The 72,089-nt window shown below is 40.8% G+C and overlaps 5 protein-coding genes across 5 annotated transcripts; 3 read left to right on the top strand and 2 right to left on the bottom strand.

The window, feature by feature from the left end:
• The first annotated feature begins 13,441 nt into the window (after nt 1–13,441).
• On the top strand, nt 13,442–14,395 carry LOC106831616 (olfactory receptor 51G2-like). Its single transcript, XM_014841918.2, has one exon. The coding sequence runs from the start codon at nt 13,442–13,444 to the stop codon at nt 14,393–14,395; it is 954 nt and encodes a 317-aa protein (XP_014697404.2).
• A 14,536-nt stretch (nt 14,396–28,931) lies between these two features.
• Nucleotides 28,932–29,879, bottom strand: LOC106831615 (olfactory receptor 52P1-like). Its single transcript, XM_014841917.3, has one exon. It carries the CDS (start codon nt 29,877–29,879, stop codon nt 28,932–28,934), a length of 948 nt encoding a protein of 315 aa, XP_014697403.3.
• Nucleotides 29,880–44,325: 14,446 nt separating this feature from the next.
• LOC106831713 (olfactory receptor 52K1-like) lies at nt 44,326–45,270 on the top strand. The gene has a single exon (XM_014842121.3). It carries the CDS (start codon nt 44,326–44,328, stop codon nt 45,268–45,270), a length of 945 nt encoding a protein of 314 aa, XP_014697607.3.
• Nucleotides 45,271–56,189: 10,919 nt separating this feature from the next.
• On the top strand, nt 56,190–57,134 carry LOC106831614 (olfactory receptor 52K1). The gene has a single exon (XM_014841916.3). The coding sequence runs from the start codon at nt 56,190–56,192 to the stop codon at nt 57,132–57,134; it is 945 nt and encodes a 314-aa protein (XP_014697402.3).
• A 12,277-nt stretch (nt 57,135–69,411) lies between these two features.
• On the bottom strand, nt 69,412–70,365 carry OR52M1 (olfactory receptor family 52 subfamily M member 1). Its single transcript, XM_014841915.3, is given in 1 exon segment — nt 69,412–70,365. A coding segment is annotated over 1 exon segment (954 nt).
• Between the last annotated feature and the right edge of the window lie 1,724 nt (nt 70,366–72,089).

Consider the following 72,089-nt stretch of genomic DNA (forward strand, 5'->3'; position numbering starts at 1 on the left):
TAGAAAAGAGCGTAGGTCTCATGATATTGCAGCCATGGATTCAATGCTAACCTTGCGGTTTACTAGCTTTGTGCCACCTTTCTGAGCTTCAATTTTCTCATCTATTAAATAAGGATATTAATATGTCAATGACAGGGTTGCTTTGGTATATGTTCAATTATATGCACACAGATCAATTAACATGACATATGCATAGCTGCCACAGCCCCCACCTTGGTAATTGGCCGTAAGACCTAAGTTGCCCCTCATTCCAAGTTCCCCTCACACCCCCCCCCCCCAGGACTTTGGTACTTCAGTGTTCTTTTCCCCATGAGTTGACCCAAATCTTCATTCCCAAATGATCGGCGTCCTTAATGTTCCTGTCTTTAATGCACTGGCCATTGTTATCGGACAATGTAAGGGATAACTAGGAATCTGTCCAATGTATATTTTGGTTTTAGGCATAGTCCCTCCTCATCTCCATTACGTACCAGCAACCCAAGTTCTCCTTGGTATTAGGGGGTAAGTCCTTCCAGCCAGGGGACTGCCCATTTCTTCAGTGGCTTAAGAAGCCTCAAAGAGCCAGGGGATAATTGCAAATTCCAGTCTGTTAGAACCAAGTTTGCTTACTATGGTGGGAGGGCTTCCCTCTTCTTTACTAGACCCTCCAAACAGGGCTGAGCCCTGTGCTGGAGGATGGATAGAAAATGTTCTGTTAATGAGTGACTAGTTTGATGGCAACAGGGGCCACTTCCACCTTCCCTCTTGATTCTCTGAAGAGTGTGTATTTACTGGATGTGAATCAAAAGGCCACCATATATTAGTTGCCAGTTTTAAGCATGTACCAGAATTTATGGGACAACCTTCCTATCCCATAGGGTTGGGTTTCCAAACCAGTGCCATACCTGAGCCTTCAGCAGGGCATTTCATAGTTTTTTGGCCAGCTTTTCCTGGCTGATGGTACACATTGTAAGACCAAGGCATTCTACAGTGCAATCCCATTATCTGTGTTCTTTGATTGTAAAATCAGTTCCTTGGTTGCAAGTGAAGTTTTTGGGATCACCTATGGTGTAAATTTAAAAACGATGATGCTGGCAGAAGCAACGTAGATGGGAAAACAAATTTGTCTCTGGAATATTACTTATTTTGTGAAGATAAATTGCTACTGGTTCAATGTAACTAATGTGCCACTAGAAGACTATCTAGACTCTCCTAGAAATAGTGGAAAATAAGGCTCAGATTTGGCCTCTTGTCTAAAAATGTCCATAGTAGCGGGAATAGAAGCTATACATGAACATGGATTTCCCCTCACAAAGGCTTATCTGTTTTTCTGATATGGACACTTGCACGTGAACCCATTGAACAAGCAACAGGTGACTAGGGCAGAGGCTGATCAACATGCACATGATGGGTCATCTTATCTACCTGATTACCCTCTCTGCATGTATGTCCTCTGGTGGGTATTCACATGGGACAAAAATATTGTCACATTCTGAACCCTTTCCTAGAGGTTCAACGCATACTTCTACCCATAACTCTGTTATCAATCTTTCAATCTTGTTTATGTTCAGCCTCTGACCTATAAGCCAACCTGTTAGACACAGTTAAGGGGTACATATATATATATATATATATATATATATATATATATAAAATATACATCAATTCATCTTTTCTTTCAAAGTGGACAACCACTTGCTTCAAGTTCTATCCATTAGGAAGATTTTCCTTCACCCTTGCCTTTCAGGGTATATGTATTAGACACTAATTTGGTGCACCATCTCAGATTCTCTTGAACCTCTCTTATTTTCTTAGTCAGTCACCACTCCATAAACATATTTTTGGATTTGGATGAAGCGCCACACTGCAGGTCATGGATCCAGGTTTCTGAGCAGCCATTATAGGCAAATGACATAAGCAAAAAGTGCAGGGAGTTCCTTCCCCATGAGGGGAACGTTGACCAATGAGAAATGGGAAATAGAAGAGAGTGGGACAAATAAACTCCTCTCCTTTCTCTCCTATAAACTACTTCAGCTTGAGGCTCCTCCTTGCAACTCTTCTGATGAGTAAACCCACTGGCTGAGGGATCTGCTTGTCTTCTCAAAACTCATTATGAATCATTATCCAGTGTGAGAATGCATTGCATTGTTTTACATTTTTTCCTGCCTCACTTCCCTTTCCCCCAACTCTAATTGCCTCACTTCTCTTTTTTCTTAATCTCATTGTCAACTGAATAAAGGCCACTAATTTAATCTTACTTTAGGCTCATCTAGAGGACCTGGTCAGTCTTCCTCCAATATTTGCAATGTCTAAACCCAATTAGAAACCGGATCACAAGGGAGCCTGGGAAACCCAGCATTCGGGGATTAACCTCTTGAAGTGAAAAGGGGGAAGGAATAAATTTGAGAGCAAACATGCAAATGACCAGAACAGTGTTTTATATTGTAGGAGAGGAAGACATTTCCTCTATCCAAAGTGGGTTCGTCTGGCCGGAGAACGAATTAAATTCACATGAGACAGAATAGCAAGAGAAAATTAAACAAAGCTTTATGAGGAACCATGGCCCGGGGCCTTTCTTCCCGAAGGAAGAAAGGGCACCGAAGAAGTGGGGTGCACAGAGTGGTTATATACCCCCAAACAGGATGTTTCACATATGATTGAAATGTCCCTCCTGCAATAATCACAAGATTGCCCTGTCGGCACAGCGCTTGATGGGCACAGCAGATAGTGGGTCTGCTATCTCGGTGGGCGGAGCAGGAGGCAATTCTATTGTCTCGAGCTGGGTGGTCACAGGTGAGCGCAGCAATCAGTTCCTAGCCTAAGAAAAGATGCTTAATCCTGAAGGAAATGCCAACGTTGGGAGGGGGAGGGAAGTCAGTCTCAGGAGGCTATCAGACAAGCACAATAAACAAATGCAGATTTAAGTCCTTGCCTTCCCCATTGATTAAGAGTTTCTAGAGACATCTTTACAGATGGAGAGTTCCTTTACAATGTCAATGTCTCTTACAAAGCATATGTAAATTCTACTTTTCAGTTGCTTTCCTGTCTGCAAAGGAGCTAGCCTCAAATAATCATGCCAAAGAGACATACGTTGGGGTGGCCAATTCCAGACCCCTACAATATATATCATCTCATTTACACCCCTCTAGACAGTCTTATCATCTCAATTTTATAGAGTGGATGCTGATGAATTTATAGTCTAGGTACTTCGTACTGGGTGCCTAGCTTAATAATAAGGAGTTTAAACTCTGATTCCATATACAATGATCTTAACTGTAATCCCGGCAAGCCTTTTATTTCTATGTATTTAAGATGAACCTGTCCTCAAAGTCTCAACTCAAACATCATCCTCTTTTGTATAACACCTTCCCTATTTCTCTCATATATTCAAGTAGAGAGCAATGTACCAGTTTAGTTTTTATACATGCTTTATTCTCTTTTAGAGGCATAAGCTACTAGAGAAGAGGACTGGTCCCTGGTTAATCTCTAGGTGAAGCATGATGAATAAAGGAACCCCAATTTTGTGAGCCAATTCAAAGATGATTGGATAACGTAGATTTTTAGAATGAGTAGTGTCAAATAAAAATGGCAAGTAATAGGATATATTGGAATATATGAGGTGTAAACCTAATTCGGCCTGACCTTGTCTTTCCAAAAGGGCCTGACCCAGGCCATTGAGCATGCATTGTATATATGCTTTAGAGATTCCCTATGGCAAGAGCAAAAGGCCCTTGAGATAAAGGTGCAACTTCCCTCCACCTCCCAACATTGGCGTCTCCTTAAGGATTAAGCATCTTTCCTTAGGCTAGAAACTGATTGCTGCGCTCACCTGTGACCACCCAGCTCGAGACAATAGACTTGCCTCCTGCTACGCCCACGAAGATAGCAGACCCACTACCTGCTGTGTCCATCAAGCGCTGTGCCGACAGGGCAATCTTGTGACTATTGTGGGAGGGACATTTCAATCATATGTGAAACACCCTCTTTGAGGGTATATAACTGCCCTATGTACTCCCACTTCTTTGGAGTGCTCTGTTCCTTTGTGGAAAGACTCTCCAGGGTTATAATCCTCAGATTTCAGCTCAGAATAAACTCACCCAAATTTTCATTTACAGATTGGTTATGGATTATTTTCGTCGACAGTAGAATGGGAGCAGTCTCTCATGAGCACACAGAATTGGTTTTAGGCTTCACCGGTCCACTTCCATTTATCATTCTCTCCCACCCCAGTTTTGAGAGATGACCAGATATCGGTCATATTTCTTAGTTTTAAGGCAAAGAAAGCGTTCCAGAATGAGATTCTAGAAAAACTAAAGGAAAGATTTCATCAGAGAGATGTTAGTATTTCAACAAAACAGTTAAAAACCCATTAAAAATTCTCTCTTTACCTTTAGAGACTGAAATATAAGAAACTGAAAAATTTCTACAATTTTAATGAATGATAAAAGGGGTATGTGATAGGTATGGGAATGCTTATATTGGGGTGCAGCCCATGGAGGACCGAGGTTGGTCTCATGTTTGGAAGAACCACCTAGAAAACCTCAGGAACTGCTAATGGCCTTGTAGGGACCTGAAATTGGCCACCCCAAGATATGTCTCTTTGGCATCAGGATTATTTGAGGTTGATTGCTTTTGATAAACTGGGACAGGGAAGGAGGCTCTGAGGAATGGAACTTGCCCTTCCTTAGGACACATTTACATTTGTAAGGTAAATCTCTATCTGTAAAAGGTACCTCCCTCTCTGTACCAGGAAGAAGAAAGGAGATGACCTTCTCTCTAGAAACTCTTAATCAATACCAAAGGCAAGGACTTACAATCTGCATTTTATTGTGCTTCTCTGGTAACCTCCTGTAACTGACTTCCCTCCCCCTCCCAATGTTGGCTTTTCTTTAAGGATTAAGCATCTTTCCTTAGGCAAGGAACTGATTGCTGCACTCACCTGTGACCGCCCAGCTCCAGACAATAGATTTGCCTCCTGCTACGCCCACCGAGATAGCAGACCATTACCTGCTGTGTCCATCAAGCGCTGTGCCGACAGGGCAATCTTGTGACTATTGTGGGAGGGTCATTTCAATCACATGTGAAACACCCTGTTTGGGGGTATATAACCACTCTGTGCACCCCACTTCTTTGGTGCCCTTTCTTCCTTTGGGAAGAAAGGCCCCAGGCCATGCTTCCTCATAAAGCTTTGTTTAATTTTCTCTTGCTATTCTGTCTCATGTGAATTTAATTCATTCTCCGGCCAGACGAACCCACATTTGGGAAGAGGAAATGTCTTCCTCCCCTACAGCCTCAAGCAGATGGAACCTTGAATTCTCCTGTTCTCTACTCTGCAGGACACGCTGGGACCTGGAGTGGAATAAGTAAGAGCCAGGACATCCTTCAGTGTAGCCCATCACCTCTACATTGTCCTCCTCTCTGTGTGGGAGAGAAAGGAAGAAGAGATGGTTGAAGTTAGTGAATTAAAGGCTCTCATCTTCTACAAAATTACTGACCAATATTCTTCAATGACCCTCAAGGTCGTGAAAACCAAAAAGACTGAGAAATTGTCACAGACCAGAAGAGACTAAGGAGATATGATGACTAACTGCGGTGTGGTCCCCTGCATTGGATCCTGGAACACGAGACGGACACTAGTGGAAAAACTGGTGAAACCCAATAAAATCTGGACTTTAGTTAATAGTAATGTACCAATATTAATTCCTTAGTTTTGACAAATGTACCATGTTTGTGTACAATATTATCATTAAGAAAACTGGGTGAAGGACATACAGAAAACTCTCTATACTATCTCTAACTTTTCTGTAAATCTAAATTTATCCCCAAATAAAAAGGTTTTTTTAAAAAAATTAAAAACTCTGACTATGAGTGGTGGAGGATGTGTGACATGTGGATGGGCAACACAGAGGAGTCCAGACCAATTACTGAAGCCTGTTCTCAATTTCCTACTGGAAAGGAAAGGGAGGATGTGTGGAACATATAGGATGTTATGATATGACATAACATGTGATAGGAACATATAGGTTCTTTTCTGAGTGCCTTCACTTTCTAATATATATTAGAATTTCTAATATAATTCTAACAATTATTCCCAGTTTACAAGTGAAGCATAAAAGGCTCAAGGAGTTAATTTGCTCATTATCACACAGTTAATAAGTGACAGATCCAGAAATAGATCATAGCTTTTCTACTGCGTCATACTTGATGTATGAGCACCGAGGGTATTACCAGGAGAGGGATATTGCTTCATCATTATAGCTTTTTCTCAACCACCTTCATTCTCTACGTACAGACATAAAGTTAGAGAGAGAACTTCTCTTCTCCTAACACACTCGTCTCTTTGGTTACACTGCCTGATTTCTCTTCAGCAGAATTTGGAGAGAGCTTATACTCATTCTCCCTGGAAATGGAAATTCCTCACGGCCTCTGTTGCCCCAAAAGGACAGAGTATGTCCCAGTCCCGAATCATCTTCTTGGTCCTCATCTGCCTCCATCTGTCACCAGATAATTCATGGGGCTGGCTCTTTGGGAAGAGCAGGTGCTCAGTATAGGGTCCCTCAGTGCAGTATCCTTCTGGTGCCCCCTATGAAAAGTCATCAGGATGCACTACCCAATGCTTCCTTCCAAGTCCCAGAGATGCCTAGCCCAGCACTCAGGGGGCTCAGGAAGTTCAACTATGAAAATCTCTTGGATTTGCACCCAGATCCCAGAAGGCCTATTATTTCCCTCCCTCCACCAGGAGGATTATAAAGTACTGGTCTTTACTGACACAGAAAAAATGCTTTTCACACACAGGGGAACAGATGAGAGGAGACACAAGCTCTGCAGCTATGGTGAGTGCCAGGACTAGGATGTCAAAGCTGGGGCCCGGGTGAGGAGACAGAGCACCAAGCCTCGCACCACGAGCCCACACCAGTGTTTCTGCCTCCAGGCACACTGAACCGTCTCTGGGTAGGGCAGGCAGCTACCCTCCAGGTCTTTCTATAACCTGAGAGGTGAGAGTTACCTCAAGGCCTTTGCTCATCCTCCCTCTTACAACATAATGGCCTTGGGTGGGCATCTGTCTTGAGTTCTTATCACACCAATGCCCTCTTTGAGTTTGATTGTTCCTTGCTGAGAAACATGCTCACCTCATGATAAAAGAAAACACTGCTCTTTCTCAATCCTCAACCAACTAGATAAACCTGGACAAAATAAACTGCAGATGATTCCCCAGGTTCACTGGCAGTGACTGCTCTTAGCACAGGCTGAATCTGACAGGTTTCCTGCATCCTACTGTGGGGCTTCTGATTATGGGGCAAAGATAGGCGTAGAGGATTGACTCTGCCTCAATTTGGGGGCCAGCTCTGGCTCTGTGACCAAACCTCCCCTTAGACAGCATATTCTGACTAGTTTGAGCATGCGTGGAGGGGTCACTTTCCCTCTCATCCTAAGCTAACTCAAGTTGGGAAGGCTTTCAGCTATGTAACAGTTGACCATGTGGACACTTATTAAGGAATTATGATTTCTTGATGAACTCATTTAACCTCATCACAACTCAATGAGGGAAGCACTCAATATTTCCGTTTGACAAGTGAGAACACTAGGGCATAGAGGGGTTAAGAAATTCACCCATGGTCAGATAGCAAATCACTAGTGAAGCCAGGATTCAAACCAGGCAGCCTGGGTCTAGAGCACACACTTGAAGGTGGGAGGAGGGAGGGAAAAGGGATGATTAGGGTCACATGTGAGGGGATGCCCTATAATTAGCGTTCAGGTGGTGAACATGATGTAATGTATACAGAATTCGAAATATGACGTACATCCGAAAAAAATTAAAATTAAAAAAAATCAAATATCTTCCAATCCTAGAGATATTTCTGACCTATTCCAGACTGTGGCATCTCTTTGTAAACAACCAGGCTTCAGTTAAGTCTGATCAAGGATTTTTCCAACTTTTGAAGTGAGGCAACACTTACCTAGATTTAAAGGGGATCTACTGTTTAAAAATATTTAAGGAGATTAATAATAAAAAAAAGACTGATAGGATCAGAGTTATTTAATACTGATTTTTTTCTATGTGGATCCCAAATCTATAAACAAACTAAAACCTTTTGAGGAACTCCCATTGTATTCCTTTGCTCAGATTTCACTGTAATTTCATGGATAGGTTTCAGGATCTGAGTCCTGTATTAAAGCAGTAGCCTCTGAGCATCTCTTAGTTTGTATGTGATGTAGGGATGGAGAGAGTGTGGAGGGGAGGACACCTCCCCACACATCCCCCTGTTCGTCCCAGAACATAATAAAAGCTTCAAACTGCTAGAAAGCAGCAGGAGGTGGAGGAGTTCTGAGTTGTTTCTGGGGAGCTGGTGACTCTGAAGACCCTTTGTGACTGCCTAGTTGCAGGTGCCTGGCAAAGACAGGTTTATGCTGGGCTTGGTTCTTAAGAGAGCAGTCTTAGAGCTAATCTTGGCTTCAGCACAACAGCATCACGGGCTTGGGGAAAACTTGGGTCCCCAGCTCCTGGTAGTCCTTGCTAGCCTAGGGCTGCAGTCCAGGGCCTGTATTTCTGTCACCTCCCTCTTGGACCCGGGTCTGGGCCTTCTTCAGTCCCAGGACTCAGGTGGCAAATCCAGAGGCTTAAAGCCTTTCTACCTTTTGAGTGCTGGAGACTGATGCCCGGTCTTGTGGGAAAAGAGTCTCTAACCTTCTCTAAGCTGGGTCAGTTCTTTTCAGTGGCTCATAGTTTGGCCATGAGCTATTTGGGGACAGACTTCCCTGATTAGAGAAATCCACAGTCTTGGCACTCTTCATGGTCTTCTGGAAGCTGGATGAGTAAGATGGTTAGAGGGGCAGACAGTGAGCTTGGTTTTATCCCCACATCCTTGGAAGGGACTGCTCTGCATTGATTCTTGCTCTCTCTCCCTCTTTGTCTTCTTCCTCTCCCTCTCTCTCATTGTTTTTCTGAGAATAATTATTTTTCTCTCAATGTTATAAACATTGTTATAGTTTTATCATGCTTCTCCTTTGCTCTCTCTGGAGATTGCTTCTTTGAGGAGAAAGTTCTTCCTAAGCCGTGAGCCTATAATTAAATTCACGCAGCAGGCAGCACAGGGACAGTTAATAAGCACACGGGCCCCTTATAGTCTTAGAATTTTTCTAGGGTGAAGTTTAAGGATTGATGCAGTCGGGGATGAGGCAGAGGTGGTAAATGAGGAGATCCCACAAATCTGTAATCTATTTCATTGTCTTTCAGGATGAGAATTTGCAGCATTAATATTAATAATCATCACAGCTAGCAGGCAGAAGCAACATAAAAGAAGCAGTGTTTAAGACTGTGTGCTGGAGTCAGGCTGCTGCCATTTGAACCCTAGCTGATCCACTTTCTTACTTCATGATCTTAGACAAGTTATCCAACTACTTGGAACATCAGTTTTCCCACATGCAAAATAGGAATGAAAATTATACCCACCTCATAAGGCAGTAAGTATTCAATAAATATTAGCCATTATTAGTATTTTAAGTGCTCATTATGTGCCAGGCACTGTCCTAAGTGCTTTCCATGTATTCTCATTTAATCTTTACAATCATCTCGAGAGAGAAACATTTTCAAAGATTTTAGAGATGAGAGTGCTGAGGAACAGACAGGTGCATAAGCTTTGGAGTCGAATGGACAGTGCTGGAAGCCAGTCTCTTCCGCTGACTCTGTCACTGACAGGTTCTCTCACCTCTCAGGTCTATTTTCTAACCTACAGAAAGGGGATGATGCCACCCACAGGCTTTAGAAGGAGGGCGACTTCATGAGATAACGGATGTGAAGTCTGAGGCTGTCTCTGCTTATTATTACATTTTAATAAAAGCCTACTATGTACTGAACAGTTTATGGTCTTTCTTGTGTTCACAGCCACTCTTGTGAGGTCAGTAGTATTGTCCTTTTTTCCCATGTCATTTTTTCCCGACGTTTTGTGAACTCCTTCTTGCCCCCACAGCCTTAGAATTGGGGAGGAGGATGTAGCCTCCTTTATATCAGACCCTGCTGCATTCTTGGGTCTTGGGTGCGGGCGGGTTGTGGAATTGGCTTGGCCATTGCATCCAGGGGATGAACCACAATCTCTGTGGAAAAGTTAGGGAAGCTGAGAGTGAGGGAAACAGAGTCCTGGCTGGATTGATCTGAGGATTACTCCTTTAGCAGGGGACAGACTCCTGTCTCAAACGGCTGCATCTGCTTTAGAGGGAGATAGGAGGGAGGGGACAGAAAAACCGGCCTGTTTTCTTGAGAGCAAAGGATCTAATAACCACAAAGTGCCAGGATCGCTTCTTTTTATTTGAAGCGATTAAGCGAACGGCCTTTGTCTTTAGGGCGGCTTGGATTTAAATTCTGGATCTGCCTCCTAGCTACATGACCTTGAGATAGTTATTTAGCCTCTCTGAGCCCCAATTTCCTCATCAGAAAATGGAAAAATCTCCAACAAGGTTAGAGGATTAAGTAAGCAATATCTGTAGAGAGCATTTATAGAAGATAAATGTGTTACTTTCTCACTCTTACTATAATTTTGTAAGAAAATAAACTTAGGATCCTGAAGAAGGGTCAGAAAGGAGGAGGCATGGAAAAAGGGGGAAAATGGGGTACAGTAAGGTGGATTGAACTCCAGCACAGTGATGTAGGGATCTCTAGGAACCACAGAGAAAGGGGATGTCCAAGTTGCCAAGTGCCTGAGAAGGCAGTTCTGACCTTTCCTCAGGTTGTGGGATTGTGGGCATGTGGTTGTCATTTCACTCTGTTGTGGACAGACTTGTATGAAATGGTATAACGCTATATGGAATGATAGTCAGTGAAAACATTGCTCATGGGTGTGCCCCAAGCTGCTATTTTGCTATGTGGACTACGTTATTTCCAGAGAAAATCCTTTCCACCTGGGTTCTGGTCTATCAGATAATGCACATTTTGCCTGACAGTTTGGGAAAAGCTTCACCAGCTGTCTGCTAGCACATGGCCTTGAGAATCAGTACAGAGCTGAGATTGGGATCATTCTCTTCGCAGATGTTTCGCTTTCAGCAAGTTATTCAACCTGAGACTCAGCTCCTTATTGTGAGGATTGCAGATAACATCCTTACTCAGTGTCTGGCACATGGTCAATAAATGATAGCAACTATTCTTATCATTGATAATCGTCATCAGAAACCAATTGGTAGAATTCTGCACGCTCATGTTGGAACCAACAATAACATTCCTTTAGGGTAGTCCTACCTTATGTCAATTTTCATTGCTATAGGCCATTTCCTAGAATAGTACTTGACACGTAACAGAAAGTCAGTTTAGGAACATAGTAATTGTAAAGCGAATCAAATCTTCTACTCATTCTTTCAACAAATAGAGTTGAATGAAGGAAGGATAGAAAAAGAGTATAGGAAGACATACAAAAGAATATATACTGCATGGTTCTAAGAGGCAAAATTATTCTGTGGTATTAGAAGTCCGGATGATGGTTATCACAGAAAGGATGGGGTGCCTGGAAGGAGTCACAGGGGTTTCTGTGGGGGCTGGCAATATTCTATTTCTTGATCTGGGTGCCTGTTACATGGATGTGTTCACTTTGAGGACATTCACCGAGCTTTAAAGTTATGACATATAGGCTATTCTATGTATATTTTATATTTCAACAAAAGACATTTTAATTATCAAATATGGTAAATTTGGTGAGTAGAAAGATGTCTCATGAGGAGTGTTTATAATGCTCAGGGGAGAGGTGAATGAGTAGGCTGCAGATGTAGGATGGACAAGGCCCTTCCCCTTCTGGACCTGGTGTAAAGATCTTGCTTAGACCTGATTCTGCAGCACCAGGGACCGTTGAGGACATTAAACAAAATTATGACAGGAGACATCTTCCTAAACTAAATCTGATCATTGTGTTTCCTCTCTATGCACATCCTCATTTAAATGACCATACTTGTCTTTTCTTAAGTATTTTGATGATTCTAATGGAATTGTGGATGATGAATCAGATTACATAAAGACTGAAGAAAGTGGGATAGTTAGCAGGCTGTTGTAATATCTAGGGAAATGATGGTGCTTTTGGCCAGATTAGTTTCACTGGGATCTGAAAAGAGAGGATAGTTCAAATATAGTTGATTTGGGGAATATGTTACAGAGTGACAGAGTTTTTTTTTACTCTGGAGATTTCATGGATAACAGGAAAGGGAGGAAGGCCTGACAGATATCGGAGGGTGAGCTTTGGGGAAAAAGTTGGGGAACTGCAATTTGTGGTTCTGCAGGACATCAATTTACAATGCAAATGGATGTAAAGATACCCAATAGATAAATGGAGATGCAGTCCTGTTGCTGAGGAGAGAAGCTGGGGAGACTGCATAGCCTGAAAGTGCTATGTGAAGTTCTGGGAATGGATGAGCTCACACACTACACTCCGGGCTCCTGTTCAACATTATTAATCCTGGGGTTCTGGAAGCTCATGCATCTCTGCCTGACTCTTCAGGTGGTGCCCCTTAAGACCTGTCAGCCTCACTCTTCTGCCCACAGTGAGGAGAACTTCAAAATACTTGGGCCTGTCATAATAGCTTTTATGGTAAGAGGGCTGAAAAAGAGATATTTAAGAGGAAAATGCCTTCTAATTGAGTCCATATCCACAGGACTAGCTCACAGGCAGAGTCAGAAGAAAATGCCCCAGCTTTAAGTCAATAAGGTGGAGGTGGGGTGGCGGAAGAAGGAGTTTAAGAGAAGTGAATGCATCTGAGATCCCATCTTGTTTACCAGACTTACCTTTGAAGAACTCTTGAATATTTCCTTTTAGACAACCCATCTCCACAGGAGAGAAAGTTGTCACCATTGAACACATCCAAAACAACTTATTTTGGGCCCCAAAGGCATTTCCAGAAAAGAAATACAGAATATGTTGGTTTCATAAGAGCACCGGAGGAAAAACCAGCCTCCCCTGAGGATGGTTTTAAAAATACATCATTTGTTTGAATGAGTCCTTTCTGGTGTATTTGTTAACAGATATGTCAGACTGTGGAAAACCTGCCCCTAAGAATAAATCGAAATGGAGTCTAAAGTGCTTGTTCCTGAAGTGATCCTAAACTTCAACAGAAAATTATTCTCCTTTCTTCATTATTTAGTCTGAGAAGACATTTCGGAGGTAAGCTTTCAGGTATAGCTTAAGTGAAACAGAGTTCGTTTTGTAGGCCAAAGAGAAGACAGTTGCTGTGTGGCTAAAGAGCCATAAACAATAAGCAGAGAGCAACTTATAAAATTTATTTAATACAACTTTATTAAAAGAGAAGATTAAATTAGCCAGGACATAGAAGGCAATGGGGCTCCTACAGGAATGAGGTTTCTTTCACAGCCTGAGAAAGGCTTATGGGGCGACTCTTACTTCCCAGCCCACACTTAGTAGGGACTTTATAAGTGATGAGCACATGCACAAATGCTTCTTACTTCTAGGGTGGACAACTCCCTCCTGGAATCACTATGTTCTCCTGCAACACCAGCACTTCTGGTTGTCCTACCTTCCTCCTCACTGGCTTTCCAGGCCTGGAAGCCTTTCATCATTGGGTTTCCATCCCCATCAACCTCATCTGTATGGTTTCTCTCCTGGGTAACGGTATCATCCTCTTCCTGATCTGCACAGATCCAACCTTACACGAACCGATGTACATCTTCTTGTCCATGTTGGCAGCCTCTGATCTGGGCCTCTGTGCCTCTACCTTCCCCACCATGGTGTGGCTCTTTTGGCTGGGTACTCGAGAGCTGCCCTTCGATCTCTGTGCAGCACAGATGTTCTTCATCCATGCCTTCACCTATGTGGAGTCTGGGGTGCTGCTAGCCATGGCCTTTGATCGCTTTGTTGCCATCCGGGACCCTCTGCACTATGCCACAATTCTCACCCACTCAGCCACGGCCAAAGTGGGAGCTGCCATCATGGTCAGGGCTGTCCTGCTCAACCTCCCGGGACCCCTCCTCCTGCGGCGTCTGCTCTTTCCTCAGGTCAGTGTACTCTCTCACTGTTACTGCCTGCACTGTGACCTTGTGGGATTGGCCTGCTCAGACACCCAGATCAATAGCTTGCTTGGCCTGGTCTCCATCCTCCTCTCCCTGGGCCTGGACTCATCCCTCATCCTGCTCTCATATGCCCTGATCCTATGGACCGTGCTGAGCATTGCGTCACCTGGGGAACAGCTCAAGGCACTCAACACGTGTGTCTCACACCTCTGCATTGTTCTCATCTTTTATTTGCCCAAACTGGGGCTGTCTGTGTTGCACCGTGTAGAGAAGCACAGCTACCCTGCTCTGGCAGTGCTTATGGCCAACCTGCACTTCTTGGTCCCACCTTTCATGAACCCCATTGTCTACTGCATCAAGTCTAAGCAGATCCGTCAGGGTATCCTAAAGCGGTTCCAACAGAAAAGGGTTGATACCTCCTAGGACAGCAGAAGGACCTAGTAGCATGTGACCCCTGTGGGTCAACCTGGGTCTTCAGTTGGGGAGGATTTGTAGTAGAGAGCTAACTTTTGAGGTTTTTGAATGATTCAGCTCTTACTGTTGAGACTTTTGTGGGGCACTATCAGCTTCTATAGTTAGTTTTTGGGCACTGAGACCATTGGAAAGCGTATTGAACTATCACTTGATAATCCTCTCATTGCTCTGATTAGAGCTGAACCATTTCAGACTCACACATACTGTAACATCTCCTTACCTAGGGGACTTAACCACACTCAGAGGATATGTGTGCATATCTATTTGTTCAGGCACCTCTCTCCTTTCCCTACCAAACTTCTTTCCCATTTTATTTCTAAGCCTAGGGAACTATATTCCTATTATATATAAGTAAGAATATTATGTATAAGTAGGCTGTATTCACCTTAACTCTGGCCCTCTTCTCCCAAATTTAGTATTAACCAGCTCATATACCCAGAAGTAGAAAAGAAGGTGAATGATGAGAAAAACACAGGACAACACTGTACATGCCGAATTTATCCAGCACTTATTTGCAGCTTAGAGAGTGGTAGTTTTCCTCTTGGTTCTCTTCCTGTATCTCTCTGCTTTGAGCTAGAGAGAAATTTTGGCACTGCCAAGCCTCAGAAAGCTGCTCAGTATAACTTTTGGATAGTGCCGGTTTCTCAACTATCAATGGTAGATGTGGAAAAGCCATTCACTTCCAACCCAAGGGATCTACTAGGATGTAAGCTCCACAAGGCCAGGGGTTCAGGGACTATTTTGTTCACTGATTTATCCCCAGCTCCAAGAATAGTGCCTACCATATAGTAGATGCTCAAGATATATTGTTGAATAAATGAGTAGGGAAGATGAAGGGGCAGAAGATTCTTGATAGCTCATCCCCAGGAAGAGAGAAGACTGGGAGATCTGAATGTCTGAGGCCTGTGGGGGTAACAAGCAGTTGATAAGGCGGCATAGAAAGAGGTGAGGATGGATGTCAGAGACCTTGGGGACAAGGCATGATTCTCTCTATACTATTTGGTCAAGAAGGCTGTTTCTAAAGGTGCAGCTCAGAGAGGAGCTAAGTTTTTTTGTGGAGCGTTTTTGAAAGCTGTTTCCAAACCTCTAGGGAGAATCTTATCCAGAAACTGAAGAATATCTCATTTCATTGCCCTTGGCCCGCTCAGTCCTAAAACACCCATAATGTTTCTTGAAGAATTGAAATAAGGAGATTTCTGGTGGAAAAAAACTACTCAAATTTAATAGAAAGCACCATGAGAGAGCTGTTAGAAAGGACCTTGCCTATCTTCATGACCATCAAGACAATTGGGAATTTAATAATTGTAGTCATTTCTGTGTGTCATTTCCGTGAGCTGAGACAAGAGAATGAGAAACTCAGAGGCAAAAAGGTGGGGTGGGGAGCTGTGAATCCCGAACACGTAGTTTTAGTTGAAAAAGTTGTTTTCCCATTATATGTATTTACACTGGCTACTACAGCATGGATTCCAAGGAACTCAAAACTGTATGCTTATCAATAATGAGGAGGAGGCCATTGGCAACCCTGCTTATCTGAAGGTCATAAATCCTGCCCATAGAGACCAAGAAGCTAGGACACGGAGTCATGAGTTTAGAGTTACTGTTTTAGATTATGTCTGGTAGAAGCCAACCTAAAAGTTTCAGTAGATCCCGTTTGGCCACTTTGGGAGAGGAAACCATTTGAAAAGAGCTTGTGCTGTATGACGGCCTTCCTCATCAGGGCCACAGATATCGGACTGAGCAAGAACCATGTTATCCAGGCCCCTCATCTATGTCACCCTCTACTCCAATAAGAACCACCTTCTGATCAGGGAGCCAGCGTGTTCATCTCACTGAGGGTCCCACTGATCTCTATCAGAAGCCCTCAGCTGACATGCCGGTATTGAGGACCACAAGCAGCCTTGGGCAGTTAAAACAAAACACCTTGTATACAGGCCCTGAGGCTGGAAAATTCCTATTCAGAGGGTTAGCAGAATTAAGATTGGATATTAGATACCCAATCTAGGATTGTGGGGATCCTTTGGCTTTGTCATTTTTGCCTTTTCTCAACAGCAGCTCTGAGCTTGGAACCTTCTCCCATCCATAATCCCTGGCACCATACCACAGACATTCTTACTGCTAGTCATTCCATGGCTCCACTGATGTCAAGAGCTGGAAGGGATCTGGGGGTCTATGTCTCTACAACTTTACCTTCAGGGTGCACGCATCTCAGCACATCCCATAGGACCTCCATCTTCTCCACAGGCCAACAACTACTGAAGTATCTGAGCCTGACATAAGAGGGAGTCCTGCGATGGTCTCTAGCAAGTTTGGTGACCAGTTTACCCACTTAAAAGATTATCATGGTGTGATTTATAGTGACTTTTAGATTTTGCCATTAGTTCAAAAAGTCTGTATACATGAATCTAAGGCTCCCACTCGTAATCGTTAGGTTAATAAGACTGTTACCCACCCATGTAGAAAACCTCAGTTAAAAAAAAAATCTTACCTCTGGCCTATACCAGCTGTGTGACCTTCAGTTAATTCACCTCTCTGAACTTCTATTTCCTCATCATTATAAAGTGGGGATAATATCTACCTCGCAGAGATGTTGTAAGGATTCAACTACAAAATGTACATAAAGCACTAAATCCAGCAGCCGAGAACCAGTTTTATGTGTGTTTGTGTTATTTGATTAACGCCTGGCTTTCTTAATTCTCTGCAAGGACCATGAAGACAGTTGTTTTTCCTGACTTGTCTAACCTTAGTGCTTGCCATGTGGCCCAGAATATTGTAAGCCCTTTAAGTATAAAATGAATGAATAAATGAAAAACTAAATTTCTGGCAAATGGTAAATGCAATTAATTATATAATTTCATTGAGCTCAATAGATGGGAGCATTTGTTATCATCATTATGTATCAGGTAGCTTTGATTTTGTATTGGGTAGCTGTGACTTTGGGAGGAAAATGGCAAGCACTGGTTGATTTTTTGCAGACGCAGAATTTAGGTTCAAGGTCACACTGCTCTGTAGAACCCCTGAGTTTATTAATTCATAACTAAGCCTCTCAAGGACTCCCAAAGGGCAGTCTCAAAGGGGTGATCCAAATCTAGTCTAGAAAATCTATGGTGTATAATGCCAGCCAGCAAGGCTTGGCCTCGGTTAACTGGCGAGTATATTCCAAGTGTGTGATACCCTAGAGCTGTATGGGGTCTTTAGTGACTGTAGAATGAGTGGTTGACTCACTGACATTTTTATATCAAGTAAAAAGTTTGTGCAAACTCTTATGCCTTCCTGGCTGCTAGCATTCAAGGAATTGTGTGGGAGATGGTCCTAGACACAAGGCGTGGGAGAAGTTTTATACAAACCAGAATGTGTGTCTCAAGTTCTTCAAAGCCAAGTTTTTCCAAGGAGATTAATCTACATTGTGCATGGATTGGCCATGGGCAAATTATTTCTTAACAGCTCTCTATAAGGCAAACAGTTGTTTTTCCCTTTTATAGAAGAGGAAAAGGAAGCCTACAGAGGTTGACCTAATGAACAATTGCTATGAATTCTCTCAGTGATGTGAGATTACGATGAATGCAAAATTATGTTACAATGTTTTGTGGATTAGAACAATATAAGGAAAATGGCCCTTTGAGAGATATCTTTCTGAATTCCTTCTACCTCCTCCCATGGAATAGAATAAGAGGGTAATTTGAGGGAGATAGAGAACTGGAGGTCAACTGCATATCCAAGAGAGGAAAAAGCGTGAAAAGGAGAAAGGACAGAGAGAGAAGAGAGTGTTGACTGCATTCCCGGGTCTTACTACCATATGGGGAGGCCTTGCTGGGGAGTTGTCTTGCTCTTGTCTTGGTATTAAGAAATGCTGCTAGTTCCTGTTTTGTTTTTAAAACCGTGCCAAAAAGATACCGGCAATTTTCAGGCATCTGAAATGTAGTCTAGATTTCAAATTCTAGCTCTGCTTTCAACTACTTCCCTAACCTTGAGCAATTGCTTCAGTTTTCTCTAAGCTCAATTTCCCTCTCTAAAATGGAGATAACAGCTCTTGCCTCATAAAGTTGAGGATTAAATGGGACAATATACACAACTCTAAGAAATACAATAAAATGTAATAACATGTAGGTCCAACTAGTATTAACATAAGCAATTAGATGTCCCCTAGGCTCCAAACATCTGGGACAATCACCTTGCATAGTTCTTTGCCAACACCAACCTCCTCACATCTAGACAAGATGCTCTAAATTTAATAATCACTCATCAAAGCTCTAGCAACCCCAGGAGGCCTCGCCTAGCTTCAGCACAGGTTTGAGAGTTATCTAATTCCCCAGCATCACAACCCCAAACAAACACAACTTTAAAATTCAATTAAATGTAATTTGACTACCAACCTACATTACTAAGTATTTGCAAAAATGACATCTAATTATTGCATGCCCTAGGGGGCTGGTACTGCTATTGCCTCTTTATAGAGAAAGAAACTCAAATGATTGTGTCCCAGAGGTAGTGGGCTTGCCTCTCACTCTGCTACACACACTTTCTGAAAGGCCTTTATCAACAGCAGGCTCCTATTTATTTTTCAAGGTTTATGTAGGACTTTCCACGAGAGGCAATGTTCATTCTCCCTCTTGCATGTCTATATGTCCTTGTGTAGGCATTTATTACAATATACTATGTCTTCTTCACAGACTGGAATTTTTTTTTTTTTGAGGAAGATTAGCCCTGAGCTAACATCTGCTGCCAATCCTCCTCTTTTTGCTGAGGAAAAATGGCCCTTAGCTAACATCTGTGCTCATCTTCCTCTATTTTATATGTGGGACGCCTGTCACAGCATGACTTGATAAGTGGTGTGTAGGTCTGCAGCTGGGATCTGAACCAGCAAAACCTGGGCCGCTGAAGCAGAGCATGTGAACTTAACCACTGTGCCACCTGGCCGGCCCCCAGACTAGAATTTTTTTGTTGAGATACATCTTGGTTTTTCAACTTTATTCTTGATACTATCAATGTATAAAGACTTAAAAGGCTATTGACTGAAGGAATAAATAGCGTTTCCATTATGAATAGAGCACTGACAGTTTAGATTTTCTTGTGATCAAGTATTTGAAATTACGGTTAGATCATGTTCTGAGTCTGCATTAGAGCTCACATGAGGGAAAGGTCCACATTTAGTGCCAGATTCCATGATGTTTTTCTTTTAAGGAAGCATCTCACCCAGGCTAGACTAAGTTTCTATATCTCTAAAACTGCCAACCTTGTCAAGTATGATTTGTAAAGATGTAAATATTAATACTCACATATTTATTATCATTTCAATATTTAGTAACTGCATTATGGGTGAGCTGTTCTCATAAATGACACAATGAAAGGAATTCTCGCAGCATTAACAGTTTCCATCTTTCAGGTCTTTATTATTTTCACTTTCCTTCCTCAGAGTAGTTCTTTTTATTGATAGCTTAATATTTCTTTAAAAAACCACTCTATTCAGGTACGATTGACATACAAAAAGCTGTAGGTATTTAATGTATATAACTTGATGAGTTTGGAGATAAGAGATCTACTGTACAGCATAGTGCCTGTAGTTAGCAATACTGTACTGTATACTTACAAATTTGCTAACTTAAAATGTGGCGCAAAAGGCAGAGGTCCTCCATGGCAGCCTTAAAGGAAATGAATTTCCTGCAGCCAGAGGACAGATTGCTGAAAACCAGGCCCAGGATATGATTTTAAGGGTGGCAGAAATATAAAGATTGAATGTACAGTCTCAATAGGTCATCTATGTCAAAGTAAATTCCCCAATAGGCAAAGTGCGGGACCTTAAGAGCTGGAAAAGAGGCATTTTGGTGAATGGGCCTAAAACTACTGGACCTTAAATATTTTCCAAGCTTTCCAGGCTGGCAGAAGCACATTTTCCTCCTTGCTACAAGAGAACAGTTTCTCTTTGTCTGGGAATCATGACATGACCTCACCTGAAGCAGGTGCTTTGAAAGGTTTTCTGTCCTCTTCAAGATCTTCTTCGTCACTCTTCATTGCTTCCAAGCCAGGTTACATCTTAGAACAGTGTAAGAGGAGAAATACAGTATCTGCTCCTAGAAGAAAGAACTTACATAAAAAAGAAATTGTAGAATGTATAACTGTGGTGTACTTCTTATCCTTCCCCCAGGGAAACCTAGCAGTCTGAATTCCAGCTGAGAAACATTGTATTAACATAATAAATTTCCTATATGGATTCTTACTTCGTCAGTTTCTTCCCTTCTTTGCTGTCTTTTCCTCTTCTGACCTCGTCTCCTGAGGTGACTCAGGCTCTGTACATTAATCTTATGACTTTGACAACTGTCTCCATTTCTTGCAAAAACTGAATGGAGCTTGTCCTAACCCATGTCACAAGGTCATTCTTCTGATTCCAGCCACCAAGACATCTAGTATCTGTCTTCTGACTCTTGAGATGTCCCAGGCAGCCATCTTACAGCTATTCATTGCTTCAAAGCATTTATTACTAGCAGTAACTTGTTTAAGCCCATCTAATCACTCGTATGAATAGGCTACAATGTTGGCCACAGGCCTATTGGAATTACAAGATTGAGAAACGTGGTGTCATGAGAAAGGCTTAGACCCCTAATCCTGCTGGGAGAATGCTTAAAGAGCGGGTGTCAGACAAAGAAACCAAAAAGGGCGCTAAAACTGACTGTCAGGTGAGAAGAACTGGTAGGCCTGAGGAGAAGATGAGACAATAGAGAGTACATGTTATGATGGATCAGCTGCACAAGAATGAAAGGAGAAGACAGTGCCACCTGGTGTACTAGAAAGTCACGGAGACTGCAACTAAGAAAGTCAGTGAACAATAGCTTTATGTAGAGCAGCATCCCTGAATTCACCGGTTTCCTGGTGTTGGGAAGACAGAGTTTGACATTTAAGTTTCACTAAGTTGGGAGGAATTGGTAACATCTCAGTCTTTGATTAACTCCAGAAAGGCTACACCTTTAATAGAATATCTAAGTACTAAGGGCCATGATCTTGGAATATGAGTAAAAATGAAATAATAAAGTCTTAATAAAGCCTGAAGTTAAACTTCACAGGATCAAGATCATTGGCCCATCAATAAGTTAACTATGCCTGTTAGACAAAAAGTAAAAGCTCTTCAAAGAAAAATAACAGGATCCAGAGACTTTTAAATGTATCATTTGCAATCTCCAGTATACATTGAAAAATTACTATACATAATAAAAATGCATAATCAAGAGAAAAAAGTCAGCAGAGAGAGACTCTGATAGCCCACATTTTGGAAATACTGACAAATATTTTAATATAGCTATAAAACTGGTTGAAAGAATCTACAGAAAATGATGGATAAATGGGTGATAATATGGAGTTTTAAGGAGAAATTTAAAAACTATAAAAGAATCAAATGGAAATTCTAGATCTGAAAGTGTAATATTTGAAGTAAAATCATAGTTAGGATTAACATCAGAATTGACAATGCAAAAGAAAGGATCAGTGAACCTGAAGACCAAGTCAATAGAAATCATCCAATATTCTATTAATGAGTTAATAGAAGCAGAGAGAGAAAAGCAGTTAAAAAAAATGAATAGAGTGACATGTGGGTCTCTATCAAGTAGTCTGATGTATATGTGATTGAAGTCCCAGAAGGAGAGGACAGAGAATGGGTCAGAAAAATACTTGGGGGCCAGCTCTGTGGCTAAAGTGGTTAAGTTTGCATTGCTCCACTTTGGTGGCCCAGGATTTCACTGGTTTGGATCCAGTGTGTAGACCTAGCACTGCTCATCAGGCCATGCTGAGGCAGTGTCCCACACAGCACAACTAGAAGGACCTGCAAGTAGAATATATACAACTATGTACTGGGGGGCTTTGGGGAGAAGAGAAAAAAAGAAGATTGGCAACAGATGTTAGTTGAGGTGCCAATCTTTAAAACACACACACACACACACAAAGACAAGCCACTAACTGGGAGAAAATATTTGAATATCATATATTCAACAAGGGGTTAATTTCCAATATATATAAAGAACTCGTACAACAACAAAAAACCAAGCAACCTGATCAAAACAGGGGTGGAGGATACGGACAGACATTTTTCCAAAGAAGATATACAGATGGCCAACAGGCACATGAAAAGATGTTCAACATCACTAATTATTAGGGAAATACAAATCAAAACTACAATGAGATATCACTTCACACCCATCAGAATGGCTATAATTAACAAGACAAGAAATAAGTATTGCAGAGGTTGAGGAGAAAAGGGAACCCTCATACACTGCTGGTGGAAATGCAAACTGGTACAGCCACTATGGAAAACGGTATGGAGATTTTTTAAAAGATTAAAAATAGAAATACCATATGATCCAGCTATTCCACTACTGGGTATTTATCCAAAGAACATGAAATCAACAATTCAAAGAGATTTATGTATCCTTATGTTCATCGCAGCATTATTCAAAATGGCCAAGAGGTGGAACCAACTCAAGTGCCTGTGACCAGATGAATGGATAAAGAAGCTGTGGTATATGTATATACAATAGAATTCTACTCAGCCATAAAAAAGACAAAATCGTGCCATTTGTGACAACATAGATGGACCTTGAGGGTATTATGTTAAGGAAAATAAGTCACACGGAGAAAGACAAACACCATATGATTTCACTCATATGTGGAAGATAAACACATGGAAAAGGAGAACAGATTAGTGGTTGCCAGAGGTAAAGGCGGGGAGGGCAAAAGGGGTAAAGGGGCACATATGTATAGTGATGGATAAAAACTAAACTACTGTGGTGAACACAATGTGGCCTATGCAGAAACTGAAATATAGTGATGTACATTTGAAATTTACACAGTTATAAGCCGATATGACCTCAATAAAATAATTTTTTAAAAAAGAAAATCACCAAACACTTGGAAATTAAGCAACACACAACCTATGGCTTACAAAAATATCATAAGGGAAATTAGACAATAGCACAAAATATTTTAACATAACATATTAAAGTTTGCGGGATGCAGGGGCCGGCCCTTTAGCCTAGTGGTTGAGTTTGGTTCACTCTGCTTCAGCAGCCAGGGTTCAGTTCCCAGACATGGACCTATAGCACTCATTGGCTGCCATGCATGGCAGCGACTCACGTATAAAATAAAGAAAGACTGGTGCAGATGTTATCTCAGAGGGAATCTTCCTCAAGCAAAAAGAAGAAGGTTAGCAACAGATGTTAACTCAGGATGAATCTTCCTCAGCCAAAAAAAATTGTGGGATGCAGCTAAAGCAATGCACAAAGAGAAGGTTATACATAGAAATTCTTACATTAGCAAAAGAGAAAGGTTTAAAATCAATGATCTAAGTGTCTATCTTAAGAAGCTAGAAATATAAGACCAAATTAAACCCGAAGTAAATACAAGAATGGAAATAAAGAACAGAAATCAACGAAAGAAAAAATAGAGAAAAATCAACAAAGCCACAATTTGATTCTAAAAATTAGTAAAATTGATACATTTCTCTTCCCTCCCAGCATAAGAGACCAGGACAAAACACATACAGATAACCAATATCAGAAATAAAGAGGTGACAAGTCCTACAGAATTGAAAGGATAATAAGGGGATATTACAAACAATTTTACATACGTATTCACATATTATTTGACAATTATTTTGAAAACTTAGAGAAAACAGAAAATCTGAAGAGATCTATATTCATAGAAAATTGAATGTGCAATAAAAAATAAACTTCAGACTCAGATTTCTTTCCTGTAGAATTCTATCAAACATTTGAGTAAATAAACGTTACATGAACATTTTCAGAAAATCGAGTCATAGGGAATATTCTCCAAGATATTTTATGAGCAAGCAAAACTCTGATATAAAAACCTGATAAGGCAATTACAAGAGAGAATTACAAGCATATTTATCGTGAACATAGATACAACTATCCTTATCAAAATATTATCAAGCTGAATCAAGTAATATATAAATCCAGTAATAAAACTGAATCATACAATACATTACCAACTGTGGCTTATTCCAGGAATGCAAGGTAGTTTAACATTTAAAAATAAGTCACTATAGTAAACTCCATTAACAGAATAAAGGAGATAAACCACGTGATTACCTAACTGTATGAAAAAAAATGATTTGACCAAATTCAACACCATCTGGATAAGAACTTTCAGCAACTGATAAAGGGCATCCATGAAAAAACCTACAGTTAACATCATACTTAATGATGAAAGACTGAACGCTTTCTTCCTAAGAGAAACAAGGTAAGGATGTTTGGCTTACTGATTCTATTGAACATTGTGTTGGAGGTCTTAGCCAGTACAGTAAGGTCAGAGAAAGAAATAGATGTCATGTAATCAAAACCCAGAAATAATTTTTGTAGAAATTAACAAATTGATTTTAAAATATTTATAGGAAGGCAAAGAACATAGAATATCCAAAACCACCGTGCAAGTACAGTGTTGGGAGACTTCCTCTACTTCATTTTGAGACTTACCATAAAGCTATCATTTTTAGTGTAGTATTGAGATAAGGATGGCCAAATAGATTAAGGAAAGAGAAAAGGAAGTCCAGAAATACATCCACACAAAGAGCTGATGGATTTTTGACAAAGTTGCCAAGGCAATTCAATTTGGAAAAGAAAGTCTTTTCAACAAATGATGCTGGAACTGGATATCCATATATGAAAAAATAAATCTTAACTTTACACCATTATTTGTATTGGGTCATAAACTTAAAATTATTAGCTAAGCCTATAGAACAGAGCATTAACCATGAATAAAATTATTTTGACTTTATCATAAGTAAAAATTTCTTTTCATCAAAAGATACCAGCAGGAAAATCAAAGGGCAAACCACAAAACTGGACAAAATGTTTTTACTATGGATATATGATAAATGACTTGTATTTAAAATATATAAACTACTAGTACAAAACAACAAGAAAGCAAAAAATTCAATAAAAATGGACAAAAGACTTTAAACATTTCATAGAAGGCATATGCATAAACAATAAACATTAGAAGTTGCTCAATGTAATGAGTCATCAGAAAAATGCAAATTAAAATCATAAATTACTATTTACAAACAGTGGAATGGTTAAAATAAAAAAAAGAACGACAATATCAAGGGTTGACTAGGATGTGGAACAACTGGGAATTGTCTGTCACTGGTGAGAGTATAAAATAGTACAATTACTTTGGAAAATGATTCGGTAGATTCTATTAAAGTTAAATGTATGCCTACCTTATAACCCAGAATTTCCACTTGTAGGTTATAGCAGCTTTATTCGTAACAGTCAAAAATAGGAAATAAGCCAGGTGTCCAAAAATAAACTTTGACATATTCATACAATGGAATATGACTTAAAAATAAAGAGGAATCAACAGCCAATGCACTTAACAGGAATGCATCTCAAAAACAATATGTTGAGCCAAAGAAATTGACAAAAAGAATATACATTGTATTATTCCATTTATGTGAACTTTTGGAACAGTAAGTTTGATCCCAGGTAATCAAAATCAAACAGTGGTTGTCTCAGTGAGGGAGTGCAGGTATTGTCTGAAAGGAGCACAATGGAACATTCTGGGATTATGAAAATATTCAGAATCTTGATTAAAGTGGTGGTTATACCGATGTATCATTTGTCAGAGATCAAACTATACACTTAATATATTTTATTTTAGGTAAATTATAACATTAAAAAAGAATGGTTTGCGGGTCTGGCCCCATGGCCGAGTGGGTAAGTTTACACGCTCTGCTTCGGTGACCCAGGGTTTCTCTGGTTCGGATCCTGGGTGCGGACACGGCACTGCTCATCAGGCTATGGTGAGGCGGTATCCCGCATGTCACAAGTGGAAGGACTCACAAGTAAAAAAAATATATACAACTATATACTGGGGGGATTTGGGGAGAAAAAAAGCAGGAAAAAAAAAAGATTGGCAACAGTTTTTAGCTCAGGTGCCAATCTTAAAAAAAAAAAAAAAAAAAAAGAATGGTTTGGGAAAAATAAATCCAACCATAGCCAATATAGTCCCAAATAGGATGTAGTCAGTTTTCTTAACTTCCCATCGTTTGCATTAAATATCTTGGGGAGTAGAATTTATTGGCCAATCTCAGGTCTGATTGTCTAGCAACCTGGGATGTCTGTGGGCAAATTAAGACTCCTAATTTCCTGTGTGCTGAGCCCCAGAGTGGAGGAAGAGTTATTTAGATGGGTAACATGGGAGTCACCGAGAGGACATGGGGGCATTTTGCTAAGACCTCATATTCAAGTTGTCACCAAGGATTTATCTTCCTGAATCACCATTATATCCACAGCCTCTAGAACAGTGTTGGGCATGTTGCACGCTCTCAGAAATTTCTGTTAGAAATATTATCCCCTCTCTTCTAGATTAAACCTTATTAGATTCTTTGTTCTAGGGTCTAGATTTATAGGAACTCACCTGGTAAAGAGCAAAAAGCATTGGATTTAGAGATATGAGTTTGAACTGTGGCTCTGACTTGCTGTTATGAATTTACGTGCTTTCTTGGACAAGTTACTACCTCCATAACTTCTGCCTCTGGCTTTGTAACGTGGGGGTAGTTAGTTATTTGTTCCTCACCAGATGGATATGAGACTACGTAGGAGAGCGGGAACATGCTGAAACAACATATAGAGTTTTAGGACGGAAGGCAGTGAACATCCCGGAGCTGTGTGCCAGCAGTGTCACAAAAAGAATATATATTGTATCATTCCATTTATATGAACTTTTTAAAACAGTAATTTTGAAGTCCTTTGAATTAAAGTGCACAAAATGGAAGTGAAGGATGTGGACTTTTATGCTTATTCTTACTATTATGACCTTACAGCACATGTTGGCCTCACAGATGTGAAGGGAGGTGGCCTCGTTGTTGGAGACAGACTGCGGCCAAGAACTTGTGCAGAACAGTGGATACCCAGCTGGAGAGCAACTCCTTTGTGTGCACAGAATCCACCTACATGCTCTTGCTGCTCCAGGATTCGGCTGCCCGGGGAATGAAGTGCTGAAGCTGACTCCACAAATCAGCGATGTTGAGGCCTTCTGGGCTCTGGGGCCATTTTTCATTACATTTACTCCCTGAACAGAAGAGTCTGGCCTCCTGGCAGCTGAACTTCCCCAGCCGTCCTCATGGAAATGGCTTCATCTCTGTGAGAACAGGCCCTGGGGGACCCCTCTACCTGTTGGGAGGAGGCCACAGCTCAGGCATTGACCCCGCCTACACTCTGCCTTGCAGACCTGTCCCTGGATGAGCAGAGGCCTTGAATGCTGCCCAGGCCCAATGCCTTCTCCTACTTGCCTTGGTGCCAAGTGGGCAATAAACCAGATGAGGCAAAGGGCACATGCTGAGGCAAGAGTGACACAGCCCCACTGTCTTCCACTGTCCCCATCTGCAGGATTGGGGCAGCTGTGGTGCATCTCTGTAAGAGGAGTTTAGGTTTGTCTCCCTGCCCCTGCCTGGCTCCCTGGACCTTTGAGGCTTGGTGGCGGCTCCACGTGGCCACTCCCAGGCAATAGAGGGAAAGATTATGGATGTCAGACTTGATATCACCTAGCCTGAGACTTTGTTCCCACATCTTACACCTAGGCATGGTTGAAGGCTAACAAGGAAGAAGCTTTTCCCTCTTGTACGGAGGGGTGGAGTGAGATGAGGTGGGCCCTGGGACCTCATTTTCCCTGAGCAAGATAGGTGTCCTTACTCACTACCCAAGGTCGCTGTGCTTACCCTAATTATATTGGTTTAATTTGGTTTGGCTGCTGTCTCCCTATATGTTCTCTTCTGACTTATAGTGAGCAGTCACCATGAGAGGAGGACTTTTGACCTAATCAAGTCCACACGCCTAGATTTCAGCAATATATTTGGCCCATAACGCATGCTCAATGAAAAGAAAAACTCCTCTTCCAGAGAACCTTCCTAGATTGACATTACACCTTGTTGCTTACTCCTCTGTTCATGGACACAGTTTGCCCATGATTCTTATTTGCTGTTGTTGTCCCTATGGTCCATCAATGAATTCTCCGTCTCTGTGCCTTTCAATTCTCTGTGTGTGTTTCTCCTGTCAGACTTAGAACTCATGGAGGGAGGTATTCATATATCTCTATCAGGGTAGGGACAACCGAGTGTGGATGAGGGTTATTTCTCCTTGTCAGACCAGTAGTCATATCTGTTTCATTCTATCAAGGTCTGCTGAAGGTAGGAGCCATATCAAAACAGCAGAGTAGGATTCCCTGGGAGGCCATCATCAGCTTGGTAACCATGTGTCCCATTACACAGGGGCTCCCTGAGCTTTGTAACCATATCTATATCACAAGTAGAAAACACCTGATGCTTCTTCCCCCATCTGACTTATGCTATACCTCCTTATGAAAGTAAGGATACCATTGAGCATGGGTTTCTGTCTCCCTATCACGCTAGGAGCCACTGGTCTCTTAAACATTGCCCAAGGACTATGAGGAGAAGAGGATAGGGTCCAGGGTGGGGTGGAAGACTTTATGACTGAACAGTAACCTGCTTCAGTAGTCGGAGGGCCCCATCCCGGATCTGCTTGGTCTTCATGCCATAGATGATTGGGTTGAGCATGGGTGGTACAACAAGGTAGAGGTCAGCCAGGAGGATGTGGATGTGGTGGGGCACATGCTGGCCAAAGCGCTGTGTGTAGAATGAGAAAAGTCCTGGTGTATAGAAGAGAAGGATGACACCCAGGTGGGAGCCACAAGTGCCAAAGGTCTTAGCCCTTGCCTCCTTGGAGGAAAGGCCTAACACAGCCTGGAGGATGAGTGCATAGGAGACAGTAATGCAGATGGAGTCAGTGCCCACCACCAGCGTGGCAGCAGTGATGCCATAGATGTTGTTTGGCTTTGTGCCCCTACAAGCCAGCTTCACCACAGCCATATGCTCACAGTAGGAGTGGGCCACCACTCGGTTACAGTAGCTCAGCCTTGCCAGTAAGCAGGTGAGTGGGGTCATGAGCCCTAAGCCACGAAACACAGCAACAGCTCCCAGCTTTCCCACAGCCTCTAGGGGCAGCAATGACCCATAGTGCAGTGGCCGGCAGATGGCCAAGTAGCGGTCAAAGGCCATTGCTAGCAGGATGCCAGATTCTATGGCTGAGAAGCCATGGATAAAGAACATCTGGGTAGCACAGGCTTCAAAGGCGATCTCAGCAGCATTTGCCCAAAAAAGTGCAAGGAGCTTGGGTACAGTAGAGGTACAGAGCACCAAGTCAATGGTGGACAGCATACATAGGAACAGGTACATGGGCTGGTGCAGTGAAGGCTCTGAATGCACCACCAGTAGCACTGCCGTGTTGCCAAGTACTGCAAGGGCATACATGGAGCAGAAAGGAAATGCAATCCAAAAGTGGGATGCCTCCAGGCCAGGAATCCCCATAAGCAGGAAGGAGGTTGGGTTCTGATGGCTGTGGTTTGAGAATTGCATGGCCAGGTGAAGGTGGGGTGGGTAAAAAAAAGGCTTTACTGCCTTGCTCTGAGCCCTAGCAACCCTGAAAGATGAAGCAGTTGGGATTCATCCTTATGCTGTGGCTGAAGCTGAAATTGCAGCAGAAAATATTTGAATTAGACCTTATGAAAAACATTCAGGATGAGAAGATTGTAGAGCACCAGGAAATCATGTAACGCAGGAGGTAGAGTTATTACCAGGGTTCAAAGAAGCCCTTGCTGCTCGTGTCTGCTTCAAAGATGTCTAGGCTGGGGTCTGTAGGGTGAATAGCATGGCTGCAGAACTCTCTCCATGATGAAGGTGAGAAGCAAGAGACTCTTACAGCTTTCTTCTTTCTGCCTATGAACACTCTTCTGCCTACATTCTTACTTTCTTCCGATTCATCTATGACAATATAAGGGTAGTGTAATGGTTGAAATTCAGGCAGATTGAATGGAAGACTTAAACATGGTTACTTTTCAAGTTGGGAAGATCAGGACTGATGGGAAGAGAAGGGAAATCAGGGAGATATTGGATGGACTTTTCAAGCCATTGAGCCTGTGATTTACTCACAGATGAGGCCTAGAACCTAGGTTCTGACCAGGAACAGCAAAGGTCATGGTGAGGGGCTGTCTCTTGGAGCCTGCTACAACCATAACATTGCCTGGCTCATGTTAGTACTAGGATCCTGTGCTTGTCTTAGGTGTCCTGTATGGATGCTGTAGGAATAGGTGAGATTACGCAGAATTGGCCAGTGGAAGGTGTCAAGCTGATTTGGCCACAATATGTAATCTGATAAGGTTATTGTGAGACGATTGTGTACAAGGAATATTTTCTCATAAAAATAAAAGGTACATCAAAGAAAGGAGAGGTGAATTTTAATCGTTGGGAAGACAGAATCATGCAGTGTAAGCAAATATAAAGACCAAGTTTGGTCAAATGACAGTACTTCTACATATCTCCACCCATCCCTTCTGCCCATTACATACTATCTCCCCTGATCTTCTCTCATCTACATGTGCCTTTTTGTTTGTCTTATCCACTAGCCAGCCAATATTTGAGAATTTGAGAGAGAAAGGAGATTAAAAAAGTCAGGAAGGGGACACTAGAGGGAGAGAAGATGATGATGAAAAGGAAAGAAAGTTGAGAACAAGAACCAGAAATAGACAGAGGATGGAGAAAAGTACCTTTCTCCCAAGGGTTTCTAATATAATGGGATGTGACTGTTCTGGTTGCTAGTTGAGAGACAGAGTGGAACCAAGTGGACCCTCTGGAGGGAGTCCATTTGTATCTCTAACTTTAAGCTGCAATACTCCTTTCAATCCCTAGCATTAGCTACCCATACCCAGAAAGAAAGAGGCAGGAAGGAGAAGAGTAAGGTCTTCTAATATGATTTAGGCGAAGAACTTTGGACCAGGATGCCTGGTTTTCCATCCCAGTGCCAATTACAGCTGTGACTATGATATTGAACAAATAATCTTGTTACTTTCCTTCTCATCATCTCTTCCTCTGTGTGTTTCCTGTTTTCTCTTCTGTGCTATCCCCTTCCCTGTCCAGCCTGGGCCCAAGCATATCCAGAGGGGATTTCAGCTTTGGTGGTGGCCAAAAGTTCAGGGACAGAGAAAAATCTGAGTGGGGGGATCTTGTAAAATGGTAAAATTGTTTCATTTTATGAGTGAGCACAGTATGTGTTTGGCTAAGCACGTGATTGTGTCTATGTTGCTGTGCAAAATGCATCAGCAAGGCTGTGCTCAGAAGACACAGGTACATACATTTAGGTAAGACATTGTTTTTGGAGTGTCCTTGCTTCAATGCCCTTTCTTTTGGTGTGAGGAGAATTGACAGGCAAATAATCCAGACATAAATGAGACAGCCTTGTTTCCTTCCCCCCCATTTTCTTCTTACACTCAGCCTTTTAAATAATTGAGTCATGTTTCCTGAGCCCCTGAACTATCACTCAAAGAACTTTTACTCTGTCCTTGTAGCCACATGGCACAATGACTACAAGCTCCCCTTGCCTCAGCTGCATTTGCACAGATGGGGAAAATGAAATTGGAAAAGCATGTGTTGAGCACAATATGCTCAGATTGTAGGAAAAAGATCAATGTCGAGATGAGGGACTTGGAGTCATTACTTCCTGGCCCTCTAATTTATGAGTTGGATCTCATGAAAAATGTCCAGGATGAAAGATTGTAGGGCACTGGGAAATGATGTGAAGCAGGAGATGGGTTACCATCACAAGCATTCACAGGAGCCCTTGCTGCTTCTGTCTGATTCAACGACCTCTAGACTGTGGGCTGGGAGGTGAGTGGCATGGCTGCAGAACCCTCTCCATGGTGAAGGTGAGAGGCTAGAGACTTACAGCTTTTTTCTCTCTGACTGTGAACCCTCTTCTGCTTATACTGTTATTTTCTTCTCATTTATCTGCCTCCGGAGATTAGGCAAGGAGAGACTCACGGCCTCTTCCTGATGACCCACCCAGAATAACTCAACCTTATGTCCCTCACTTCTCTTTGTTCTGAATTACCTTAGCGTTTGGTATAAGAAAGGCCTTACCTAAAATATCTAAGAATAGGAGCTCAAGTACCAGGAACAAAGCTGTCTCATGAGGAAAGGAGCAATTTCTTCATCACTAGATGTGCTCATGAGCAGGAAGCTGTCTGCCAAGAATTCAGCATTCATTAGTGGATGACCAAGGGAAGCCTGATTCAATTCTCAGCTCTACTCACTCATGAGCTGTGTGACCCCAGACAAGTCCCCTAACCTCTCTCAAGCTGCTTCCTCATCTGTGACCTGGAGAGGATGATTCCTACTTCATAGGCTATTGTGAGGACTTATTGTGGGAGATACTTATCTGAAGAGTAGCACTAGTACATGGCACATAGTAGTGGTCAAAAGTGTGATTCATTTATGAGTCCCCTTTATCTGAAGTGGACATCACCTCAGTGAGAAAATATATCTCAGCGGCAGTCAGGTCTTTGATTTGCTGACAGTGTGCATATTGTAGGGTTGAGCATAGGCAGACGGACTTACCAGATCTGGGTCAGGGAGTGGTAGTGGAGTCTCAGGTCCTGCAGGGCTTAAAGTGTGGGGAGCAAAGAAGTGGAAGTATTTATCCTGTCATTAGGGCCCTAGCTGAGAGTAAAAATCCTTTGGAGATGGAAGGACTAAAAAGACCTTTGGGATGCTGGAAATAGGCAGAAAATTGAAGCTAAGAAATTTGGGCCTTGATGGGGGAGGGAGGGATAGGATGGCAGAGAAGATCTGCCCTGGGAATTCAGTGTGGGTGGGTGGAAAGGTCCCCGAGCACAAATAATCCTACAGGCTTTTTGGCACAGGGACACATTTTAGAGTATTTTTCTCTCTATCCTGGCCCCCTGCCCTCCATGCCAGGTATTTACTTCTCAGCATTTCTTTTAAACAAGCTACTCAACTTCTCTGAATGTTAGTTCTTCACTTGTGAAATGGGGGAAGGCAATGAGTGTTAAATGAGGTGATATATGCAAAGCATTTACCATTTTCCCTGGTCTATGCCAGGCACTCAATAAAAAGTAGAGATTTTTCTTTTATTATTTTATCTAATTCATTGATCATTGATTAAGCATCTATTATAAGCAAAGGACTATGAAAGATATTAGGGCAAAGGGTTGAAGGATCACGTCCCTGTTCTCAAGGAGGTCAAAGTCTGGTTTGGAGGATGGGCAGACACATACAAATTAATTAAATTCAATGAGATATGTAGATATTAATAAGATACAGAAGCTCATTTGGCACAGAAGAGGTTAGCTCTGTAAAAGTTAAAGATTTATGGTTTAGAAGTACATGGTAGGCTTGGAGGAAGGGGCACACCAAGGATAGAAGACAGCATGTATAGAACTTGGCAGGCAAGGGATAATGAGCATGTTCTGGTGACCACTGAAGCCCAGTTCAAAGTTAACATTTTCTTGAATTTTCTGATACTCTGAGTGACAGTGAGTGTCCTTTCTCTCCCCTTAAACATCTTATCAAATGCTGTTTGTGTGATACTGTCCACTTTAAATCTTGTTGATGTGACCATAGGTAAGTTAGGGAACAAGTGCCTAAGAGACATTACCCCTCTGTAAAACTGGGAAGGGCTGTTATGAGATATTATATGTAAGATATTTAATACAGTGCCTGGAACATAGCATGTCTTCAATAGACTGTTCTTGTTACTATCATTACATTGTTATTTTTCATTTGGCTTCCTACACAATGGGTTTTTTAAAGGCAGAGACTAGGATGAATTCATCCTTCTTTGATAGTTGCTTAAAAGGAGATAATGATGTTAGGTATTGGGAGAAGGCTGTTGAATGATCAGATGGGATTCTAATCAAATGTAGGCCAGGCAGACAAGAACCTTGATTTCAGACAATCAGTAAACCAGCAAACATATTGATGACTTAATACGTATTTGACATTACCTAAGAGATACCAGGAATTGAAAAGATTCTTGCTTTAAAGAGCTTAAAATGCAGATCGTTGGGGGAAGAACTAGTGGGGGATGGCATGACCCAGATGGTAGAGAGGAAGGTGGAGGCTTTGTTTTCTGAGCACATAGATTCCCTGGGGGAAGTCATAGAGGAATTATCCCTCAAGAATTATTTCAGGGATCCTGAGTTTTGGCCACTACCTCATTTAGTTCTTTCAGAGAAACAACTGATTCTAATACAGGGAATAAGTGACAATAACAAATAAATGAGGTCACTCACATTTTCTGCCAGTACCACAGTGTTCGGAGCCAAGCCCAGGATCTCCGTTGTCTTGATGGGGCTCAGGGATAGGTATTCATTGCTGACTTGAGATACTATTGGGCAGATTTTTGTTCAACCAATATTATTTGTTCTACAAATATAATTGAGGACCCATTATGTGCTCAGCATTTCTCTAAGTACTAGGAATGTATCAGTGAACAAAGACAAAGTCCTTGTTCTCATGGAATTCCTATTGCTAGAAAGAAAGACTTTCATTAAAAAAACCCAATATATCACATAAACAGGTATTAAAAAGTACTGAGAAAAATAGAAGATAGAAAATTATAGGCAGCACAATTTTAGGCAGAGTGGTCATAGCAGGCCTTTCTGAGGAGGTGACATTTGAGAAGGGATCTTGATGAAATGAGCCAGAAAGACATGCAGCTGTAGGAATGACAGTGCTCCAGGCACAGGGAACAGCAGCTGTACAGGCCTTGAGGTCTGGAATGTGTTTGGTGAATTTGAGGGACAGCGTTAGGCCAGTTGCTGGAGTGCAGTGACAGAGAAGGTAGGAGATGAATTTGGAGTGGTAACCAAGGCCCAGATAATAAAGGATATTGTAAACCATGATGAAAACTGGATTTTGTTTGAAGCATGGTGGAAATCTATTGAAAGATTTTGAACAGGATTCTGTTATGCTGTGACTTAAGTTTTAAAAGGTCTACTCCGAGTTCTAAATAGGGGCACAAGGGTGAAGGAGGGAAGCTAGTTTGAAAGTTATTGTTATAACCAAAGAGAAAAATGATGGTAGTTTGAACGAGGATGGTGGCAGTAGAGGCAACGGGAAGTGATTACACTTGGGATATGCTTTGAAGATGCAGCAGATAGGATTTGTTGATGGGTTGATTAAATGTAGGGTTATGAGAATATGATGTGCTTCAAAGTAAGTCTCCAACCTGAGGAAGTGGGTGAATGAAAGGGCTTTAGTGCAACGGGAAACAGAGAAAAGTAGGTTTACAGGGGTGGAGGAGGAGAGGAATCAGAGTTCTGCTTTGGACATGTAAGCTTGTAAATATATATTAGACATTAAAGAATATATATCAGGTAAGCAAGTTATATTTACCAAATTGAAGTTCAGGGGAGATATCTGAGTTGCAAATATACATTTGGGAGTCATCAAAGAATAGATAGAGCCATAAGAAATGATAAAATCACCTAAAGAATGAGTGTAGATAGAGAAGAGACTCCAATATCAAAGGCTGGGGAGAGAAGAACTGTACAGCAAAGGATACTCAGAAGAAGAAAGACACTCATGAGGCAGGAAGAAAGCCTTCAGAGAGTATTGCTTAGGAAATTAGGAAATAGGCAGTGTTCATCTCTTCCAAATGCTGGCAGGGGGTTGAGTTATATGGGATTTAAGAATTGATTATTGATAGTTAACAATACTGTATCATACACTTGAAATTTGCTAAGATGATAGATCTTAAGTATTCTCACCATCAAAGAAAGAAAAAAAGAAAATGGTAACTGTGAGGTGATCGATATGTTACTTAGATTGATTGGGGCAATTATTTCACAATTTAGGTGTATATCAAAACATCAAGTTGTACATCTTAAACCTACAATTTTCATTTGTAAATTATACTTTAACAAAAATGGAAAAATTGATTATTGGTGTTTTCAGTAAATGGTGCTGGGAAAACCGAATATCCACAGGCAAAAGAATTAAGATGGACCCTCACCTTATACCATATACAAAAATTAACTTAAATGGATCAAAGCCAAACATAAGATCTAAAATTATAAAACTCATAGAAAACAAAAATCTTCATGACATTGGCTTTGGCAATGAGTTTTTGGATATGACACCAAAAGTAGAGGCAACAAAAGAAAAATAGATAAATTGAACTTCATGAAAATTAAAAACCTTTGTTCAAAGGACACTGTTAAGAGAGTGAAAAGGCAACCTACAGAATGGGAGAAAGTATTTGCAAATCATATATCTAATAAGGGATTAATGTCTAGAATATACAAAGAACTCCTACAACTCAACAATAAGACAAAAGTCCAATTCAAAATTGGGAAAATGACTTGAACAGATATTTCTACAAAGAAGATATACAAATGGCCAACAAGCACAAGAAAAGATGCCTAATACCACTAATAATTAGGGAAAAGCAAATCAAAACACAATGAGCTACCATTTCATATTCATTAGGATGACTATTATCAAAAAAAAGAAAATAAGCATTAATGAGGTGTTGAAATTGAAACCCTGCACATTGTTGGTTGGATGCAAAATGGTGCAGCTGCTATGAAAAATGGTATGGCAGTAGCTCAAAAAATTAAACATAGAATTACCATGATCTTTCCTTAACCCAGCCTGGGTATCTTCCTCCCTGACTGTTCTAACATCGCTTATGACCCTTAAGTCAGGATCACCACCTCCACATAGTCTGTGGCTCTTCAGCCGAACTCAGACTTTATCAATGCAAGCCCAATGTAGAAGCCCACTCGGACCCAGAGTGTTCTGGAGACTCCAAGTGAAAGAGATGAGTCCTTGTCCCTGAGGGGGACATCTAATGCTGAATCTAGATGCCTCTGTGGGAAGAAAGGGGAATGCAGCAGGATAGTCTCAGTAGGACATTTTGGGATGTCTCATTGAGAGTTAGTTCAGGTTAAAGGGGATAAACCCTCTGAAAACCAACTTCCCCTCTCAGGACCATGGCAGAATAGCTGAGACCAGTTAAAAGAGGAGAGCATTCCTTAGGTATTGTTATTAATGGCTAGTAATTATTGAGTATTAATTAATAATAACATTGATAATTACTCCTCAATGGTCTCATTGGATCCTCCCCAAATCGTGAAAGGTGAGCAGGACTGGGATTATTGTCTCCACATAACAGATGAGGAAATAATCCAAGGAACAGAGAGGTTAAGTGCCTCGTCAAGGTCACAAGCTGGGACTCAAACCTAGATCTCCCGCTCATAACCTTAGCTCACAGCTCTGTCCACAAAATGAAGCAAAACATCAAAACTCCAAACCAAATCAAAGAAAGAATGAGTAGATAGCCTTGACCTAGTTGTGACTGAAGCCCACATTTCTAAGTCACAATCCAGAAGCACACATAGCAGGCAACAGTTTGCATATTCTAAGGAGGCTCTTTTCTCAGTAGGCACTAGAGAAAAGGAAGGTGAGGGTGGAGACAGATGCAGTGATTACTGAAACCAGACTATCTTCAAGGGAGGCATGATTGACTGCCACAGAATGGTGAGGGAATAGGGTCTGTAGGAAGCCAGGGGCAGGAACCCCAAAAGACTGGAGACTGGGACAGAGAAGTTCCCTGGAGTCACCTCCAGAGAAGACACCAGGCCCATCATGAGGCTTTTTAAGGATGTTCCTCAGGGACAAGGCCTGCTGTTGTCTTTTTCTTTTGATGAAAGAATAGCTGATTATGAGGACCTCCCCTTACCAACTCCTTCTATCTCACCTGTCTCTCTCTAAGGAGGAAAACTGCATCAGTTTTTCCTGAAGCCCACAGAAAATGAATTGAGCCTCATGCTGAGGGGTGAGAGCACTTTGGGCCCATGGTGGAAGGGGAAGACAGGTGTACAGAGGGCAAAGTCAGGGAGTTGACACAAATGGGATGAGGGGCTTGTAGACCAGGGAGGGTACTTATGCTGGGATCAGCTGGCTACCAGAGGGCTGGAACAGGTCAAGGAAAGAGGCTATGTGAGCTGGGGCTGGCAGTGAGAACTAGAATAACCAGCATAGTGGCAGAAATAAGACTGAAACTAGTAATCGCTAGGGGGAATACCCAAAGGCTGACTGGAGACCCAATAGAAGAGTGTTGAACTTTTGAGGGGAATAGGCTGGGTGGGGAAGAAGAGCCCGGCAGTCCATCTCCCACGCACCTCTCATGTCCAACCAGAGAATTAACCCTCATCTCAGGCATCACTTCACCTCCTAATTCTCTTTTCTATCACTCTCATCCTTGTACATCTCTAACAGCAGACCTCCTTCTATCCTCCTCAAATACTTTATTATCTATAAGTTTAGATCCTCCCATCCCACCATTTTTAGAAGAAACCTTTCTCTGCCTCCCAGGGCTGTGCTCCCATATTGTGTATTAGGGACCACCTCATGAGAACCTTAGTTAAATAACCCTGGTTAGTCACATGCCTGTCAGTTACATGCCTGTTAGTGCTACTTGCTTCCTTCCTACTTCACATTCTGGCCCTTCCTCAGTCATAGGTGCTATAATAGTCCAGGGAAAAAAAGGAGAATCCTGAAATAAGGAGATGGGACAGACCAGGTATACTTGCTTATTAAAGGTTTCAGCAACAACCAGCTATATCTTTGCACTAAAGTCCTGTAGACAGAATCCTGGTGTGGGAGTCAGAAGATGTGGAACTTCATCCTAGATCTGTTATTTGCTTCTTCGATGACCATATGGGGACTCAGTTTCCCAGCTATATCATTCTAAAGTCCTCTAAGGATAAAGGTGTAGCCTACCAAATAGTTTATAGCACTGATTGAATACTCCAGGCATGGAGCCACATGCACCTTTTGGGGAGACAAAGAAATACATGAAACAAGCTTCCTTTGGTCATTTGCTGACATCTTGGCTGTAGAGGCAGGAAACAAACAAAGGACAATGACATGTCAGGACTGGACAAAACACTCATGCCAAGCGGGTTGGAGTTGGGGCGGGAGAAGACCAGATAAGCAGAGTTGGATTGTGACTGGAACTAGAGTATAGTTTTGAACTTGGAAAGAGGGTAGGTTGATGGATTATTAGGCATTTCAAACAGAACAGGAAAGCTGTGAGATTGAGGTACGGGGGCAAATAAGCTGGAGGCCAGTGATGTTCAGCAGGAGCACATAGGAAGCAAGTGCGACAGGGCTACTCAGGGAAGAGGAGAGACCTCTTTGGAATTGGAGCAGCACATTCACTTAGGATAAGGGTAACAACAGGCATATTCTTTCATTCTTTCAAGAGATATTTAGCAAGTTCCTATATGGGGGCCATAGATATAATGGCAGTAAATGTAAACATCAGCCCTGTTGTCAGGGGGCTTCCAGGTTGTCTGTCCCAATGTTAAGTCCTGGAGAAAATGCATGGATGTACATTAGACATGGAGAAGTTCCTAATAAGACGACGGCTTTTATTCTGATCCAAGTAACCAAAACTGATGGAAGATTTCATAGCATTTCCATCTGTGGAGGTGCTTAAAGTTGAGAGATACCTAGTAAATCTCAGTTTGATCATATGGTGGTATACTGTACAACAGCAAAAGAGGACAAAGTTTCTCCAGGAAGGGAGTCATTCACGCATCCATTTAAAAAGCACTTTTGAGCACCAACCATGTTCGGTAGTCTGTGAATACAGAAATGAGTAACTCACCGTGCTTGTACTAACAGCACTCATAGTCTGGTGAATATACAGACATGTGCATTGGCAATACATATCATACTCTCCTTATTTAATTCAGCACATTAATGAGAAAACACTGAGAAAATCTGCCTGGAGGAGTCTGAGAAGCTTCACTAAGAAGGTGGGCAGGATCATGGTCAGGTACGGAAGGAGGCAGGGGAAAGCATACTAGCTAAATAGTATGAGCTACAAGCCTGACTGTTTCAGGAAGTGGTGAATAATCCAATGTGGCTGAACCTAGGATGAATATTTAGGTGAATGTTAAGAGATAAGGCTGATAGTTTAGGCAAGAACAAGTTTGTAAGCATATTGGGTGGTTTTTATTTTTCTTGTAGCTGTGAGATCTTAAAAGTGGTTATCAGTGGGGAAATAACATATGTGGTCTGTCACTGTGCAGTGGATACATTGAGCGGGAGTGGAAAACTGAAAAGAAGGTCTTCCTAGTGACACAGGCAAGAGATGATATAAATTTGGGAAGACACAAAGGGCATAGAGAGGAGAACAGTATGAGAATTCAGGGGCAGGGTCAAGGGCATCATTGTTGGCTGAGAAAGAGCTCTAGGAGCTCTAGCATCTGGCTGAAGGCTGTATGACTGGAGCATAATGAAGAAAGGAGAAGAAGTGGGTGAGGCTGAAAAGTGAGTAGGGACTAGATCATGCAGGGACTTGTAAACCAGGGTTAGGAGTGTGGATTCCATCCTCAGTGCAATGGTAATTCCATGATGGTTTTAGGAAAGGCCTGGCATAATAAAAATTTGCCTTTTTTTAATGGTCTCTGACTACACTACAGAAGATGGATTATAGAGGCCCAAGATTCAGACCATAGAGACCAGATAGGAGACTTTTGGATGAAAGATAATGGTTATTTAAATAAGACTGTTGGCAGGTAAAAGGGAAAAGAGTAGGGAGTGAAACACATTTTTCATATTGATAGGATTTGCTAATGAACTGATATGAAGGAAGAAGAAGGTATTAAATCAGGGATCATATCCCTGGGTTTCTGACATTGCTACAGCAGGGATGGCAGGATGTGTTCTGAGTTGGACGAGACGTGAGCAGGACAGTTTGTGAGGGGATAAGGTTTCTGTTTTTTGCTGTATTTTGTTTGAGATGACTGTGGAAGATCTAAGCGGAGATGTCCAACAGGCAATGGAACTCAGAGTAGAAGCAATATGTTTGAGAATTCCCTGAACAGAGATGGTCAAAAAAAAAAAAAAAAAGCAAACCCAGGAGGAAGCAAGGAGAATGCCTAGAGAATTGAGAATAAAAGGGAATTAAGGGATTAAAAGAAGAAAAGAAGGAGAGAGTGAGGGAAGAAGGAAGGGATGACGAGATCAGTGTTAGGGGAGTAGTGGATATGGAAGCCGGATTGGAAACGAGACGGGAGGAAGTAGAGATTGAATAGCCACATTTTTAAACAAGTTGTGTTGTGAAGGGGAACAGAACTAAGGGGTGTTAGAGGAGGAAGATATAAAGTCAAGGAACACAGGATTGTGCTGATGTCAATCAAGATAAACATTTTATAAAAGGGGGCAGATCTGTGCAGGGGGAGGAAGACAGTAATGTATACAAATAGCATTTGTCCAGGGGTTTCCAGTTTTCAAGATCTATTCTCATGTGATTTCATCTTTCCTCACAATAAAACTCAATAAAGGTGGCCGTGGGAGGTATAGTTATTGCCTTTAGATATAGGCGAGGAAGCCACACTTTAAAAGTATCAGTGATTAATGTCAGTTTGTGCTGGTAGGCTGATGATATAGTCATTACTTCAGCCCAAGTCTTTCGATTCTAAAGCTTTTCCCTATACCATGGTAATCAGTTAGAGCTTTATTTAACTTGAACATGCTTGATTTTAACTGTTTGTGGAACAACAAGGTAGAGGCAGAAGAGTATTGTGATTTAAGACATTGGATTTGAAGGCAGGAAACCAGAATTTTCAAAGTTCAAGTTTAATCTTTGATATTTACCAATGATGTGATTATCAGTAAGTAACTTAACCTTTAGTTTTCTCATTTCAAAAAAGTGCTCATATTTACTGAGCACTTTTCAATGTTCTAGATTTGAGCTAAGTTTTTTTAATTTAAAAATTAAATTTTTTCCCCAGTTTTGTTGCTATAATCAACAATAACATTTCATTAAAGTGCACAACTTGTTTTGGTACAAGTATATATTGCAAAATGATTACGCACAACAAGATTAACACTCGTCACCTCACACAGTTACAATTTTTTTTTTTTTTCTGGAGATGCGAATCTTAAGATCTACTCTTTCAGTGACTTTTATGCAATTTACAATGATCCAAAGAGACTTACAACACCCCCTATGTTCATTGAAGCATTATTCACAATAGCCAAGATCTGAAAGTAAGCCAAATGCCCTTCTATGGATGAATGGATAAAGAAGACATGGTACATATAAACAATGGAATACTACTCAGCCAGAAACAAGATAAAATCATCCCATTTGCAACAACGTGGACGGACCTTGAGAGTATTATGTTAGGTGAAATAAGCCAGACAGAGAAAGACAAATACTGCATGACTTCACTCATATGTGGAAGATAACAAATACATGAATAAAGAGAACAGACTAGTGGTTACCAGAGGGGAAGGGGGTTGGGAGGTGGATGAAAGGGGTAAGGGGGCACAGATGTAGGGTGACAGACAAAAATTAGACTGCAGGTGGTAAGCACAATGAAGTCTATTCAGAAATTGATAAACAATAACATACACCCAAAATTATACAATGCTGTAAACCATTATGATCTGAATAAAATTACTGGGAAAAAATACAATATAGTATTGTTAACTATAATCACCCAGCTATACGTTACATCCCCAGGACTTATTTATCTTATAACTGGAAGTTTGTACTCATGGCCTGGCTTCACCCATTTCCCCCACCCCAAACTCTGGCAACCTCCAATCTGTTTCTATGAGTTCAGTTTTTTTTAGATTCCACATATAAGTGAGTCCATGTATTATTTTCTCTCTGTCTGACTTATTTTACTAGCATAATGCCCTCAAGGTCCATCCATGTTGTCACAAATGGCAGGATTTCCTTCTTTTTTATGGCTTAATAATATTCTATTGAGTATACATACCACATTTTCTTTATCCTTTCATCCATTGTGCTAAATGTTTAAAAGAAATTTTGTCAATCCTCAGAACAAACTTTTTAGGTAGGAACTGAAAAAAGAGAAGGAAGCACAGGTCAAAATTTTGGGAAACAAATGATTAAGCATTTTCAAAGGAAATGATAAAAGGGGAAAAAATGAGGTAGAAAGGTAAAGGATCCCAGAAGGAAAAAGAATGGTGTGAATTTCAGAGGTCAGTCTTGCAAAAAGGTGGGAATGGAGCATCTTTTCTTCTGAATGTCATGAATGCTAGAAAAGAAAGTAAGTGAAGGTAGAAGTGTGTAGAGATGGAAGTCAAACTAAAAGAGAACAACAATAGGACTTCTCAGGTTCTCAAGTTAGCTGGATGTGGGTCTTTATGGCAAGATTTCTGAGTGTCAAATAAGGGCCTGTGGAACCCCTGTTAGCGAAAATCTACAGAACTTGGAGGGAAGTAGAATTATTAGAAGGTGCTAGGATTGGTTACTTTTTATACATACAGCCAAGCTTAACTTTTCAGGACAGAGACTCCTCTTTCATAATTGGGAGTACAGTTTGAGTTGGGAGGCAATAGGAAGACAGTAAATGTTTTTGGGTAAGATTTGAATTAAGCAGGGCTCTACATCCTTTATAAATCTGTTCTTGGCCACACAAAGACCACAGAAAGCTGTTCCTCCCCTCAATTACTTTATGAATCTTGTTGTAGGATGCTAGCTCTTTTGCTATTTAATGTCCTGATTACCAAATGATTTTATAAGTACCTTGAGGGTAGAAACTATGTATAATGTTTCACAATGCATATTAGGATTATTTTCTTTCAATTATTTTCTTGAGGTCATAATGGTTTATAACGTGTAATTTCAGGTGTACATTATTTCAGTTTCTGTATAGACTGCGTTGTTCTCACCACCAATAGTCTAATGTTTATCTGTCACCATATATATGTGCCCCTTTACCTCTTTTACCAACCCCCCAACCCCTTCCCCACTGGGAACCAATAATCCGTTCTCTTTATAGGATTATTTTCTAATTTCTTTTAAGGTCTATAAATGAGATCAATGGATAATATTTTCACGTGAATGATCAGAGTTTGAACTTGAGCACTGTAATTCTGCAGACATTTGATACTCTCTGGAAGGGTCCTGTGGAAGTAGACAAGAGGAAGAGAATTTCCAGTGGCCATGTCAGCCTCCAATATCACCGCAATCCATCCAGCCGCCTTCTTGTTGGTAGGAATTCCAGGTTTGGAGCACCTACATGTCTGGATCTCCATTCCCTTCTGCTTTGCCTATACTCTGGCCCTGCTAGGCAACTGCACCCTTCTCTTCATTATCCGGGCTGATGCAGCCCTCCATGAGCCCATGTACCTCTTTTTGGCTATGTTGGCAGCCATTGATCTAGTCCTCTCTTCTACAACACTTCCCAAAATGCTGGCTATTTTTTGGTTCAGAGATTGCGAGATCAACTTCTATGCCTGTCTGGTCCAGATGTTCTTTCTCCATTCCTTCTCTATCATGGAGTCAGCAGTGCTGCTGGCCATGGCCTTTGACCGCTACGTGGCCATCTGCAAGCCACTGCACTACACCACGATCCTAACTAGGCCCCTTATCATCAAAATTAGCCTGGTTACTGTGACTCGGGCTGTGACACTAATGACTCCACTCCCCTTTCTGCTCAGACGCTTCCACTACTGCCGGGGCCCCGTGATTGCCCACTGCTATTGTGAGCACATGGCAGTGGTAAGGCTGGCTTGTGGGGACACTCGCTTCAACAATATCTATGGCATTGCTGTGGCCATGTTTATAGTGGTGTTGGATTTGCTTTTTGTTATCCTGTCTTATATCTTCATCCTTCGAGCAGTTCTACAGCTTGCCTCTCAGGAGGCCCGCTACAAGGCATTTGGAACATGTGTGTCTCACATAGGTGCCATCTTAGCCTTCTACACGCCTGTGGTCATCTCCTCAGTCATGCACCGTGTGGCTCTCTGGGCTTCTCCACATGTCCACATTCTTTTTGCCAATTTCTATCTGCTCTTTCCACCCATGGTCAATCCTCTTATCTATGGGGTCACGACCAAGCAGATTCGTGAGCGAGTCTTAGGACTATTCCTGAGAAAGGATGTGTAAATGGAGAGTGAGGGACATGTGGAAAAAGAGTAGTACAGGTTGAATGCTGGAGTTGGGGTGGGGAGTACGATAGGAAGTGGAGGATTGCCAGAGTCTCCATGTTTAGTTCTTTCCTGGTATTATGAAAAAACTAAGTGATGTCCTGAAACCCAGAGTCACCAGTCTGATCAGGACTCATGGGTCTGTATTCTCTGGCAGTCTTTGGACTCAAACTGCTGACTGCTATCTCCTCAAGGAACCCGCTCTCTTATCAAAGGCTTGACTCATTCTCCTCTTGGCAACATCACCTAAAGCCACAAGGATGCCTTCAAGTTCATTACTAAGTTAAGAGTGTGAGAATCTGAGTTTCTATCCTAAGTCATTGGGATTTGGTGAACTATGCACTCAGGACCTGGGTAAGGACCAACATTTCGTCTGAGGCAGGAATGCTGATATGGTCTGACAGTTGGTGTCCAGTCTCTCCATAAGATGTGTCCTCTGACATTTATTTATACATCATGCAACTCTTTCTGTGCACATAGATGTATCATCTTATGTTTTCACCAAGTATGTGAATTCCTTATCTATTTACTAGCCCATCCACAAAATATTGAGTACCAAATCCATTCCAAGTCTGTGCTAAGTGCTGGGAATACAGAGATTAAGACAGGGATGTTGCATTTATGTCTATGTCCCGTGACAAAGAAAGAAGTGCTAAACACAATACATTGTGTTCTTTGACCTCTCCTTCCCAAGGCTCAGCATCATGGAAAAAAAATAGGTAGCAAAGCAGATGGGAGATGGGAATAGTGACATGTGTTTCTCTCTCTCTTTTCTTATCCATTGAAAACTGACATACTAGAAAATTCCTTTAATATTAATCCTGATGACTAGAATTTGTGTGGTCACACAAGCCCTCATACACCATCTTCCACAAATGCATTCTTCTGCTTTCGTCTTGTGACTCCCTAGTTTCCTCAGAGACTACTGATTAGGAATCTCTGTCTCCATTTCTGTCTCTGTCTCTATATATCTGTCTAAACATATTATTTAGCTTTGAAAGAGAATGTCTAAGTCCATGTCAGATGGCGTATGGAAGGTTGGAAGTTGTCAAAAAGGGAAGCATGTAGCAAGAACCTAGAGAGCTACATATACTTGTTTCCCATCTCTGCTCTTATAATTCCCCCCAACACTAAAAAAAAAAAAAAAAATAAAAAACCACAAATCTCAGGGAAATGATGTCTACCTTTAGTTCCTGTGTGGTCAAAACCTCTTGCTTGTTTCTTTTGACCACAGTGGGGTCATGTGGAAAGCTTAAAATAGTAAATACTAACAACACATAAATAAAGAGCAGCATGTCTTAAAAGAAGCTTAATCCTCTGTTTATCCTCCTGACTTACACAGGAATGTCACCAGTCTTCAGGTCATATCCATCCTCATTGAAGAAGGAATGGCTTTATTTCCGGTACAAATTCAATATTATAAGGATCCCATTTAATACAGGTACATTAATACAAAAATACATTTAACATCAGAACAAGGAATAGTGACAGTGAACAGAAAATTACCATCCATATTTTGCTCATTTAAATTTGGCACACAAACCACGAATAAGAAATATGAGCAGCTGATAGGCACATAAAGTTCTACCCTCACACAAAGAATATAAGATTAGGAACAAGAAACTTGATTCAGTAGTTGGCAACTAGTGACAATATTTCTAGTCACCTAATAAAGGAGACTTCCCCAACATCCCAAATTAAGGTGCATAGCTGCAAAGCACCCATAAAGTAGCAAGAACAGTGCTTGAGTATAGACCTTGTTCAGTGATCCCACAACTCCCTCCTTCTTGCTGCTCAAGTCAGAAGTCTTGGTGTTATCTTTGAATCTCTTTGTCTCTTACACTCTATGTGTAATCTTCATTTTATTGAGGTCACATTGGCTTATAACTGTGTAAATATCACGTAAACTTCATATTTCGGCTTCTGAATAAACTGCATTGTGTGCACTACGAGAAGTCTAGTTGCCATCTGTTGCCATACATATGTGCCTCTTTACCCCTTTTGCCTTCCCCTCCCCATCCCCCTCTGGTAAACACCAATCTGTTCTCCATATCTATGTGTGTGTTTGTTTGTTTACATATCTCATCTTTTAAGAAATCCCACCGGCACTCTTTTCCAATATATATAAGATCTGATTTCCTCTCACCACATACCCTGCTACCACCTTAGTTGTGAGACACCATCTTCTCTACTCTGGATTACTGCTGCACCTCTTTAATTACCTCCTTGCTTCTACCCTCCTCTGTCTGCTGTTCTCATCATAGAGATCAGAAGCAATCTTTAGAATACACGTCAAATCAAGCCAATTCTCTGTTCAAAACTCTGGCTTTTATTCTGAGAAAAATTAAGAACCTTTGCAAAGTCTTCACATGGTCTACAGTTTCTGTGCAGTCATAAAACTCAGCTAACCACTCCCACCCCCAAAACCACCTGAGTGGATGTGGAAGACATATTAAATTCATGGGATCAAAATTAACACTGGCAGTTCACTTCAATGAAAACAAGAAAAGGCAGAATACAGTTGAATAATAGCTTTGAATGGATTAAAGAAGAGAATGGCCCATCTATAATTCCATTGCTAGTGAAAAATCTTTCAAGATTGAAGATGACTGAAAGAGTCTTGTAAACAATTATTGATGGAGTATCTCACTGTTAGGCCTGCATTAAAAGCAAAACTAAAAGTGTTTCTTCAGGCAGAAGGAAAATGATCCAGATAGAAACATGGAAAGGCAGGAGGGAATGAAGAACACCAGAAAAGTTAAATACATGGATAAATATAAGTGAATATTGACTGCACAAAAGGCAGGAGGAAACAAACGGAATTGAGCTGAGGTGTTCTAATATTCTAGCAGTTACCTCCAACACGCTTATCTAAGCCATGGTCATCCCCACCCCATGTGCTTTTCATCCCTGCCCCCATGACAGCAGGCTTTCCTCCCTCAGGATGGAGTCAGGGGGCAAAGTAAGGTGTTTTATTTCCTCAAACCCTGCCTGGGGCCAGCCTGGTGGTGTAATGGTTAAGTTCACATGCTCTGCTTCAGCAGCCCAGGGTTTATGAGTTTTGATTCCGAGTGTGGACCTATATACCGCTCATTAAGCCATGCTGTGGCGGCATCCCACACACAAAATAGGGGAAATTGGCACAGATGTTAGCTCAGCCACAATCTTCCTCAAGCAAAAAGAGGAAGATTGGAAACAGATATTAGCTCAGGGCCAATCTTCCTCACCAAAAAACCCCCCAAAACAAAACAGCAGCCCTGCCTGCTTTATCTGGCTCTTGTCTGGATGCTCTGACTCTAAACTACAGTCACTCAATTAAGCCTATATCATCTTAGCCTTCCTGGCCATGACCCTAGATCCTTGTTTCCCATTATCATGATATGTCTAACTCGACAGTGTGTCCTCTGTTCTATCATGAGCTCCTCCTCAGCTGAAGGCTGATTTTTCTCTATCTTGCTTGATTTCATCCCAATGCCAACTTTTGCCTGAAGGATTTTGGTGAGGTGCTCTTCACAAAGCTGTTTCCCCTCGGACTAGCTATGCTTGGTTAATTTGAGCTCCAACTTTAAAGGATTGATGTAGGAATTCCACTTTATCTTAACATCTCAGGAGATCACAGGTATCATTGGGGTGGTGGTATAGAATCAACTACCCCTGAAGGCTAACAGTGAGGGAGGATGAAGTTGGGTCCAGGATACCTCTGTGGTAAGGGAGTACGTATGACTGAGGTACACGGCTCTGAAATTACTTTTTCAACTATGGGGAATTAGGGCAGGAAAAGTCAATGGGAGACTCAGGTGAAAACGTTTCCTTCTCCAGGCTTTGCAAAATAGCAGACGTTAAAGTCAGTTGTAGGCAGAAGGATTGACCTTTCTTATTTATAGACAGTGGGTAATTTTTTATTGATAATAAATAATTATATTAATAGTGGCTTCCAAATTTATATACTAAGATCTTCCCTTCACCCTGTAAATTAGGAAGAATCAAGAATTTTATCTCTACTTTAGATACAAGAAACAGAGCAAGATCAGAGATGGGGTATTCCTAGGTTACTAGCTGGAAATCAATGCTCAGTTGAGGCTGATATATAACATATATGTAAAATAAAACACCTAATAGATGGTTCTGGTGTGGCTGGAACTCCTGCCCTTCTGGGTCATAGTCAATAGGACTTGGTTGCAGTTTATATCTTCTAAAGAAGCTCTCTTTCTTAGGAGACACTGCAAGGAGGTGGTAGGGGTAAGGAGAGGCATATCAAAGACCAAGCAAAAGCAGGCTCTACCTGAGTGTTCATAGCCTCTGAAGAACAAGAAATGACCCCTGGGAGGCATGGTTTAGTGCCACTAAACCTGGAGAGAACATGGGCTGCAGGAAACTCTAGGGGTGGATCCCTGGGTCAGAGGAATCTCCATGTGTCAACCCCCAGAGAAGAGGCCAGAGCCTTCCATGAGCCCCTGAGGACCCTCATCAAGTGCAGTAGTTTCTGCTTCCACATCCTTTTGGGAGAAGACTAGAGGTTTGTGAGGATAAGACCAGATTTTCCCTTCCCAAACACCTCCCACTGGAGTTGCATGAAGCTACTGGACAGGCCAAGAATTCTACTTTAGACTGAGGACTCTTGACAGAGTTGGAAGTAGAGAAAAGAGGAAAGAAGTGACACAGGTGTGGTGAGTGGGAGAGGATGGGAGCACTCTCAATTACCTCTCATATTCAGTCCTGGTCTTAGGTGTCATCTCCCTCCTCTCTATTTCTTTATTGCCTCTATTTTGTCTTTTCAACTGAAGGAGCAAAAATCTTGACAGTCCAACCCAAATGCTTTGTCTACAAACTCCAGACACTCCTTCCACCACAGAGGATGACTGCCTCCTTTCTATGCCAAACACTTAGTTCACCTTCAAGGCCTCTTAGCTGATTATTCCAGCTTGGATCCTATCACTTCTTGCATATCATCCCTTTCCTCACTCCTACCAGTATCCATATGCCAATTAGGAGGCTTCTGCATTAGTCAAGAGAGATAATGAAGCCTGAACTAAGAAGATGCAGGGAGAGGTAAGAAATACATTTCCTATATGTTCTTCTTCTATAAGCCACGTCCTTGAAAGACCTCAGGTGAGTGACTATCGTCCTGTCTCTAGGTCTTAATTGTTCAAATCCATCTGATATCCTCTTATGATATAGGCATAGACTACAAAATAGATGCAAGTATTAACTGAGTATTTTCTGTGTATGTGACCCATTTTTAAGCACTTTTTGGAAAATAAAGAAATAGAAAACAAGTCCTATAGTCTAGTGTGGACATTTTGGCTCTTGAAACATAGTATAAGTTAGACAAAACATTAACTACAGAACAGGTTCCTAGGCTCTGGATGTTAGGAGAAGACGACTGGCTCCATTTACTCTCCATTCTGAGACTTTGATCCTGGGAAGGGTATGTTTTTGATGAGCTTCAAAGGAAATAAGATTCATGCACTGTTGGACACCCTGTGTTGGGAGAAGAAATTGGATAGAGCAGTTAACATTTTCTTTGAGTAAAGAAGTGTGGACAGGTCAACAGCGTGGCCAGCAATGTTTAGAAATTGGACAGGGGAAGACAGGGGAATGCAGAGATTCAGAGATAAGGTTAAACATGTTTGAATTTGTAGAAAATAAATATTTATAGAGGGTAAACTTGCAACAGATAAGTGAGATTATTAATAATTATTTATAGAGTAGATGTTGTGTAGCAGGCACTGTTCTTGACACTGAAGATATACCAGTAAAATAGTTCCTGCTGTCATAGGGCTTGTTTCCTACAAAGCCAAGTACTTGTTCCTGGCAAAGATATATAAATATTAGTAAGACATAAAAAAATACTTTTCAATGAGAAGAGGATTTTGTTCTGATGCATGTAACCAAGGCTGGTGGGGGTTTCTTGGAACTTCTATCCTGGATGAATGTTAAATTAGAAGATAACCAAATATTCCGGGCTTGGATCAGATAGGGAGGTCTTCTGAACAAAGTGAGAAGACATTTTCCAGTAGTCTCATTATTCATTTGGTAAAATGTTCAACATTTACTATGTATGCCAGAGCTGGGGCTGTAGAAGTGAGTAAGACACAGTCCCTTCACTTTACAATATGATGGGTATTTGTGGAAGGATAGAAATTGGAGAACAAAAGCAGAAGTCTGTACACTTTTTAGGCGTCTTTTGTTCCAGTAGTAAATGAGAGATAATGGTGGCTTGAATAGGGTAGAGGTAATTACTTGTAAATTGGAGTAGGCGGCTTTCTGATACACTGTGGAGGTTGACCCTATTGGACCTGCTGATAGACTGAATATGGTGCAGGAAGCAAAGAGTAGAACCAGGTGGATTTATTTTCAGTTGAGCCACTGGTTGGAGAGGATATTCTGTACTGAGATATGGAATGCACAACAAGGAAGAAGTCAAGATTTCTGCTTCAAGTGTGATAGGTTGAGATACCTGTGAGACTGATGGGGATATTAAGTAGACAGTTGGGTTATACCTGTCTGTAGCTTAGAGGGAAGGTAGAATACAGAAATTTATTTCTGAAGTTTTAGCATCTGATAACTAGATACGTGGTAAACTGGTAAACACTTGGAAAGAGGATGATATTCAAGGACTTTTCTGAAGCAATAGTCTGCTTCCTCTCCTATATTTTGTTTCCCTTGCTGCAGAATAATTCTCTTCCGTTTAAAACATGTAATTTTCTCTTCCTTCTTAAACACAATTGAACACCACCCCCCACACCAACACATGTACATCCCACACACCCTCTCCTTTACTCTACTTCCCTCTGCAGCAGCCAGTGTCCCTTTTACTGTTGGCTTTTGCAGCAAACCTCCTCAAAAGAGTGAGCCATGTTAACTGACTTCAATTCCTCTTTTTTTTTTTTTCTCTAACTCAGTCAAATCAGGCTTTGCCTCTCTATGTCAGCAAATTTTTTCTTATCAAGGTATCAAATCCCCTGCATTTCTAAACAGAAGGCTCATTCTGTTTTGAGATTATTTGACTCATCAGTAGCACTTAGTACAGTAATAATTTCCTCCTCAATACATTACAGTCAATAGCCCATCAAGACAGTGCATCATTGTGGAAATTTTTCTGGTAGATTGCACATTCTCAGTCTCCTCTGCTCACTCTTCCTTCATTCACCCAAACTTCTTCTCCACCCCAATTCTTAATGTTGGGATTCAGTTCTTGGTTCTCTTTTCTTCATGAACACTCATTATCTTGGTGATCTCAATCAGTTTCATAGCTATTAATATCTATTTCCAATGATCACAAGTTTATGTCAGCACTAAAAACCTCTCTTAAACTCCAGACGTGTATATCCAAATGTATCAACATGTTCCCTTGGATTTCTGAGACACATCTTGAACATAACATATCCAAAATTAAAATCTTGATCTCCCCACCTCCACAGCTTCCCCCACGTGAGTTGAGAGCAACTCCTGTTTTTATTTGCTCAAGCCAAAAGTATTGGTGTAATCTTTGACTCCCTTTTCTCTCATGACCTACATTTAATCTCTCAGAAAACCCCATGGCACTTTTCTCAAATATATCCAAAATCTGATTGCTTCTCACCACATACACTGCCACCTTGGTGCTTAGGCAACATTCTCCATTCCCTGATTACTGTACTAGCCTCTAGTCTTTTTTCTGCCTTTACCATTATCCTTTTATGCTATTCTCATCATAAAAGCCAGAGAAAACTTTCAAAAAGTGTGTGTCAAATATGTCACTTCTCTGCTGAAAACAATATCTTTGTCTGTGAGAGAAATTAGGAGCATTTGAAAAGTTCTACAAAGGCCTCCAAGGCCCTGTGTGATCTGGCCCCATCTTTATGACCTCTATAAATCTCTCACTCATTCACATCATCTAGTTACATTGGTGTCATAGCTGATCTTTGAATGCTAGGCATATTTTTGTCTTAGGGCATTTGTTCTGTTTCTTCTCTAGAGATCTTCACACAGGGGTAATTCCCTATATCCTCCACCTTTTATGCCTGCCCCCCTTCTCTCATTCACCTTTTTGTTCTAGTCAATCTGTGGCAACCACTTGAGTGCAGGTATAGCCTGACAGCACCTTACTCAGCTGCATCCTGCCCCCAGGTTTCTCTTCTCCATTGCATAGGGCACCTGAAGGAGACTGTTCAGCTACTGTAGAGCATGTGTGAACCTGGAGGTGTGAAGAAATTAACACTCTTTGGGTCCACAATTGGCCTGGGGCGGGGGTGGGGTGGGGCAGGGAGTGGAAGACAGTGGCTAAACATACCCTTCTTTCATGTCTTGAGTAGGCAATTCTGAGGAACCTTCTAAGTATTTCTTCATGTGGGATTGGACACAGTTGATCACAGCGTTATCTACCACAGTAATGTACTTTTGGATGTGATTTTCTGCTTTCTTGTTTCACTCTTTCTTGCTTACTATTATTATTTTCCCCACATAAACCACCTATATGGAACTCCAGGTTCTACTTTTTAAAGAAACCAGAAACCAAGCTAATTTACTTCCTCACCTCATTCAATCTTTGCTCAAATTCTGTTCCCAATGAGGCCTACGCTGATCTCTTCATTTAAAATTGCTACCCTCCCTATCGCCCAGCTTCAGGATTTCCCATCCGCATCACCATATTTTTTTTTCATAACAGTGACACTTTCTATCATCCTATATAAATTATTACACTCTTAAACCTCGAGAAAATTTGTTCTACTAAGGCATCAGTCTGTTTTGTTCTTGGATTTATCTTTAACCTACTCAGTAAAAATATTTAATTTTTTTCCGGAAGCTTACTGAATGTATTTACTGAACGTTTTGTGAATCTAAAATTGAACAGAACTAAGTATTGAGACCTGCAGAAATTCAATATTTAGAGGTAATGCAGAAACAGGAGACGGAACTGAGAAGTTAAGGTGGTAGGAAATTGTGGTATCATTGTGCCCAGGAGAAGAGAGGGTTTTAAAAAGGAGAGAGTTGTCAATTCAGATAAAAGTTGCTGAGAGGTCAAGTTGCATGAAAGCAGGTAAGTTACAATGGCACCATCATCATGGAGATCATTAGTGGTCCCAATGAGAGTAGTTTCAGGGAAGTAGTGGGACTGGAATCCAGATTGGAATGTTTCATTACCAAGTGATATTTGAGAGAGTTGAGACTATAAATAAGCATTTCCAGATGTTTTCTATCAAGAGAAGCAGATATTTGAAGTAATAGAAGGAAGAGAGTATAAGATCATGGGAGGTAGAATATTATTCAACGTTATTTTTTTTAAAAAAGTGTTCTGTAGAGGAAGAGAGAGATAAATGACAAGGCAGTGCAAACACTCAAGAATTAGATGAAAGAATTTTACACATAATCTCACTTACTCTCCCTACCACCTTCACCTATAGGTAGGGCACTGTTATTCCCCATTTACAGAGAAGGAAACAGGGGGTTGGAGATAAGTTATTTGTGCATGGTCATGCAGCTTGTATAAGGGGCCATCATGATTTGATCCAAGACCTTCAGATTCTAAAATTTTTCCATACCACATAGAAAGAAATTAATTTGTTTTCAGTTTGGATATGCTGAATGTGTGTTGCTTATAAGGCATTTAGATGGGAGCAATAAAGCCTAGTTATTTAAGGATGCTGGAATTGGGGGAAGCTAGAACTCAAAATCAGCTGCCTAACACTATTAGCTATGGTATCTTAGAGATACTAAATTTCCAAAAACAATTTTCCTATATTGAAAAGAGACCAAGTTTTTTCAATACTTACTTTGTTCAATGACGTGGTAAATGTTTTACATACATTATCTTATTTAATGCTCATAAAAACCACATTAATTAGATCCTATAAGAGAAGAGTGGCTGCATAAAATCTGAGCAACTCCAATGTTTAAGGATTTGAAAGAGAAGAGAAGAGAAAAATGAGCAAGAGGGAAAGATTAAAAATTTAAGGATAAAGGGCATGTTATGGCAGTCAGATATCAGTCTTCCTAAAGAGGAGAGTTCTCCTCTGATGACAGCGGAGGAGCTGGAAGATAAGTGGAGGCAGAGCCACATGAATAGTGAGGTTATCATGAATTTAGATGAAGGAGAAGCAAAAGAGGCAGCTCCTCATTTTCTCAGCAAGCTGGAGGCAGGGCTGTGTTTACAGAGATTTGTGGATGTGCAAAGGACCTGGAAGAAGTATTCTAGAGCAGTTCTCCCCAGAACTTTCTGTAACAATGGAAGTATCTTGTATCTGAACAGCCCAACATGGTAGACACTAGTCATGTGTGGCTATTGGGCACTTAAAGTGTTTTTGTGTGACTGAGGTGCTGAAATTTTATTTTAATTTTAATAAAAATAAGTTTAAATAGCCACATGTGGCTAGTGGCAACCATATCAGCTAGAGTAGTACTTGAGAAAATATATAGATTGTGTGATTAATAGAGACATTAGAAATTGCAGGCTTTATTTGACTTACACAGGCACCGAAACCTGAGATTTCAGGATGGAAAATTGGCTTTTGTGATTGTGAGCTTAGCTTGATTATACTGTAGAATGATACCAAGGTATGTTATAAAGAAATGAATTGACTTAAACATATTTTCACTTCTTTCATCAGGGTATTCCTGACATTCCCACCAACACAGAAAACACTGCCTTTTCTCCATTCCTTTATGAAAGGTGTCTTGTTCATCATCAGTTCTAATGATGTTTAATATTCTATCTACTCAATAAGATTCAAAGTTCCTTGAGGGTAGAAAATATGGATTATGGTTTCCCATGTATATGAGGACTACTAACTAAGTTTGTTTAAGATCTAACAATGGGAACAAGAGCTAATCCTCCCAAGAAGGTATGTGTAGGTGAAGAGGCCCTATAAAAACTGAAAAGGATACTTTCCAGGAGCCATGTCAGCCTCCAATATCACCACAATCCATCCAGCTGCCTTCTTGTTGGTAGGAATTCCAGGTTTGGAGCACCTACATGTCTGGATCTCCATTCCCTTCTGCTTTGCCTATACTCTGGCCCTGCTAGGCAACTGCACCCTTCTCTTCATTATCTGGGCTGATGCAGCCCTACATGAGCCCATGTACCTCTTTTTGGCCATGTTGGCAGCCATTGATCTAGTCCTCTCTTCTACAACACTTCCCAAAATGCTGGCTATTTTTTGGTTCAGAGATTGCGAGATCAACTTCTATGCCTGTCTGGTCCAGATGTTCTTTCTCCATTCCTTCTCTATCATGGAGTCAGCAGTGCTGCTGGCCATGGCCTTTGACCGCTACGTGGCCATCTGCAAGCCACTGCACTACACCACGATCCTAACTAGGCCCCTTATCATCAAAATTGGCATGGTTACTGTGACTCGGGCTGTGACACTAACGACTCCACTCCCCTTTCTGCTCAGACGCTTCCACTACTGCCGGGGCCCCGTGATTGGCCACTGCTATTGTGAGCACATGGCAGTGGTAAGGCTGGCTTGTGGGGACACTCGCTTCAACAATATCTATGGCATTGCTGTGGCCATGTTTATAGTGGTGTTGGACTTGCTTTTTGTTAGCCTGTCTTATATCTTCATCCTTCGAGCAGTTCTACAGCTTGCCTCTCAGGAGGCCCGCTACAAGGCATTTGGAACATGTGTGTCTCACATAGGTGCCATCTTAGCCTTCTACACACCTGTGGTCATCTCCTCAGTCATGCACCGTGTGGCTCGCCGGGCTGCCCCTCATGTACACATTCTCCTTGCTATCTTCTATCTTCTTTTCCCACCCATGGTCAATCCTCTCATCTATGGTGTCAAGACCAAGCAGATTCATGATCATGTTCTCAGTCTGTTTCAGAGAAAGAAGGTGTAGATGCACACTTTTTTCCTTACCCATCAATACTGAGTGGATGCTGGATTGAGGTGGAGAAGTAAAATCTCAAGTAGGAAAATTGCAGAGTCTCCATGTTTGGCAATTCTCCAACATGACAAGGAAGATGAAGTCCCGTTCCTCACAGATCCACCAGTCAGATCAAACCAGATATGTCCATATTGTCTGTCTGGTAGCAGAGGTTTGACCTTCTTATTCTCATAGACTTATCACTTGATTAAGGACAACAAGGAACCTTTCAAAGTGCTATTGTCATTGAGGTGAAAGACAGGAGGAATATCACCTGAGATTGGCACAAGAAGCTGAGATTTTGGTTAACTCTTCATTCAGACCATGAATGAGGAGTTGAGTCACAAATTTTGTGACCCAAAGGCCAGCACCCCATCTATTACTGAAATTACCTCCATGTCTTTTCTGATAAGTGAGTTCCAGCCTCTGAAACTTTTTTTAGCCTAGTACCATCCAATGTTATTGACCCTACAGTTGGACAGCCCCACTTCTAAGGAGACTTATTTGTTTTATTGTCAATTTCTTTCTGACCCATACTAATGGCTAATTCCTTTATTAAACACTTAGCAAAGAAGTCTTCTAACATCCTTTTATATAGCTTTTTGTCATGTAACTAACTTTTCACAAGCATACACCTTTTATCTCCAAAAAAACCTTAGTAATATTTATTGAATGAATGAATAGAGGAGCCGAATACCATCTTTGAGCTATGGTCTGTGGAAAGATTAATTAACGCCCTTCCTTCTTAAAGTTGAGACTTCTGAAGATAAAGAAAATAGTTACACTATATAGTTGTGGTAAACTGTGTTATTGTTCAGATTTTTACTCTCCTGTTCCTCTATGAGGGGAGGACTATTTCCTTACTCTAGGAATGTTAAATCTTGCCATGTGACTTTCTTTGGTCAGTGGAACTTGAGTGGTCTTGAAATGTGCTGCAATAATCAGGAACTTCAAAATGTGTTTGTGCAGCTTGGCTCGGTCTCTCTCACTTTACACCTCTGCTACAAGAATGAGCATATCCCCAATCAGTTTTTCCTTTAACCTAGACCCATGATGGAAAAGATAGAAGGAGGAGATATGAATCTGACTCACAGCCTGGAGTATAGCCATAGCTGACCCACAGCGTTCATATAACATGAGCAAGGATGATTTTGTTGTTTTTATACTAAACCATTGAGATTTGGGAGTTGTTTCATAGCATAACACAGGGAAAGCTGATTGCTGGAGTTGTGAGCTCTTCCTTGCAATCCAGCTCATGACAGTTCAAGACTCTGAGTATTTAAAGAAAAATAAGGGAAAGCCACTATTTCTTCTTCCAGTACATCCTAAAAGTGATACTAGATTTCACTTATCTTTCTACTTTTGTCTCCTTATGCAAACTCTCATAAATGAACACTCCTTTAGTCAGTTCTTTTTTAAATAAGACCTCATACACACTTTTTCAGGAAGGTCTACTGGTACAACCTTGTTCTTCTATCTTTTTGTGTGTGACCCTTTTGTCTCCTTGATAGTAATTAAAAGGAGTTTCTCCAGTTCTAAGAAAAGAACAAAGAAACCTGAAAGGCTCTGAAAAAGCATCTCTAGCTCCAGGCCCATGTTGTGCCATGGCTTGCCTCACAGATACATACAGAGAGTGGAGGTTTCAGTGGGTCTCTGGTCAGAGCCCCAGTGTCTCAGTCCTCCAGACACTGAGGTGGGTTATTTGGACAGTAAGGAAGGAAGTGGTATGGACCAAGGGCCTCTGACTCTGTTCCCTGAGACTTCCCAAACTCTTGTCTTGTTATCCTCAGTAGAGATAGGGCATTGTGTGTGACAGATTATTGTTCAAAACTGTTCATTTTCCCAGAGTATACCTCCCTACACATTGACTGTTGGGATGGACATCTGCACCACTTTGGTCAATGGGGTATTAACAGATGTCGTACAAGCAGAGGCTTGAAATTTGCTTGTGCAGTGGGGCTTGTCTTCTGACTCTCCTGCTCCTGAGAATGTGCCCTAGCCTACTGGTCCAAGGAAGATGAGGAAATGTGGAGCAGAGCTGCCTGATCAACTTACAGCTTGAAGCAGAGCCGCAGAGCCTCATAGCCAAGCACAGCTTGGATCAACAGATCTCCAGCTGACCTGCAGATGCATAAGCAAATACTGTTGAGATCAACAGAGTCATCTCAGCCAATCTCCAGATATATGAGAGACACATTTTTATTGTTGTATGCCACTGAGATTTTGTAGATATTTGTTCCACAGCACATTCTGGAAACTAATTGTTTATCTATCATTGTGATTTAGTAAATTGAAAATAGTATAACGGATTAAGTAAGTATTTCCAGGCTGCAAGATATGACTTGTCCCTGTGTTTGGTGCATGAATGACCTTGCCCTTCAGGTGATACTCATGCCCTCCCACAGAGAGTGATTTTTGTCCCACACAGAAGTCTAATAGTTACCAGGTAATAAACAATATGCACTGTTAGCTTTATTCACAGATAGGAAATAACTCTCCTTTGACTATCTCATATCAATACTGTGTGCTTAGATGGAGCGTAGCACTCATGAGAACAATATATGCATACTGTTTTTAGACTTGAAGTTTTACCATTACAGAAATACAAGAGTATACAGAAAATGTGTTTGCACTAATTCAAATTTAATTACAAAAATTCCAATCATTCATGTACTCTAGTTCTGTATTTTCTGGAGCCTGAGTAATTGTAAGTTCCCCAAACAATGCTCTACATGGATCCCTGACTGACCCAGACATCCATTTAATTCTAGGACAGCTGTTGATAGCTTGGAAATGGTCAAATGACGGAGTTAGAATACAGAAGAACAAAACAAGGAAGGGAAGCTCTTGTTGACATTTTATCAAACACATTAGAAATAACCAGAATTAATTATTTTATGTGGTGTTTTGCTTAGGATTCTCCTGCGTCACTGTTGCACCTGTTATTTCCCTCTATTGTAATTTTCACCTCAAATCTTGTAATTTTCATCTCAGATTGTAATTTGCATAGATAAATGTGTATATTTTTATTGTTTCATCTCAAATATTGTAATTTTCATCTCTGAAAGTTTGATTCGGTATTTTTTATATCTTCTGAAACCTCTTAAACATGATAAATCTTTCCTCTAGCCTCTTGAACATACTAAATACATTTATAATTTTTTGATATCTTTGTATGCTAATTTTATCATCTATGCTTTTTTATTGGTTTTTATAGATTTTTCTTATTATATATATTTTTCTATTAATTTTATTGACTACCAGAAATGTTGAATTTTACTTTTGGGTACTGGGTACTTCTGTATTCTTATATATATTCTTGAGTTTTGTTCTGGGACATGGTTAAGTTGTTGGAAATAGTTTGATCCTTTCAGGTTTTGCTTTTAGGCTTTGTTGTCATGACTAAAAAAGAACAGCTTTTAGCATAGCCTTAATTTTTTTTATTGAAGTAACGGTTTATAACTTTATATAAATTTCAGGTCTACATCATTATATTTCTATTTCTGTGTAGATTACATCATGTTCACCACCCAAAGACTAATTACCATCCATCAGCATACACATATGCCTACTCACCCTTTTTACCCTCGTTCCTCCCTCCTTCCTCTCTGGTAACCACTAATCTCTGTGTCTGTTTGTTGTGTTGGTTTTATCTTCTATTTATGAGTGAGATCATATTGTATTTGACTTTCTCCCTCTGACTTATTTTGCTTAGCATAACACCTTCAAGATCCATCCATGTTGTCACAAATGGCAAGATTTCATCTTTTGTAATGGCTGAGTAGTATTCCATTGTGTATATATACCACATCTTCTTCATCCATTCGTGGGCACTTGATGGGCGCTTAGGTCGTTTCCAAGTCTTAGCCATTGTGAATAATGAGTTTAGGCTTAATTTGTTACCAATACAGAGCAAAACATTTCTAAAAAATCTGATGACTCATGAGTTAAGAGGTTTTCTACTCTGGCTTGTGGGAACATGAACTATTCCCAGCCCTGTGTGAGTACTGGGGATTGTTTCCTCTAATCTTCTTGGGTGGTCTTTCTTTAGTTTCAGGTAATCTCTTCTCATGTAAGCACTGAACAGTACTCAGATGCAGACTGAAGATCTCCAGTGCCTTCTCTCCAGTGCCACCTGCATGAAATTGGAAGTCAGATTTTTTAAGTGTATGTGATTACCTAAGCAAATAGTATAGAACAAATCAAAGACCATGGTCAGATTCTGGCATTTCTACTTCCATAGAAGAGAACAAAAATCAAGAATGACATCAAAGCAGGAGTGGTCATCGGAACCTCAGGAAATGTGGAATTGGATAAAGGGTTGAAGAAGTCATGAAGTGACAGAATGTCCACAAATTGTAGAAGCAGAAACCTGAATTCAAACTATTGAAGTCAAAGTTGCACATATCTTGTCTCATAGATTCCAAAGTCCCTAATTGTCTAAAAAGTTTGGTCTGAAAAATAGGAGCACAAAATGGTCTACTCAGGTAGAGGAAGAATCTTAGAATTTCCATTTGTTGCTATTTTCTTCAACCTTTTAACAGTTATAATATTGTATGTTTCATAATATAAAATATTAATATCCTAGTATGTGATAGTTAAGTATATTGATTATATGTAATAAGTATATACACATACATAATAAATACAATAATCAATATGTGTGTGTGTATATATATATATATGAATACATACATACATACATACATATATATATATGTGAATGATCAAATTTATAGTCTACTTAGATTTCTTAGATCTACTACTCCAGCCATTTTTACCTCCTCCTTGGAGAACCATGATGTTTTCTGCTCTAATTCAAGGGTTAAGTCTTTCCGTCCCAGAGACGGCATTTGGTGTATGTTTCAAGCGGTTGTGACACCAAGTAGTGTTGAATCCTAAATAGTTCTACAGCCACTCTTTGAAGAGGAGCTCCTTGCCCACCTGTGCTGGGAAGCTTGGTGAGTTAGAGCTAGACCAACCTGACTAGGACTGGACTGAGGAATGGCCCCTGCTGCTACCCTCAGCACAGCATCACCTCAGTAGACTACATGGCTAGAGACCAGGGGCTTGAGAGAAGCTCTCCCTTGGGTATAATCCCAGTTTGGGAGATGTCTTCATTTTTGGTAGGAGTGTTCCTGTAGTGCTAGTACCTCCCTCTGAGAATATGGTTGGTTGATCCTGGCTTGTGTCCCTCTTTAGTTTTGAAGATTTGCTTTTGTAACATTGGAGCTTATAAAACCACTTTTTCAAGACAAATGCTACAATTTTAAAGAGGAAAAGGGATGATCTAAAATTTAACTGTTAAAGGAGAGCTTGTTCTTATTTTAAACAAATAATTATGGGTACCAAAGTATTTTTTATAACACTGAATACAATTAAAAGTTTAAGATAGCAATTTTATTTTAAAATGCTAGTATTTACTATAATCCATGAGTTATATATTTGGAATTATTAATCTGACAAAAATTCTAGATGTAAAGTTGATTTTGAAAAATTGCACCTCTTCATGAATTTGAGTCCACTTGCAAAAAGTTGGAGAATTTCTTCTGTAAAGCACATATACAGACCATGGTGTTTGATGTTCAATAAATGATAGTTGTCGCTGATCTAAATCCTTTATTTTATATGTGGTATGCCACTGCTTCCCTCTAGTTCTAGTCTTGTAATCTTAAGCACAGGAAATACTTTAATGCTATAGACCATCTCTCCCAGAGCCCTGTGTCGCAATTAACTCATGTCTCACATCTGCTGAAATTTTATTTTATCTTAACTTGTAACTTTTTACCCTAGTTCCAGAGTAAAACATTTCTCTATACCTTTCTGTTTTCTATGCCGTCCCTGAGATTCCAGACATCAGCCACAACAGTAACTGGGTTGAAGTGTTTTCAAGTGGAAATAAGACTTGCCAAATATCACTCAACACATGGTATCGGGTTAAGCTGGAACAAGCCCAAGGAGAATGCAGGAATGTGTAGGATTGCAAGTAAGGGTGGGCTTTATCTGAACAAACATCTTTCAATTTAAAGTCTTTCCCCACTTCTTCTAATAGGACAGGATTCTTGAGAATTACACTGTGGCCTAGTGATTCTTACAGAAATGCCATTTTCTTTTTAAAGATGAGACAAAAACAGTAACTGAGGTGATGGACATGTTAATTAGTTTGATGGTGACAATTATTTCACAATGTATATGTATATCAAAAGATCAAGTCATATGCCTTAAATATATACAATGTTTATTTGTCAATTATATCTCAAAGATGGGGAAAAAGAGACTCAAGTTATTACCATGGAAAATTCCATAGAGATTAGCCCTCCTAATATTTATCTGTATGTGCTTTTGCCTGTGTCTATGTATATCCATAACCAAAAAATATATCCAAAATTAAGTCATAAGAAGAAAAGAAGAGACAATTGCCTATTTTGAGGTTCTTGGCCTCTTGCCTTTCTCTCCAACTCCTCTAGCCATGGAAGAACACTAAGCATGAGAATCTTTAGCTCTCATTCCTAGGAACATTCTCATTCCTTGATTATTTGAGCTTTGTCAGGGAGCTTGGCAACTTGACACAAGTTCATGTCTCTTTCTCACTTCTCACCTTTGCCCAAGGTTAAGTGTGTCCAAGCAAAGAACAGAACTGACTCTAATTTGGCCGACAACACATATTTATATTCATAAAAGTGAAAAACACAGTGCCTGTGTAGGAAGAATGTTTGGGTGACAAAGGGAAGAAGTAGCCTCAGGCCACAACATCTGCCTCTCAGTTACATTTTAGAGAGTCTGGAGGTTGCCATGCCTGCACACATCTGAAGAGCAGAGCTGGGTCAAATTAGGAATGAGGACGCATAAGTGCAATAGAGGTTCCAGGCTGGAAGGATGAGGATGAGATATAGTTTGTAATAGAGCTAGCTAAAAAATGATTTATTCTCAGGTGGTAGGTCAGTATTGAAACAATTTTCTGTGGTCCTTCAACTCTACAAGATAATCATTACAAAAGGTCTCTGACTGATCCCATTTCTATGGAACACTCAGAGGTAAAAGAAGCCTTTAGAAGTGAGCTATCCTAGCCCTACAGGTAGATGAAATTCTTATTGCCAAAAGGTTTGGACAAAAAGACAAAACAAATTGTTAAAGAAGTAAAAATGAGGTTCTGCCCCTACTAAAAAGGTACCCAGTAGTGCCTACTATGGATTTTCCTTCCTGCCTTTGACTGGCTAAGGGTGAATAGGGAGAGAAACCTGATATATGAGTTACAGTTTCATTGGGCAGGCAGAACCACTATGAATGATATGGAATAGGGGATTTATTATAAGAATTAGACCTTAAGCAATTGAGAGAGATGACGATGAAGTAAATGTTGGAAGAATTTGGTCTTTATGTCTAGAAGTGGCCTGTAGTTCAGCAGGGCCAACATTCAGGAAGAAAACCTGGATATGGATTGTAAAGATAGAGAGTGAGAATAAGTGGCAACTCCCAAGGATGAAATGGAATCTACAAAGGAAGCCTAGAATCCACATTTATCCCTCCTTGCCTCCAACTTCTACAATGCAGGTGACTGGCAGAAGGAGTTGTCTTTCATTTTGGAGCTGAACACACACCTGGCCTAGGACCTGATAAAATGGAAGGAAGGAGGAGATATGGTAGGAGATGAAAAAATTGTGGGCTTAGCTGCTACCCCATACCAATAAGGTGGGTCCACAGATCAGTGACAAAAACCATGAGGTGCAGCAGCACCTGGTGCTTTACACCAAAATAATGATTGGAAGGCGTAAGTGAAATAGCAATCTCATAGAAATGTCTTCTGGTCAGCCCTAACCAGGAACCACACAACAAAATGGATTCTGAGAAACATAGTTCCAGCTTGGCCAAGATGACACAATACAATGCCCTCACAACATTAGACGCATCTGAGAAATCTTGGGTAAACAAAATTGAGAAAGACATTAGCTCCTCTGAGTGAAAATCTACCCATCTATATCATGTATTTGACTATATAATCAGCCTATAGCACATAGTGAGATGCTGTATCATCCTTTGAATGACTATGGCTCACTCTCAATCACTCTGCTACTCATACAACTTTCTTTATCAAATCAGGATTGGACCAGAAAACATTCCTTGAAAAGGATGAGTCCTTGCTAAGATTCTTATCCAGCTCATAATTGTGAGTACTGTAATAAACTTTATACTTGTCTGGCATTTGATTTGACCCATTTGAATCCAGTGAGTCAGCTTCCTTTATTGCTGAAAATAATCAACCATTATTCCTAAAAAGGAGATTTGCATTGATCAGGCAATATTTCCAGAAGTCTAGATCTCTCAGATCTTAGACTTACTTTTAGATCTTCTGCAGAGTCATTTCTCAAGGTCAGTTCTTACACTTCTAGAATCCAGTCAGAGAAGAATATCAGAGCAGCCAGTGCCTCCGACAGTGCACCTCCAGCAGGACACCAAATTCTTAGCTTTTAAGTTCAAAAGCCTTGATCCAGAAAGAAGACAGAAAAGATTTATAAGGGTATATGCTCTGGCAGAACGAGTTTTCCTTCTTAGCTGTAGATTAGGTTAAGTACAAAGACATTCTGTGCTTGGCAGGAGGAGGGACATTAGTTGTGACCATACTTCCCACTCCTTAAGCTGAGGCTCCCAAGGCTTTGAGTAGTGTGGAGCTGGATCCTAAGCACATTCCTGGGGCACAAGTGAGACAAAGGCTTGGCTGAGAGAGAGCAAGAGTGATAACACTGGCCAGTTTGCACAGTTTGCACACTTCCCGCAATGGATGAGCATTAGGATGCTACAGAGTGAACAGTCTTTGCCAGGGTCCTGTGTGGATAAGACTGTAATCTCAGTGGATCAACAGCACCAGCGAGGCTAGTAGGAGGAAGTCATCTCCCACAGGTCACAATGTGAAGAGGTACCATAATTACAGCAGAAGATGTGTTTGGGTGGGAGGCCAAGCAAGGAACAAGGAAGCAGGAGACAGTCTTCTCCCATGTGACTGCCATGGAGGCAGTCTTGTGAGAACCCACCCATTCCCTACTGCAGTTTTAAATCTAACACAAGGAGGAGGGTGATAGAAGAACTCCTGGCGAGTTTTTACACCTGTATCAGGCTAAATGATCATTTGGAATTGACTAAGAAATCATTAAAGTTGATTGGATTTGGTTGGAAGTGCTGTCTTCTCAATTACTCATAATTCAAAATTTTTTATTCTAATCCCCATTCTGGATGATGCGTGGAAAAAAAAAAACCCTGAAGTAAATTACATTTTGCACAACTGAGTCTTTGACTAGAAATTTTTTACTGTCATACAAGGAAAAGTTTAGAGGTATTTAAACTTTTATCGTCACAGGACTAATTAGGTGGGTGTCTCTAGTTGAAAAGCCTCAGATGAATGAACATGAATAGGTGCTGGGCAGCCGAGGAGAATCTCAGTGGATCTGAGAAAAACTGGCTCGGTTGATGTGACTTTCTACAGAGAAACAAAGAACAAAGGGAAGTTTCTAGAGCTGAAGCTGTGACAGTCATGAGTGAGGCACAATTTCAGACATTCTCTGGGTTTTCCAGGAACTTTTCCAGTTTACTCTTCCTGCCTTATCATCCTTCCCTGGGGCTTTCTGCGCACAATAAAATACTATTATTAAAAGGCAAGTGTTTTTTCTTTGTGTGCCAGGTACTATGCAGCCATGTTAGAGTTATTATCTTGTTACATCCTTCTAGCAAACCCATGAGGAGCTACTATCATTGCTTTCATTTTCAAGAAGAGAAACAGATTCAGGTTGTGTAGTACATCTAAAGTCTGACAGTTATAGGTTCAGATCCATCTCTGCCCATTACTCTAATTCCAGATCCCAAGTTCTTAACCACCTGTACCACACGACCCTTTATAAATAGCCATCAAGATACCTCCTCCCTCAGCTGTTTGCCAGTCTGTTTTTTTCTGTGAAGACTTACAGACTCAAAAGGGCCTGATGACAGTATCTTTTATTCCCACCCTGAGTGTGGGTGATGGAAAAGGAACAGAGTTATTTTCATGAAGGAGAAACAAGATATTGGCTTTGAATAAGAGAGATATTCAGTTATCAGACTTATTTGTCATGTCTCCATACTGCATTCACCAATACATATTCCCTTCCAGCCTGTTCTGGGATAATACCTTCACCGTGAAAGAGCCCAGCCATAATTACAGTTAACAATGGGATTATACACTCTACTATAACTAAGCTCACATTTTGAGTGTGATAGGCCTGGGTGTTGTCATGCATGGTGTCCCTGGAGGGAGCGGAACACACATACAGGTGGTGTTTTTTTCTCCTTAACCTCCAGTCATTCAATGCCATATGAGGATGAAGAAGCTAGAGATGATTGGTATTTATTTACTTTTTGTCTACGGTAGACCCAGCAGATCATCTAGAGAGAAACACACCTTACTGTGGTATTTCTGAGGTTATTTGGCTAGAAAGTTCTTAGTACTAATCCTACTAAGAAAATTAAGTTCTGCATAAAAGCCCTGGTTCTCCATGCTTTACATAGTATAAATGGACTAAGGCATTGTACCAAAGAACTATCCCAAATGTTCCTTGTCATTTCCGTCAGCATCAGTGCTGCTGATGAATTTGAATATTAGTTTTCTTTATTTTCTCCAATACCCAGGGTTATGATTAGGCAAGAACTCTGTACAATAAGCTTCTAGCTCTGAGGCTTCTATAGTATCTTTTCCTCAAATCCTAATAAAAATCAGTAGGTAGATTACATTTGATACTGAAATTATGTTCATAGAACATAATCCTGCTCCAATAAACGGACTTGGGTTTGGCACTGGACTGCAAGGCCCTTGATAAGGAGATGGGGGAATGAGCACCCCTCACCCCCAAATAATGGAGAAAAATTAATATAATCCAACCAACCCTAAGGTTATCCATAGGATTTTGAGAAAATAGAAATTTGGGACTAGCTAGGGATGTAAGCTAAACTTTAGAAAAATGTTTGTGATATCCCAAATTTTCCATTTTCTTTGGATGATATGAGGCTTGAATTTTAGCTCTGGCTTAATCAATGGAGTCTTGAGATTATATTTTCAAAATACTAAGATGATTTATTTTTAGGTTGTCACCTTCATTTTCTTGGGTTTTGTAATGGTTTGTAAAATGAGGAGGTTAGATGAACTTTTCAAGTCTGAAACATTTTAGAACTAAAATGGACATACCATAATTCTGAATCACTAGAACTTGGAATGATTGCTTCCTTCTATTTTTCATGCAGTCCCACAAAATTTCTGCAGGTTTCTAGCCTGAGGTAGTCATCTCATTATGGAACGTCTATGATCAATAAATAAAAATGATCATAAAATAAAAAGTATGAACCAAGAATTCTCCAAAGAGATCTGAAGTTATTTCAAGATTTGAGTCTACCACTGGGTCTGTATTTATTCTTATCACCTTTGCTCCCTTCTCTACCCAACCTCTTTCATGTCAATAATTCCACTGTTACCTTTCTTCCTTCAATGTTATTTTTTTATTTCAGTGTGGCTGCTGTCCTTCATGTATGCCATTTCAGGGTCTCCAAAACAAAATCTCCCAATGTCCTTCTCTGTCTCCTCCTCCCTACTCCCAGTTAACTATTATCAGGAGGAGAAGTGGGATATTGCCTTTCCACGTATCTGTTTAAATAGGAGAATGACCCGGCTTGATGAATAACTCCTGTGGGCAGTAAGGTCCCATTCCAAGTCCTATTTGAATAAGGTTTCTCATGTTCACATTGCCTCCATCCTCAACAAAAGGCCTTTTTTTGGGCAAGCCAAAAGGATTAAAAAATCTTGCCAACACAGTTGAATTTTACTAACAGAATTTGCACACTGCCTTCAAGAAGGTGTTAGAGTATAACTTTACCTTTCAGAAATTGAATAAAATACTCTCCAAAGAGAAACTAGAAATCCTTTACCAAAAAAGCCAAAAGCAGAAATGATCCTATTTCTGTGATCTGCTTGCTGGTGTCCAATGTGTTTAATTTTATGAAGTCAAATAGGAAAAGGGATGTTGTAGTACAAAAAAATCAGCCCTAGTTTTCCCTTTCCACTTTCAGAAAATCCATGGTCAAATAGAGCACATTCTAGCATTTTCCTTAGACCCTTATGGTCCACAACTCAGGTAAGACATAGTTTCATGGGTCTTACTGCATTGGCTTCCCCAATCAGAGCCTTTTCTGCCATCACTAAATATTTGTATGTCCCATAGATGCAGAACAGTCAGAACAGTCACTTGGTTTGAGCCATTGCCTTAAGAATATGGAGAAGTCTCTCTCGAATCTGTTTGGTACGGACAGCATAGACAACTGGGTTAAGAAGAGGTGGGATGAGGAGGTAAAAGTTGGCCAAAAGGATATGAATATGGGGAGGCACGTGATGGCCAAAGCGGTGAGTGAGAGAGGAAACGGCAATGGGGATATAGAACACAAGGATGGCACAGATGTGAGAGCTGCATGTCCCTAGAGTTTTAAGCCTGGCCTCAGGGGTGGCCAATCCCATTACAGCCCTGAAAATCATCACATAGGAGGCAGTGATGGCTAATGAATCCAGGATCAACACCAGGAAGCCAATTCCCATTCCATATAAGTTGTTGACTGTTGTGTCACCACATGCCAAGGTGACCACGGCCATGTGCTCACAGTAGGAGTGGGCAATGATTTGGGTCCGGTAAAGGGACAGCCTCAGGCGAATCATCAGGGGCAGGGTCCCAATGTAGAGTACTCCACGGAGGAGGGCAGCCAGGCCCAAATGACCCACCACTGTACGAGTGAGCACCAAGGTGTGGCGTAGTGGGTCACAGATGGCGACATAGCGATCAAAAGCCATTGCAAGGAAGATGCCTGACTCAACAGTGGCAAAGCAGTGGATGAAAAACATCTGGGCCAAGCAGGCATCCAGGTCAATGTTGTGGGCACCAAACCAGAATATGGCTAGCAGTTTGGGCATGGTAGAGGTTGACAGCACTAAGTCAATGATAGCCAACATGCAGAGGAAGAACTACATGGGCTGGTGCAGGCTGCGTTCCACTTTTACCACTGCCAGGATGGTCACATTCCCCACCACGGCCACCAGGTACATAGAGCTGAAGGGAATGGAGAGCCAGATGTGCAGGGACTCCAGCCCTGGGATGCCAGTAAGCCAGAAAGTAGTAGGCACCAAGCAGGCATTATTAGACACGAACATATTGTTGGAGTATCCAGGGCACAGGCGCTGTTAGTTTTAGATTTTTACTCCTATAAAAGATATTACCTCTGGAAACTGTAGACTACCAGATTCTTATTTCCATTCTGGGCAACTGGTGAAACCTATAATAAAGAAGAATTCTGAATGCCTACTTCAAAATTGACATGACATTTTATGAAAGAAACTATGCATGAAAATACCCACTGGTAAATATAGAAACAAGCATCCTCACGATTTCTACTGCTAAATTGCCCTACTCCATTATAGAAGTACCCGAAATTGTTTGTCTCCTTTGACCCAGTAATTTTGCTTTGGGAAATATTTCCTAAAGGAAAAGGAAAATACAGAGAAGTTCTACATGCAGTGTAATGTGCTTAGCTCAGTGCCTGCATATGCTTCTCTTATCACTGTACTATAGTAACATTAACAAAATCAACAAACACTGATTAGCTATTTGCAATGACTGATTTTATAATAATGAAAAGTTGGAAGCAACTTGTTAAAAAATAAAGCATTGTTTAAATTTTAGTACATTCATTCAATGAATTCGATTTATAACCTTTAGGGCTGTGTGTTTATCTGGTAAAATGTTTACATTGTATTACAGGGAGGGGATGACATGAGGCAGATTAAACTGTGATATAATTTCATTAAAATATGTGTGTGCCATAGAAACATAGCTTAAATGTAAAGACATTCACACCTTTTAATTCCCTTACTTTGGTATATGCGTATATTCTGTCTTTTAAAAATGGCCAAGAGGTTTAAAAATAGTCTTAACAGTTATCAAAACCCAGTCAAAAACATATGGGGACAATTGACTAAGGAAAACATATTAGTGAAGTACAATTCCCTTTTCTATAATGGTTTAATACTAGTTTAGTCAGATTGTCATATCTAATTGACTTCTTCAAAGGTATTTGGCACAGGACCTAATTTCTCAAAGGAAAAGCTCTCTCATTTATGGTTGCCCAGATTTCATGGTTAAAAAGAAGAGGAAAAGAAAAGTTCCCTAAGAAAGCTTTACTCTAAGGGCAGACTATTAAACTTTCTATCTGAGAATCTGGTCATCACCTATAACTTGAGATAGGTAAGAGAAGAAGTGCATCTTTTTAGGGGTAAATCTCACTGGATGTTTTGCCCATTATCTGTTGATCGTGATTAAAACAAATGGACAGAAAACAGTCAACTGGACCTTTCTTATGGACCACATCCTTCTTGATCTCTATTCTTTGAAGAGACGGGAGGATTGGCACTAAAGCACAGGCAGTTACTTGTAAAAGCCTTGCCTGCTTCTTGCTCTTCCGCCCTTCAGGTGCATCTAACTAAGAATTTAGCAATGTCTCCTATTGCTTCACATCCTCAGGGTTCAGAACCTGAGAGTGCAGGGTCTAATTTGGGTCCTTCTCTGTCTTGGGCTTCCCCTCCTATTTCCCATGACATTCTCAGCAGAGTCAACAAGTTTCAGATTGCCCACACATGGTGACTTTCTTCACCCAGCCGTGTTTTTGCTGAGAGGTTTCACAACCTTCTTGGTCTTTACCAAGGCAAATTTCCCCCCTTTCCAGATCACCCCTCCTCTACAAAGCCTCTATAAAGAGTGAGTGGGTAAGTAGTCACGGAATTCCCAATTTTCTCAAACAAGCCCATGCACATTTCAAATATTCTTGTCTAAAGTATAAATAGCACTTACACTTCCATAGAAAATAAGCATAAGAAATGCC

This window comes from Equus asinus, chromosome 20 (assembly GCF_041296235.1).
Source record: "Equus asinus isolate D_3611 breed Donkey chromosome 20, EquAss-T2T_v2, whole genome shotgun sequence".
Taxonomy (NCBI): domain Eukaryota; kingdom Metazoa; phylum Chordata; class Mammalia; order Perissodactyla; family Equidae; genus Equus; species Equus asinus.

Bases quoted from the DNA above. Each gene is read 5' to 3' on its own strand.
- LOC106831616 (XM_014841918.2), top strand. From the start codon at position 13,442: ATGTTCTCCTGCAACACCAGCACTTCTGGTTGTCCTACCTTCCTCCTC.
- LOC106831615 (XM_014841917.3), bottom strand. From the start codon at position 29,879: ATGCAATTCTCAAACCACAGCCATCAGAACCCAACCTCCTTCCTGCTT.
- LOC106831713 (XM_014842121.3), top strand. From the start codon at position 44,326: ATGTCAGCCTCCAATATCACCGCAATCCATCCAGCCGCCTTCTTGTTG.
- LOC106831614 (XM_014841916.3), top strand. From the start codon at position 56,190: ATGTCAGCCTCCAATATCACCACAATCCATCCAGCTGCCTTCTTGTTG.